This window comes from Clarias gariepinus, chromosome 11, assembly GCF_024256425.1.
Source record: "Clarias gariepinus isolate MV-2021 ecotype Netherlands chromosome 11, CGAR_prim_01v2, whole genome shotgun sequence".
Classification (NCBI taxonomy): domain Eukaryota; kingdom Metazoa; phylum Chordata; class Actinopteri; order Siluriformes; family Clariidae; genus Clarias; species Clarias gariepinus.
In genome coordinates, this window is record NC_071110.1 from 31,679,929 (window position 1) to 31,750,934 (window position 71,006).

The 71,006-nt window shown below is 36.9% G+C and overlaps 6 protein-coding genes across 9 annotated transcripts in view; 5 read left to right on the top strand and 1 right to left on the bottom strand.

Annotated features, from left to right (window-relative positions):
- The window catches only part of sik3 (SIK family kinase 3), a 30,516-nt gene extending 24,740 nt beyond the window's left edge, over nt 1-5,776 (top strand). The window contains exons 15-25 of one of the 2 annotated variants that reach the window (XM_053507180.1): nt 702-831; nt 984-1,103; nt 1,198-1,256; nt 1,337-1,446; nt 1,527-1,797; nt 2,429-2,840; nt 2,962-3,190; nt 3,307-3,407; nt 4,619-4,745; nt 4,835-4,966; nt 5,073-5,776. In XM_053507180.1, the coding sequence (XP_053363155.1) occupies nt 702-831; nt 984-1,103; nt 1,198-1,256; nt 1,337-1,446; nt 1,527-1,797; nt 2,429-2,840; nt 2,962-3,190; nt 3,307-3,407; nt 4,619-4,745; nt 4,835-4,959 (1,684 nt within the window). In that variant the 3' untranslated portion in view covers nt 4,960-4,966; nt 5,073-5,776. The remainder of the gene's footprint in view (nt 1-701; nt 832-983; nt 1,104-1,197; nt 1,257-1,336; nt 1,447-1,526; nt 1,798-2,428; nt 2,841-2,961; nt 3,191-3,306; nt 3,408-4,618; nt 4,746-4,834; nt 4,967-5,072) is intronic. The other variant, XM_053507179.1, reaches the window with a different exon arrangement.
- A 5,183-nt stretch (nt 5,777-10,959) lies between these two features.
- Nucleotides 10,960-17,874, top strand: LOC128533384 (transmembrane protein 25). 2 transcript variants are annotated; one of them, XM_053507634.1, is made up of 9 exons: nt 10,960-11,044; nt 13,707-13,788; nt 15,213-15,572; nt 15,786-16,076; nt 16,248-16,379; nt 16,490-16,523; nt 16,631-16,734; nt 17,295-17,387; nt 17,500-17,873. In XM_053507634.1, the coding sequence occupies exons 2-9, from the start codon at nt 13,713-13,715 to the stop codon at nt 17,571-17,573; spliced, it is 1,164 nt and encodes a 387-aa protein (XP_053363609.1). In that variant the 5' UTR covers nt 10,960-11,044; nt 13,707-13,712; the 3' UTR covers nt 17,574-17,873. The 2 variants fall into 2 exon arrangements, with proteins under 2 accessions (XP_053363609.1, XP_053363610.1); XM_053507635.1 differs by lacking the exon at nt 10,960-11,044 and having other exon boundaries at nt 17,500-17,874.
- A 3,171-nt stretch (nt 17,875-21,045) lies between these two features.
- Nucleotides 21,046-25,953, top strand: LOC128533322 (T-cell surface glycoprotein CD3 delta chain-like). 2 transcript variants are annotated; one of them, XM_053507564.1, is made up of 6 exons: nt 21,046-21,157; nt 21,762-21,837; nt 22,464-22,673; nt 23,867-24,007; nt 24,828-24,877; nt 25,455-25,953. In XM_053507564.1, exons 2-6 carry the CDS (start codon nt 21,780-21,782, stop codon nt 25,512-25,514), a joined length of 519 nt encoding a protein of 172 aa, XP_053363539.1. In that variant the 5' UTR covers nt 21,046-21,157; nt 21,762-21,779; the 3' UTR covers nt 25,515-25,953. The 2 variants fall into 2 exon arrangements, with proteins under 2 accessions (XP_053363539.1, XP_053363540.1); XM_053507565.1 differs by lacking the exon at nt 21,046-21,157 and having other exon boundaries at nt 21,701-21,837.
- Nucleotides 25,954-33,769: 7,816 nt separating this feature from the next.
- LOC128532776 (T-cell surface glycoprotein CD3 epsilon chain-like) lies at nt 33,770-39,159 on the bottom strand. Its single transcript, XM_053506890.1, has 5 exons — nt 38,900-39,159; nt 37,983-38,195; nt 36,742-36,879; nt 36,595-36,659; nt 33,770-35,640 (listed from the first exon to the last, which is right to left on the bottom strand). The coding sequence occupies exons 1-5, from the start codon at nt 38,988-38,990 to the stop codon at nt 35,584-35,586; spliced, it is 564 nt and encodes a 187-aa protein (XP_053362865.1). The 5' UTR covers nt 38,991-39,159; the 3' UTR covers nt 33,770-35,583.
- Nucleotides 39,160-42,939: 3,780 nt separating this feature from the next.
- LOC128532615 (myelin protein zero-like protein 2) lies at nt 42,940-56,796 on the top strand. Its single transcript, XM_053506684.1, has 4 exons — nt 42,940-43,108; nt 53,093-53,262; nt 55,744-55,954; nt 56,045-56,796. Exons 1-4 carry the CDS (start codon nt 43,048-43,050, stop codon nt 56,206-56,208), a joined length of 606 nt encoding a protein of 201 aa, XP_053362659.1. The 5' UTR covers nt 42,940-43,047; the 3' UTR covers nt 56,209-56,796.
- Nucleotides 56,797-69,221: 12,425 nt separating this feature from the next.
- mpzl3 (myelin protein zero-like 3) overlaps nt 69,222-71,006 on the top strand; it is a 15,168-nt gene continuing 13,383 nt past the window's right edge. Inside the window, exon 1 of the mRNA XM_053507621.1 lies at nt 69,222-69,370. Within this exon, the coding sequence (XP_053363596.1) occupies nt 69,301-69,370 (70 nt within the window). The 5' untranslated portion in view covers nt 69,222-69,300. The remainder of the gene's footprint in view (nt 69,371-71,006) is intronic.

Below are 71,006 nucleotides of genomic sequence, written 5' to 3' on the forward strand. Positions count from 1 at the left end.
ATTCACAGATGTACAGCCTTTTTTGCAACATATAAATGTTTTACTGGCTGAGAGACTCATCACCGTGCTGTGCTTGAAGTCTACTTTTACGCCTTCATTCCCCAGAAATTTCATCACAAGTTCTGGTTTGATTTGAACTCCCCTCATAGACCAGTTGGATTTGGTCTGAGGTATTTAGCAGGACAGTGTGGTGTAGGTCAGGGTGATTAGTTTTATTCCACCTTATTAGAACCTGATCAGATCCCACTTTTAGAATTGAAGTGTCTTCTTAGCGTTCAAAGATTTAATTGGACATGCCTGGTCGAGAGTAATGAAGAGGTTTAGAGCGAGATGATCAGTTCGGTCTAGAGTAACACATTTATCATTTTTGGTGTTGGACAGCTAATCAGCGGTGTTTATTTAGGGGAAATTATTGCTACAGTCGCTCGAATGCTCAGGCGACAATGAATGATCTATTCTAACTAAATGTTAAAAGTGTCATAGGATTGCCAAATTATTGTTCTGTACCTCAGTGGTGCTTATTGCTGTGGTTGCTGAACCGGGCAGTGAGTTTGGCATAGGGATAACTGATCTGTAGGCTGAGATAACTGATCAATATGTCCAAAGGGGACAAAAAAAAATCAACACTTCCAAAATGTAAACTTAAAATATATTCCCCAAGTTGTCCAACTCTTAACAAATGTAATTTGTGTGTCTTAAAGATCGTCCTATAAAGACTGTAACACACTGCACTTACCCATGGAGCGCTTCTCTCCTGTGCGACGCTTCTCCGACGGAGCTGCGACCATCCAGGCTTTTAAAGCCCAGCTAGAAATAAAACAGCTCAAGCAGGTAAAATAAAACTTCTACGACAAGCCACTTAAGTCTCTCCTGATTGGCTGCTGATCCTGCTGGACTTCACTTGTTGTGTTGTTTGACGTGTCTGGACTGATGAGTGCAACTGCTCCCCTCTACAACCTCAATCCTGTGTGTGTGTGTGTTAGGAGTGTGAGCAGCTGCAGAAGATGTACGCTGCCCCACAAGATGAGAAACTACTGGAGCACACACAGCAACAGCACGTCCTCTACCAGCAAGAACAACAGATCCTACACCAGCAAATACAGGTACATGAACACACACACACACACCCTGTCTATATACTAATTCGTACATATGAATATAATATTATATATATTCCCTCTGGTTGTTTTTTTGTAGGCCCTTTCTTTGGGACACGGAGAAAACCAGCCCAGTCTTCTTACCCACCAGCTACAAAGGTACAAAACGCACACACAGGGTTTGTGTTGATCTTCAAGCAGAACATATATCCAGTGCTTTGTGTACGTCTCTCTCTCAGGTTGCGTATTCAGCCCTCGAGCCCGCCGCCTACGCATCCCAGCAACCACCTCTTCAATCCAGCCAATCAGAGTCCACCACCAGGAAGCCAAGGGATGATGCCGGCACACGGTAGTACACGTCTCTCAGAATCTCCTTCGTTTTATTCCACTCTGATCAAGAAATTAATGTTTTTTTTTCTTTGCCCCCAGGTGGACCCTTCCAGCACACCCCTGATTTGTACCAATCATCCGGCGGCAGCCCGCCCCCTTCCGCCCTGCCCTGCATGACCATGGCCAGTCAGCCGCCGCCTCCTCAGCCCCCTGGCCCCGCCCACGCATTAGCCCAGCAGCAGCAGCCGGTGACCATCCAGGTCCAGGAGGTCGAGCTCGGAGGCGGAGCCCAGAGGCAGAGTTTCCTAACAACACCGTGCCATCGAGTCCTGGGGAAGCAACTGAGCGCAGACAACGCAGAAACACACAGGTGCTAACGCGGACCATGGACGCCTGTGCTCGGGCTTGGAATTCTGGGACTTTTTTTAAAATTTATTTTCTCATCTGCTTTATAAGCTCTTCTTTGTTTATTGTTTATTCAAAAGAGTCTTTAGATACAGGTAACACAACACACCATTGGTTCAGTGTTTACTATTTTTTAAATATTGTGTTGCCGTGTTTTTAATAAATTTCTATTTTATAATTTTTTGTAAAATTTTTTGTCTTTTTAGTGTTTAAAAAAAAAAAAAAAATTATTATTTTATTCCACCTGGTTAGTATTTTTTCACCCAAAGATTCCTCCTAGGCGACTTTTTAAATATCTGCGCCGTGTTTTGGACGTTATGGATTCAATGTCGGAGGTACAGTGAGAGTTAACACTGCAGATATTAGTCCATGTCCATGTAGAACTGTTGTGTGATTTTAGTTTTCTTCCTTAAATATAAACAAATTTAGCTGTTTCCCAAAATCTTTAGAGACCTGTGTTTTGAAAAAGTGCGATTTGGGACGTAGCCTTTGTTAGATTTCATATAGAAATCGTAGAAATTAAAATTTGCACAAACAACTGAACGTTTAGAATGATGTCTGATCCAGTTCCCTGTCCTGTTCTGTTCCCCTCGCAGCCGCAGTCTGGGTCGTTTCCACTGCTCCACATCGGCGTACGAGCACGCCCAGTTCAGCGTCCATGTAGGCGCAGGCACCTACAACCCCTACGCCCAGGCGGCGTCCCTCAAAGTGCCCGGCTTGGACGGTTACCCCGGTTACGGCAGCCCGTCAGCCCTGCAGCAGGCGCTGCTGTCTCCGACGCCTCTGGAGTACCGCGTGGCACATCAGCAACAGCAGCACCACCACGTCACACCCGTACTGCAGGGCCTGCTCTCGCCGCGGCACTCGCTAACGGGCCACGCGGACCCACGCCTCACGCCGCACGACCTCGCCAACCTGCTCAAACGCTCACGGCCAGCCATGCCCACTAACAACAACAACAATCCTCCACCGCCACCGGAGTACACCGACAGTCTGCTGCTCAATCAGGTACACGCCATGCTCACTGCGTTTTTATATTTTATAATTATTATTATTATTGATTAAAATGAACAATATCAGCTGGAAATAAGAGTTTGAATTTAAATGCTGTTTATGTTTGGACACGCAGGACTATAGCGACAATCTTCTGATGCTGGAGCCGACCCAGCCTCCGTCCGCGCCACAGGCTCCGCCCCAAACACACTACCATCACCACCACCTGCTGCAGATTCGGACTCTGCCCTCAGAGTGCCAAGCTCCGCCTCTTGCTCACTCGGAAAGCATGGAGGAAGACGACGTCGCCACCGCCTACCACGATGGCCTGCTGGCCGAGGTCGCCACGACGACGCCGTCCAGAGGTGAGCGAGCGCTCACATATACAGTGTTGCGCTATTTAATTTCTCCATAAGGGGGCGTCACGCATTGAATATTGTTTTATAAATACGACTTTATCTCTTTCTCTCTCTCACTGCAGTGGCGATGGAGGCCGACCCTCGTCCTGGTCAGGGAGACGCGTATCGACCCCGGGCCTCGCTCCAGCGCCATCACACCATCCAGACTACGGATGACGCCTTCGTACGTCCACTCTGTTCAGCGTCTCACGTTTGGTGATATTGTACTTACAGTCGACCCCCGAAATCTACGGGGATTTTGTTCCTGGAGCACCTGCAAATTTTAATAGTTTTTTTGCGTTAGTAGCGTCCAGTGAGCGTGGATCAAGCGGCGAGTGTTTTCTACACATAGGAGTCAATGAGAGTGTTCACACCGGCTTTGGTGACGTGTGTTTGTCCGGCTGCGTGTTTATACGGCATTAAAAAAAACATTGCATGCAGCTTTTTCTTGGCGTTCAAAACCCAACGAACGCAAGGAAACCGCTTCTAATTCATTTTCTTCGCGCTCATTTTATGCTTCGGAGGACTGGATATATCCCATGATTCTACATGCTATACATAGGGAAATGCAGAAAAGGGCAAAATTAAACAAAATAATTGTTGAAAAACTTGCGCGAAAATTTTCGTCTTTTTTCATATACCACAAAAAACTTCCTTTAATCCGACGTTGTGCAGTCAGAGAGTGAACCCGGTAGCGGCGAGTTTTCATATCCAGTTCCCGACACACTGCCCCCACAGGTTAACACACAAACTACAATTTGGGCTGCAGGCTGACGGTAGACAGAGACAAACCAACGCCGGTGTAGAAGTCAATCAAGCGCCGCTACAAAACACAACATAAACGTCTAGGACGTTCAGAGCACGTTTATTTATCCAAAAACTTAACGCCCGTGTGCACAAGGTCTTAGAGTCACCAGCCTCAGAAATCACTAATTAACAACCAGAACCTCAGATTGGAGCCGTTATGAAGCTTTATAGAGCAGAAGGAGCAGATAAACATCTCAATATCAACTGTTCAAAGGAGATTATAGTGGATTTTGGATAAACACCTTCGGCGTTGCTTAACAGTGTAGAAAGGAATAAACATTAGGAACAACCATGAAGTTAGAACGTGATCCCAAACTTTTGAGCGGTTGAGTGTGTTACAAAACGAGTAAATTGTATCGTTTTTAATAGTTCGTTAGATCGTTAAAATGCATGACGCATGACGCATGTTTCCGTGAACAATTATTAGTCAGGATCTAAGGAGAAATCCCTGACTTCACTCTCAAACTGTGGCAGCGAACTCTGAACCGCGTCGACTGTATTACAAAAGCAAATGAGATGCAAACTGCGCGCTGTGATCGAGTGCACATGTGTCTTTGACCTTTGACCCCTCTCCGCCCCCCTTTACAGGATCAGGCAGAAATGTCTGGAATGAGCCTATTGGCCGGGAAGGCGCTAAGCTCCGCCCGCATGTCTGACATCCTCAGCCAGACGACTCTGGTCGGAAGCCAGCAGCTGCACCAGAGGGAGGAGTCAGGTTCAGTCGCTTGTTCCTTCACTTATACACACACACACACTAAAGCTGTGGACTACATGTTATGTTAAAGTGTGTGTTGATGTGTGCAGTGTGTAACGTGGAGGACGATCTGCACTCGGCTGCGTGTTACCCCTCCTCCTGCACCAGCGACATGCTGCTCACTTACAAACCCCAAGACCTTCAGACCTTCAGCATGGAGCAGGCCGGCGTCTAACACACCGGTAATAATGTGTGTGTGTGTGTGTGTGTGTGATAGAGTTCTGAACTTCCTGTATGTTAATGTATATATGAATCCCTCTTTCTCTCTCTCTCTCTTCTTCTCCACAGGTGTGTGTAGTGTGTATAAAGCTCCACATCCGTCTCCTGTGTTCAGCTGCATCATGCCAAACCTCCATCGTGTGTGTCTGCGCGTTCGTTCGTGCGTGTGTGTATGCGCATGTGTATGTGCGTGCATGTGCGCACCCTCCAAGAAGAGGCTCGCTCATCGTCTCGCTCTTCCCACTTTTTGGATTGGACGAACCGGGTGACTTCCTCTCCCTCTGACTCCGCCCCCTCTCAACCGTCCTCCTCCACCACCACCTCCTCCTCCTCCTTCGGGCCCGCCCCTTCTTCTGTCTCGTCCGACATCGCCGTAGCGAGGCGTCTGCACACAGTCCTACGTAGACACATCTGTATAAATATCACCACACACACACAAACACACACACAAAGCCACAAACCCAAAGTATTTCACAAAAAGCCTGTCCTTGGTGTGTTTTTATTTTATTTTTATTTTGTTCTTTTAATTTTCTTGGAAGCGGAGTAGCGGTGGCGTTTCGTAACCCCTCCCCCCAATCCGCAGCGCTACAACGGATCATTCCCGGAGCGGCTCTGATTAGCAGCCCGGCGCCGCGCGGTCCACTCTGACACGCTGCCGGGGGTGGACGGGCCCCGGAGACCTTCGCCATGGCACAGGACAACCAGCTCTCATTTCGTTTTGTTTCGTCCGTCTCCTTCTTTCTCTCTCTCTCTCTCGTCTTTCTTCCTCTTTTTTTTCTTTTTTTTTTTAAAAACGCATTTTTACGCCTAATGTTCACGTAGGAATTATGATCATTATTATTTTTATTATTAATTATTATTGTTATTGTTTTCTGTAAAAGAAGTTTTATGGTTATAATATTATAATGACAATTATTAATATTATTATTAAAAGAGAGTAAAAAAAAAATCGGTGTTGCAAACAGAAAAAAAAAAAAAAAACACGATCCTGCACTTTCAGTTTAAAAGCGAGCTTTATTTTCTTGACTTCTCCCTCTTACTTTTCACTCCCTCCCTCATTCCATTCATTCCACACCTCTCTCTCTCTCTCTCTCTCTCTCTCAGCGCTGCTCCCCGTCATTTCCTCTTCCTGTACAGTGACGCCGTGTATAGATCTCCAACCCTCCTGTATTTCAGCTTTCCGTGTTTCATGTACACGTGTACGGTTTGACGTATTTCTTTATTTGTATGTATTTTTTTTCCCCTCCCTATAAAGAGAGAGACGCTCGTTTATCCCACAGGCCGAGGAGAGTGTAATTATTTTTTATTTGTCATGTTTTTAAATATTTCTTTTGCTGCTTTTTATCGTTTTATTCGCTGTGCCGCGCTGTCACGGCCGACGTTTCTGTGTGAGTGAGTGAGAGATGCTAGCTCATACATATCACCACACGTCAGCATTCAGTCTCACTCCTTTTCATTTGTCCATCTGTCTCTCTCTCTCACACACGCGCGCACACACGGCTTGAGGTTCGCATCCGACCTCAACGATATTTGTCCAAAGATGCAGCTTGCTAAGTCCGATAGCGAAGTATTTCAAGTACGCTAGGTTTGAAGTGCACGCTAGGTTCTTAATGAGCGGACTCGACTGAAGTTTCACTAGCAGGCGTCGTCGGTCAACGTTCACGAGTTAGTCGAGAATTCAGCACTCGGCTACTAACAGGATGAAAGTGCACAAGTGCGCTAGATTAGAGATTTGGGAAACCAATCTTTTGTGAATGGAAACAACGTGTGTGTGTGTGAGAGAGAGAGTGTCCATGTTTGTCATGTATTTTGCGCCCCTTGCCTTGCGTCCTTGCCCCAGGTGCATGCTGGGTTGTCGTGGATGAAGGTAGCGTCTTCATGGTGTCTTCTCTGTTCCCGCTCCCTTTCTTCCTCCCAGTCATTTCATTTTTTTTTGTTCTTTTATTTTTTTATTTTTTTGTTGTTGTTTCGTTTTTGTTTTGAGTACAAAAAATACTAAAGTGCAACAACAAATGGTTAAAAAAAAGAATTCCAAACAAACTGAGAGAATAATAAATATATATAAATAAAGAAATAAATGAAAACCTGATGGTTGTGTGTTCAGTCTCTGTGTGCGCTAAACTGGTGTGTGTTATGATTCTTTTTTTTTAAATGTTCATCATTGTGCTCACTTATTTTTAGTTTTTGCTTGTTTTAGCTCATTCTCCATTTTTTTTTTCACACTTTTATTCCTTTCCTTTTTTAAATTTTTTTCTTTTTCGTTCTTTTTCAGTCAGTCTTTTTTTTTTGTTTCCTTCTTTATACCCCCCCCCCCCCCCTTGATATTTCTTCATCTTTACCTTGTTTTAAATAATCCATATGAAAGTAACACTGAGCTCTGGATCCCAACAGCTCCTGCAGAGTCCTCACGCCCGCGTCACATCCACATTACAGCCCTGTGTAGTTTGTTCTTTATGTTTTGTTAGAGGTCGGAGGACGGCGATAATCATCAATCCAGCATCAGTACTGGAGAGTTACAGTGGCCACCAGTGGTAGCTTGGCAGTGCTGGGGCTTGAACCCCTGACCTTCTGATCACCCGGACATTGGATTTGCCCCATTTGCATGTCTGATAAGGTGCCGTTCATGTCAAAAGCGGGACTTTTGACTGTACGAAATAACAGAACTCAGTACTGAGAGTAAAAACTCCCTTTATTTCTCTATATAATCCCGTTACACTAATGCACTTATCCCAGTGTCTCACTAGAGCTTAGACATCATCAAGGTAGAACGTTTTCTCAGTACTCTGGAGCCGTGATCGGACATCCCGTCTGACTCGCGTCTAAAACGCCGGCCTCCCGGGAACTCCTTTAATGGCCCAAACATGTAGAAACCTCTTGGAGCGAGGTCAGGACTGTACGGGGGTCGTGGCAATAACTCCCAGCTGAGTTCCTGTAATGTACAAGTGGTGTAGATGAATGATTGACAGATGTACGTCTTTTGAAAGTTAATGTTCTCAGTTTTCAAGTATCAGACGTATCCACTTGCAGGAAGTTATCAGTAACCACTGCGTTTTTTCACATTTTGACCACCTCGTCCAGGATCATCATGCACGGACGTACGTCCCTCTTTAAAACTTTTGCACCACTCGAATGTTTTACTGCGACTAAAAGTCTCATCACCGTACTGTTTTAAGTCTTCTGTAAACGGCAATCACTTTTACACCTTTACTCAACAGAAGTTTCATCACAAGTCCCGGTTTGACTTGAACGCCCTTTGGATTTAGAGCAGTTTTCGGTGTTAAACTGTGCCTGTTTTGTTTTTTTGTACAAGTGTGTCTGAGTGTTATGTATTTGGCCTCTGATTGTATAGCTAGGCTCTGAGGGTCAGGGTTATATCACCCCCTGGTGGACTGGTGTGATATTCAATTCAATTCAATTCAATTCAATTTTATTTGTATAGCGCTTTTAGCAATTTTCATTGCCGCAAAGCAGCTTTACATAGTCAAAAGAATTATTTAGGTTTGTATGAAATGTGAATTTGTATGAATCAAAATGGTCAGTTTGTCCCTGGTGAGCAAGCCGAGGGCGACAGTGGCAAGGAAAAACTCCCTAAGATGGTAATAGGAAGAAACCTTGAGAGGAACCAGACTCAACAGGGAACCCATCCTCATTTGGGTGAAACAGAAAGCAGTAAATGATCTGCATTAATACAGTGTGTAGGGTGGGAGGCAGTTCAGCTATAATAGCTGATGTTAATTGATGTTAATATGGAGTCCAGGTAGTTATTGAAGACCCAGGTAGACTTGTAAGAAGTTCCAGTCATGAACTATCGAACTGTCAAGTCCCCAGAGAAACAGTTGCCAACACCAGTCAAGGCCCATTTTCTAGGTAGAGAGAATCATCCCCAGACACCAGACGCATCCCAGAGAGACACACGGGGCATCCATGTGACGAGATCTTCAGCCAGAAGCGGGGCACCAGGATGGGTCAGACAGGTCCGGAGGGCAGAGGGAGTCTGGATCACTGGCAGCTCGGGAACGACATGTGTAGCTCGACAGAGAGAGAGAGAAAGAGTGAAAGGGGGGGACAGGAGGAGAGAGGAAAAAGAAAGGGGGGGAAAGAGAAGAAGAGGAGAGATGGCAGTTAGGTATGGTCACAGTCACACAATGTATAATGTGAATGTATATTAACTGTAGAGTGCAAGCAGAGACTCCGGCAGAACTAACTATGACAGCATAACTAAAAGGGAGAGCCAGAAGGAAACACAGACATGAGGGCTTCCTGACATGTAAAGCAAACAATCACCTCACCGTCAGCAAACCTGAGTGATCAATGAGAGTGAGGAAGACAGCATCCAAACATACCAGTTCACCATAATACTCTACGTCCATGAGTCCCCCAGATCTGCTCCTTTACCTATGGCAAATCTATTTATAAAAATGCTTGGCTAAATAAATAGGTTTTTAGCCTGGACTTAAACACTGAGACTGTGTCTGAGTCCCGAACACTATTTGGAAGACTATTCCATAACTTTGGGGCTTTGTAAGAAAAAGCTCTGCCCCCAGCTGTATTTTTCATAATACGCGGTACTGACAAGCAGCCTGCATCCTTTGATCGAAGTAGGCGTGGCGGATCGTAAGACACTAGCATTTCGCTCAGGTACTGCGGCGCGAGACCATTTAATGCTTTATATGTCAAGAGTAGTATTTTAAAATCAATGCGAAATTTCACAGGGAGCCAATGGAGTGAAGATAAGATAGGGGTGATGTGCTCATATCTTCTGGTTCTGGTGAGGACTCTCGCTGCTGCATTCTGGACTAGCTGAAGCTTATTTATGCATCTAGCTGAACAACCAGACAGTAAGGCATTACAATAGTCCAACCTAGAGGTGATAAAAGCATGAACTAGTTTTTCTGCGTCGTTTAGCGACAATAAATTTCTTATTCTGGCAATATTTCTGAGGTGAAAGAATGCTATCCTGGTAATATTATCTACATGTGCTTCAAATGAAAGGCTGGAATTAATAATCACACCAAGGTCTTTCACTGTTGCATTTGATGGAACAAAAAGGCCATCTAAAGTTACGGTGTGATCTAAATATGATATGACGGCAAGTTTTTTCTGTTTTTATGTCTGAAAACAAGAAAGCAGGAAAAAACATTTCTAACAATACCTGTGTGTGTTTGTGGAGGTTTTCCTTAGTACAATACATCAAACACAGACACTGGAATGTTTGTAGCTTTAATACAGAATGAAAACCTTTAAAACAGCAGATGACCTGATTGGATTGTGGAACTGATTCTGATCCACACAGAGCAAGTTTATATGAATTAGGAATCAGAATTTTTCTTAATTAATATTTTAAAATTCTTTCCTAAGTTTTTCTTTAAAACTTATTGCAGACGAACACACACTTGGTAAAAAGACACACTAGGCTTCCCTGAGGTCTAAAAACAGAATGAATGTTTTTCTGGAAACTAGAATTCCCGCTTAGTTTCCAGATCGTCCATTCCCCGATACAGACATATCTGGAACATCTGCCTGACCTCTTGCTGTGTGTGTTCCTTTTGCACATGGTTGATGAGGAGCGGTACTCTGGAGAGACATGCTCTAGGATCTACTCATCTGGTCTGCATATGTGTTCTGCACTGCAGAGGCTTTTCAGGCCAGACTAATGGAGCTGCGGAGGAGCCGATGGGTTTATCCAGAGGCTTCGAGCATTTCAGTGAACATCTGGAGCAAAGTCATAAATAACACTCACCAGATTTACAGCTAAATATGAATTACGTGGTTGAAAGAAATCCATCTCTCTGATTAGACCTACAGTCGAGAAATGACTGAACTGACTGGAACATTAATGCAGCCCCCCCACCCCCTCACATCTCACACAAACACACACACACACACACTCTCATTCTCGGAGGCAGTACTACATCTTTCTGTTAGTGTGTGTGTGTGTGTGTGTGTGTGCTGTACCAGCTGCAGTGAGTGTACGAGCTCCTGAAGGCATGCATGGATCCACGTAGAGCTAAAACACCTCAGACTGAAACATCTGCCCTGAGGTAGGTGTGTGTGTGTGTGTGGGTGTGTGTGTGTGTGTGCACCTGCCTGAAATGACAATGATATTCTTGCGTATGATTCACTGACGTCTTTATGAACCGAGTGTGTCCTGCATCTAAGTGATGTGTGTGTGTGTGTGTCTAAAATGACAATGATATTCCCTGTCGTCATCAAAAACCGAGTGTGTCCTGCATCTTAGCAATGTGTGTACGTGTGTGTGTGTGTGTGTGTTTTTCCTGAGCATGCACTCTCGGACAGAACAACATGGCCTCCGTACCCGTTCTGTACGGTTCTCTGTAATCCGGATGGGTATTGATTTGCCAGGATCAATGACGACACACTCACACTGATTAGCTCTCTAGTCATTATTTATTTGTTTGTCCATTTATTTGTCCCCAGGTTCTCAGAACCGACAGAATTTCTGTCCTTTGCCAACCAAAACACGGTGGATGTGAATTATTGATGAGCTCTGAGCGTCATCATGCCGCGTGTCATTCTGTCCCTCCGTCCTTCTCGTCCCAAGCCTTGTTCCTTTTTGACATGGATCTGGTGTATCATCAGTTTCTCCTCCACTGAGCTTCTGCAGCTCTTTGCCATCATATGAACTCTAGCTGGTTTACCTTGAAAAGGCTTTGACCTTATATCCAACCTTTTTTTTTCTTCATAGTTCTCCTTTATAATTTGATCCCTTTATCCTTGATTACTTTCCAAGTCCATTTAACTCTCGGATGATTCTCGTCCAAATATGATTAGAGACTTGTTCCTTTTAAGGAGGTATACTGTACGTAAAGAATAAAACATGTTGTGCTGTTACAAGAAAATAATCAATGACACTTTATCATAAAGAGCTGAAGAACAGCACATTGTGCTTTTTAAAATCTATTTATTTCTACGCTAGCGTTGTTGACAGTAATGAGAACTAGTGAAAATGTTAAAGCTAAACTAATCTGATGATCTTTAATGTTGGTGATCAGTGACGTTATTATTTAGTCTCTCTGTACAGCAGAACTCTCTGTCTAACTTATTAATACAAAGAAATCCCATTCTGTAAGGTTGAGTATCTTACGCCTTGTTTACACTAAGTTGTCCTTCTTTGGTGCTCAGACAAATACACTCCCTGTTCGGTAATCGGAGAGCGAATCACAGATGAGAAATGGAAAAAGTAGATCAAAGGATAAAGATGAAGTTTTGTCTTAAAACCACTCCAGCGTGTTAAAATTCACTTATACCACTTCAGCGCTGTTATTTCAGCCAAAGTGAAAATATGAACTAATCCCAGTCAAAATATTCACTTTATCTTTTCTAATTAATATCTATTGGTGCAGGTGTTTGTTTACATTGAGACAGTACCGCATTAGTAGATTATTTTAAAGTAGATTATTAAATCCCACACATAACTGTTCATAACATCACTTTTACTCCACATTTAGATTCACTGATGGTGCAGATTAAACTTCAGACAGAGATCTAAGGACTGCAGGAGATTCAGTAAATTCTGTCCAGACAGTTTTGTGTGATGATGTGACAAAATATGATTGGACATTTATTTATTTATTCATTTATTTATTTATTCATTTCCGAGAATGAAACATAAAAATATGATCAAAAGAGAGAGTTCTGACCAACATATAGACAACACCCTAGAGGGCTCTGTACTGTCATCTACATTTCTTTTAAATATTTTTCCTCTTATTTTATATTATTATTATTAATATTATTATTATGATTATTATTTGAGGTTGAAGCCCACGTCCATGTCTGTGTGTCTCTCTGTACAGCAGAACTCTCTGTCTAACTTATTAATACAAAGAAATCCCATTCTGTAAGGTTGAGTATCTTACGCCTTGTTTACACTAAGTTGTCCTTCTTTGGTGCTCAGACAAATACACTCCCTGTTCGGTAATCGGAGAGCGAATCACAGATGAGAAATGGAAAAAGTAGATAAAAGGATAAAGATGAAGTTTTGTCTTAAAACCACTCGAGCGTGTTAAAATTCACTTATACCACTTCAGCGCTGTTATTTCAGCCAAAGTGACAATATGAACTAATCCCAGTAAAAATATTCACTTTATCTTTTCTAATTAATATCTATTGGTGCAGGTGTTTGTTTACATTGAGACAGTAGTGCATTAGTAGATTATTATACAGTAGATTATTAAATCCCACACATAACTGTTCATAACATCACTTTTACTCCACATTTAGATTCACTGATGGTGCAGATTAAACTTCAGGCAGAGATCTAAGGACTGCAGGAGGTTCATGACATTCTGTCTGGCGGTTGATTTAAGACGCGCCCACAGTTTGCTGCACGTGCAGTACGCTGTCAAAACCCACAGTTTATAATCTGGCACAAAACTGCTCATAACTTCACTTCTACTTAACATTTAGGGTTTATTATAATTATATTAGAGATAATTGAATGGACGAGTTCCGTCCAATGTACAGACAAAACCTTTCCTTCATTCATATAGATTTGAACGTCAGTGAGTTAGGTACAGTAGCTCCTCTCTGTTAATAAAATAAAATGGTTAATAAACATTTCCTTCAGCATCTGATCATGTACTGTATGTCTGATCGCTCGTCTCGATCACATGATATGGTGTTAATCTTCTGCTCTTTATTCCATCACTCTGCCTTCTCACCTTCTCTACTTGACTTTAGGAGAGGATGGAGTTTGTGTGTGTGAGGTGGAGGGCGAGGTTCTCCCTTCTGCTCCTCTACACCTTTACCTGGGGCTGGACGGGTGAGGAACCGAATCCAACCTCAATATCATCAACAGTAATAACAAGCTCTAGGGTGCTTTTATTTTAAGCAGAATTAATTGATTGGTAAATTTATATTGAACATCATTATTTCTAAAGATGTTCCACAAAAAAAACCAAAAAAAAAAAAACCAGATGAACATTACATGATTTTTAGAGATTAATTGTGGCGCTCATGAAATCATATTTCAGCTTATTTTTGTTTTCTGTTTTTTGGCTTGATTTTTTTTTGTTTCACAAATTCACTCTGTTTAGGAGAAATTTGCAGAAACAAAGAAATTTGTCCCTTTTTATTTCACGAATCCTTCCTAGTGCAGTGTATCAGAAAAAACACACACAACATTCGATCTCCGGTGCATTACATGTGGCTTGTTTAAAGGGATCTTAAGGTTTCTTCCTATTGCCATCTCAGGGAGTTTTTCTTTGCCACTGTCGTATATTAAACACAACTGCTTTCTGAAGTTGATCCTGAACAGAAATTGACTCTGTTAATAACATGAACGCGAGAGTCCATTAAAGATGAACTGTTTATTAATTAAACGATTGACACGCTGTATTGTTAGCCTCTTTCATTACTCTGACAGCTTGGCGAGCTCCTTGCTCCCATCGCGATCCTGTATAATGCATTAATCTACACAATAATACTGTAAGCACACAGAGTACAATAAGGTTAAATGACATGCCAAAACATTTACTACAAATTAAAAGCTTGTTATAAAAAACGTTATTGGAATGAAACAAAAAACCAAACGCATTGGTTTGAGTTCACAACAGTTTTGCTCAGTAGGTTAGTTAGTTAGCTAACTAACTTCTAATCTTTGCTTTGCATTTCTAATCTTTGCTTTGCTTTTATTGCAATAACCGTGCTTTCATAATCGTCGGCTCGTCATTTCTGTTAACTACGCCTGGTGGAATTGTTTTGTTCCAGGCCGTTCAAAAATACGTACAGGACATAAAAAAATCGTTTGATTATCAAAAGTAACAAGTCTCTATTTAAACGTAGGGGGTAAAAGTACAGGCTTTTCATAAAAATGTAGTGAGTAGAAGTAAAAAATATCAGATATGGAAAATAGACAAATAAAAAAATACTTACAATAACAAAGTAGTTTGTTTCGACATGTACTAGCCTAGGAGTTCAACGATAAAAATGAACAGATTTGTCCACTTTCCTCCACACCGCTGAAAGCATTCTGATTCGGTGGAACACCTTAAAGTCATCATGAAAATATTCCAGGATATACATTATTAACTGAATATTGATCTGCATCTTTGTTGTGTGCTGAAAACGTTTGGAAACATCTGGTTTAATTAATGGCTGTTTTTGTCTTTTACTTAACCAACCATGACCAGGAAACATCATAACTGGCAGAGTTTGTTTGTTTGTATATGTTTTGTTACTACACAGGCCATGCGCGTGCTCTTGACCCCACCCCTAAGATTGATGGGCGCCAACACTCCGAGGTCACCGTGCAGGAAAACGTCACTCATCGCTTCAACTGCCAATCAGAAGGCTGGAGTCCTCAAGCCCCGCCCCTGCTCACGTGGTACCTCAACGGCGAGAGACAGAGCGAGGTTTCGGGTAGCCGGGGGCCGGGGCGTCTGGTGATGACGTCGCCAAATGGCAAGGGAACGATGAAGTATAGTGCAGAGCGGAACAGCACGTTCACTCTCAGGCCCAGGAAGTGGGATCGCGAGCTGGTGTGTGCCGCCTCGAACCCGGACGGTAGAGAGAGCTACAACGCCACCGTTGTCCTTAACGTTCAATGTGAGTGATGAGAAACATTAAAGGAGTGTTAGTGACTGTAGACAACACATGAAACCAGCACAGACAGGTTAAGGAAAGCAGTTGAACCTTGAACTTCTCTATGTCAAAGAACCTTTTTCAAAGAAAAAGCTTTAACTTTCTTTACTTTAGAGTAAAGAGTCACATGGTTTAAAAATATCCCCTAAACTCACTCTCTCTCTCTCATTCTCACAGTTCAGCCGGAGATCCTTCGAGTCAACGCCCACTACAGCGAGACCTCTGACCCCGGGATCTCCCTGGTGCTCTTTGCGTTGGTTCGCTCCAACCCCCCCGCCACCATCACATGGGTGGATCAGTCCGGCCAGCTGGTGACCAACACCACCGACTTCCTCATCCTGGACTCGCGGAGCTACCCGTGGCTGGCCAATCACAGCCTGCAGGTCATGCTGAGCAGCCTATCGGGAAACGTCTCTCTTAGCGCCAACAACAGTATCGGCTCCGCCCACACCAACCTGACGCTCACAGGTACGCGATGAAGTTTAGAGTCGGGTTTCATAAATTAGATCCAAAATTAGATTGGAATAAAGCAAAGGCATCATCGAAGAAATGGACTGTATTAGGTTTTTTGTGTTTGCACAGATTAACCATATTTGGTCAGGTGATCACGTAAGACTTTTTGTGCTTATTTCCAACCAGATTTTCTGCAGTCTCGAGTGGAAGTGCCCATGATAGGGATTGTCACAGGCGGTGTTGCGGGTTTCGTCACGCTCCTCATCCTCACTCTGATGGTGCTCTGTCTTCTCCATAAGGACAAAACCAAAATCATCGGTACGTGTTTTATTTCAACTGTTTAGAAATGATGGATCAACTCCATTGTGTGTGTTACATAAGCACTTCCTTTACACGCCCACCATAATTCCTTTCTGTTTCTCCTACAGAGGAACCAATCGCTATTCCCATGACCCAAGAATGGTACGTAAATGCATCAGTGTGGGGAAAAAATGAGCTCTGTTCCGTGTTGTAGTTTTTATTTTATTTTCAAACCATATACATCATACACAAAACTTCTTTCTTTCCAGTAACCAATCAGACAAAGTGCAGGCGAACGGAGTGTATCTTCCACGTGAGAACATGTCGCTGCCCTCCAACGTGCCGCTCAACGACCACAGCGCCCTCTGTAAAGGCAAGAAGCAGATACGAGCAAGAATCAAATACAGCTTAACACATCTGCTTATTAACAACTGGAATGCTAGAAAATGAGCACATCATTTCTGATTCACACATAATTATGAAATTAATTAGCACTGCTAATTATCTTAACAGGAATCCAATTAAACCTGTAAATTAAATCAAATACAAAAGCAAGTAAGAGCAAAAGGTGAATAAAATAAAGACTTATACTGTACATGGGAGACGAACGAGTCACAACACTGGTAAATGAATCTATTAAAAATTCTATCGAATACAAACTTTTGGATCAATTAATTGAATACAGATTTGAGAATGAGCATTAAATAGATTAATATGAACCAAAACGGAATTTAAGTAAAGCTGTCCGTTGACCTGATAAGTCGGATCTGTAGATGAATCCATAACACAGACATTTAATCCATAGTTTTTCACCATGGACCTGTAAATAAATGACCAGTAAATAAATCAATTTGAATCAAACAGGATTTAAATAAATGAATAGATCTGCAAAATCCATGCAATCCTGATTTCGAACGTTTCCGATGTTTCCAGGACGACTTCCGAACTCCAAGCAGAACACTTTAACACGGAAAACTAAAGAGGAGGAGGAGGAAGAGGACCTCTCGTTGGCCTACGCTGCCAGAGGTCAGCGGTCACGGCATCTCAAAGTGTGTGTTTGAAGGCTACTAAAGGATGTGTTTAACGCAAATGATGTTCGCGTCTTTTACAACATGATCACGTCTTTTTACCCTTTCAGGTTTCGCCAGATACCCCATGGTCGGATACATCTACAAAGTAAACAGCACCAGCAGCGAAGAGATTTGGCTTTGATTGTACTGTCTCAAGACACACACACACCCACGTCACACTCACCCCTCCGTGAAGTTGTCCTTGCTGGATTTTAATACTTCACAAAACAAAACAAGAAATTTTCTCTAAAAGCCAATATCATGATTTAAATGATTTAAAAATCAATATAATATAAATTAATTTATCCAGAAATATACAATTTAAAATCGAAATACTGTAATTATATACCTAAGTATATTAAATTATAGTATAATTGTTATAATATATACTGTTATTGAATTATAATTGTTATATGAGATTATTAAAAAATTATTAAATAACTCTCCATATAATTTAAATATAGTTTCTCCTCCAAACTATTGAGGATATATAAATATATATTTTTTGTTCAAACAATTCCAAATAAATAAATTAATACTTTATTCAGGTTTTACAATGGCTGCTGCAAGTGTAGAAAGGTAGAGAATTATTATAATTATGCAAATGAATTAAGTAATAAATTATATAAACCATGTATTTTCTAAAGTTAAGAACTCAATAAACAAACAAAAAATATATATTGATCTAGATGTTGGGTTCTATGTTTATCATATTGTGAACTAATCGTATCACATCATTTCACTTCTCTAAAAAATATGAATGCTAAATCATAGTTTAACTAAAGATCATACCCAGGTATAGGACCTTTATTAGAGCTTCATTTTGAAGAGTCATTACCCAGAATTCTCTGCTGCTATGTGGAATGCTCCATGTCCTTTGTGTAATCAAAGAGAATGTGAAATAAATCTATAATACAATGAAGAAAGTTATATTTGTAATGATAATACTATATCACAGAGGTTACATACTGTATGTATTTGTATATTTTCTGCATGTACATATAAGGAATGTCCTATGTACTGTATATTTACATATTATACAAATTATATGTCGAGAACTATTAATATTAAAGACAAGATGGAGAGATTCTGTTCTTTCCATCCAGCAGGAGGTGCTATGATTCGAGACTCAAGTTGTGTATCTGTTTGTATATATTTTTTTCTTTTATTTTCACACATAACCACGTAATCATAAATTCACTGAATCCTCTATGGACCAAGTGTTTGGATAAGCCAGGTTTCAAGTTCCTGGTGGACATGAAACAAGTCTTAATGGTTCACATAAAAATCACCTGAAATGCATGAACGTTAAGTCACTGAATCCTAATATGCATAAATCAAAAACAATGTCGAACATAAATTATTTAACAATGTATATGAACCAGAAAGGGATAATAAAAAAAAAACAATCTGTAAAAAGGAACCATTGCAACAAAACAGATTTCATAATATAAAAACTTATGATCATGATATTAAAACTTTAACTCTGCATAAGAAGATTTACAGAATATCCAAATAGGAAATTACTGTATATCATAACACATACCTTATTATGAATGAATAAAATGAAAAATAAAATAGAATCAATATAATGAATCAAATAATCAATTAATGAAGTAATAAATCACAAGAAATCAGTGCTTCTTATAAACCAGTGAGGAATGACATTAAATCTATGAAGGTGAGGTGGAACTGAATCGGATAAAATCTTAAAATCTAAAAAACACAGCAACAAACGAATTATTGTTTAAACCGCTCTACGTTATGAAATCCATGTCATGAAAGACTTGATTTCTTCAGAGCTGTAGTTTTCAGAACAGTTCCTCTATTTGTAAAATTGTTTCTTGAGATGTAGCTTATTATTATTTTCTAATAATGAAGAAATAAACTTTTAACTGAACTTTAACGAAGCAAATCTAGTAAACATAAACAATACAATCCTAAAAGTTACAAATTATATCCATATATGTTGAACTTTAAACCATAAAATGGTGCTTAAATCTATTAAATAACATTCGTGTAAAAATGGTGAATTTAAGATTAGCAAAATGAGCTTGTAGGTTGTGAGCTTTAAATTTATTTTAAAAATTACCATTTTAAAAGTAAAAAAAATTAGTTTGGATTTTAAGGACAGTGTGTCTAAAGCATGTTTATTGTAAAACATTTCAAAATTAGTAACTTTAAACTATATACCAAATATAGTGAAATTAATAAATAGAAAGAAAAATCCTTCAAGCAGTCACGCACTATAGGAGAACCAACTTGTTCTTACAGTTATGTTCTTATGTAATATAATTATCTAAAAGTAGTGTAAAAAGGTAGAAGTAGAAAAAACGTAACCAAGTATAAGAAATTTTCCCTCTGAGGTTAATAAATTTAATTGAATCTTGAATAAATTAATCTTAATATGTGAAAAATCCTTTGAAACTCTCAACATAAACTTAAATGTAAAAGTTAAGCTCTTAAGAGATCTTACAGAATGGTGAACACACTTGTAACACAGTTTTAATCCTGTTTTAATAGTATTTTAAGTATAGTATTTTAGTATAGTTTTTTTTAATAGTAATAAAAACAAAACATTTTAATGAAAGGAAAATGAGTGAACCTGAATTATCACACAGCACACTGCAATTTGGACTTTATTTATTTATTTGTTTTGCACAAAGTTTAGGGTTTAAATAATTGGTTCTACCGGCAATTACTTTCTTTTTTTTTTTTTTACTTCTTTTTAAAAAGAAAACAAAAATTAAATGCTAAGATTTTAAGCTAGAAATTACTGTAGTAAAAGCTTTTAAAAACAGGTCAAGGAATCTCATAGTAAGTGAGTCAACTTACTAAACATAAAATGAGCAAGTTATTTTAAAAGAAGAAAATATACCTCAAATTTCTAAGAAATTAACTTAAGAAAAGTCTGATAACCTCATATTAATGCTAGTTAACATTAAAAGGCATTTTTGAATATTTCAACAAACAACAACATAGTAAAGTTCTTTTATGTTAAGTATGTATGTGCAAGTCAGTTGGGTCTGAAAGGGTTTATTGGGAGTTTATTTTGGGAGTGAAAATATTCATTAGGTATAGTCTTCAAGGGTGTTTTGTGTGTGTGTGGGTGCGCGTGAGAGTGTGTGTGTATTTTGTGGGAGACACACAGGTGCCTTTCTGTGGCGTACAGTTGGCGTACAGGAAGTTGTTTGCGGGATCCTTGCTGCTTTGAGTTGAGTGTGTGACATAGAAATGGGTTGTTACAAGCTAACAACTCCCCTTGGTTTCAAAAGCAGTGTTTAACTTTCTAGCATTAAATACATCTAGACTTCATGTTGCAGGACTTTTAAATAAAATGAAACCCAATAGTAAAAAGTGATAAATAATCATAATACAGCCAAATGGCAAATACTTATTATTAAGTATGCAACATTATGTTTTCTAGTGTTTCATGTCAGATACTTTGTTTTAATAAACTGAGATCCATTTTGATTTGAATTATTATAGTTCTAAGAGTTATATTAAACCTCTAAATTAGTTAGAATAGATACAGGACAAATAGAACAGATAAGCTGTTTATTTAATATTTTAACATAACTTTAACATTAAAGAGATGAGATACATAAGACATGAGAAAAACAAATGCACACAACACACACACACACACACACACACATCCTCTGTGCATAGGAAGCACCTAAGTTAGACAGAGAGAAAGACATACAGTGAAGAGTGTGTTTTGAGGTAAGGCCCCTTTTATATTTAAAATCTTTACATTTTGCTCAAAACAAGTTTTAATTTTAATTTGCAATTTATAGTACAATTGTATAAACATTGCATAAATACGTTATGTCTGTAGTTCTCACAGTTATTAATAATAATCGATATTCTTAAAAAAAACTAATTTCAATAATCTGATGATAGTGTTAGGGAAGGTCACACTAGATTGAACTTTACAGATAAAATGTGCTATTTTAAGTATAATTTGTGTAAATCTATAGCATAATTTATAGAGTTAAATTATCTTGTATTTAGAAAGGAATTAGCTATGCAGTTACAAATCAGTTACTTTTAGCAGATTTTAATATTTTAATAGTGTTAGGTTGTGTATAAATCACCTAATCAGATTCAATAAGAGCTATTTGTGATATTCAGTGATAGAAAAAGTACAACTTTAAAGTTAAAATGGCGGAACGTAACAAGGCGAATGACTTCGCTATTTCCTAGATCGTCCTCCATTTTGGATCAAACATACCAACTAACCAACCAACACACAGGCACTCGCAGAACTCTCGCATTATTGCCTCCTGAACTGTTCATGAGAAATATTTTACTTTTTGATTTTTAGCTCTGAAGTCTGAGCAAGATGAAGTGGAAAATTTTGATCTTTCATTTTACCTGCTTGCTGATGCAGAAGTTGGTCTGTAAGTAGGATTGTTGTTTTGCTTAACTTTTAAGTTAAACATAAATAATGTAATATTAGTAAATAATAATAATAATAATAATAATAAACATACAGCACAAGTTAACTGAAATGCTTGAACATGATTGTAACTAAATAACATCTGATTTTTCTCCTTCATGTTTAATGAATTTATGGTTTATATGATGAGTTATATGACGACTTAGTTGATCGGGCAAATATTTTAACAAGTAAACATAATTATTAACTGAGACATAAGTTTCAGTAATTAAATGAATCTTTAATATCATCTTAGATGTAGTGTAAATGTTATATAAATATAAATATAAAAAGGTTGGGAAGTGTACAATTAAATAAAGAAAGGAACAAATTACAAAACTAATGAACTTGAAAGTTTAATATCTTTTAAACCAAATTTACACATGCATTATTTACATTAAATTATCTACTTGTTAATTAAAACTAAAGATGATGTTTGTTAAATACAGTATTTGTGTGGAAGGATGTTAAACCAAACATATTATTCAAGAAATACATTTAAAAGGTATGCATATCACATTGTACCCTGTACTGTGTTAGGAAAAATTGTGACATAAAATATTTCTTACCTTGTTTATTTTTTCACAGCTGGCCAAGACAAAGATGGCGAAATCAGTATGACAAAGATATCTAATCTCTTTGTCTTCAAGTGCACTAATGGCGAATTTAAATATCAAAATGAGACTACATCTCCTGAGCTCAAGTTAATCTACGAAGAGAAAGATTCTAAAGAGTATATGTGTGTGAAAAGTGGAGACCCGCAAACTCCACTTTCAACTATTTTGGTTAAATTCAGAAGTGAGTGCTCTAACCTAATTTACTGAACTTAAGAATGTGCAAGTGATGCTTAAAAAAAAAGATTTTTAGGTTTACAAAGTGCCAAGCTTATTTTTTTAGTTTCTTCAAAGAACAGATGCACATTGAAATGCAAAGAATACAGTATATTGTATTTAGATAAGCTTACTTTATATAACCATCATTGCAAAGGCTTGTGACCAGTGGTGGACAGTAACAATGGAAATGTAATTTATTACTTTACTTTTGTACTCTACATTTTTTCCATTTTGGGGGAATTTTTACTTCTACCTGACTCTAACTCACAACTTAAACACCCATGGCCTTATGTCAAAGATTGTTTATTTTTAATTGTGAAACAGAACAAAGAGTCATCCATTTTGTCACTATTTAGTCATAAAAAAAAAAGTTAACTTAATGTAAGCTTGCACCAAATCTTTTATGTGTTTGTGTTTTAAATTAATCCATCATTACTATGATTATGTTGTGTGCCTCGCCAGCTAGTTAACTAAGTAATTGACAACTTGTGGACAGAAGAACGACACTACACCGCAACCCAATATACTGTAGCAACAGCAATGCAGGCAGCAACACAATCACTTGAAGCGATTACTTGTATCCATTTCCTTAGCTAGCTAGCGTCACCTTGGTGTGTTCAAAACGGATTAATGATCCTATATGGTGAAACGCTAAACATAAAAGGTTAACACTTGGGTAAATAAAATCTGTTTGGACTAGTTTTGCATGTTGATGATTATGTTAATTATGTTAACATTTTAACAGACCTTTGCTCAAATGTAATATAAAAATCTTTCAACAAGAATAAAAAGAATATTATAAAATAAATAATATAAAAATAATTTAACATTAGAGCCTGTAATAAATCGCATTACTTTAATTTTTCATTCTTATGTATATTTGAAGGTGAGTACTTTTTTATACTGAAGTGGAAATGTAAATGGAGGACTTCTAATTTTACTAATGTAATGTTTTACCTTGTCTATTTTTACTTTCACACAAGTACAGGATTTGTGTAGTTTGTCCACCACTGCTCACATCCTGTTTCTTGATGAAATACATGGCATGCACCCAGTCTTACAGAATCTCTCTCTCTCTCTCTCTCTCTCTCTCTCTCTCTCTATATATATATATATATATATATATATATATATATATTTTTTTATTTTTTGTTATAGCTTGTGACAACTGTATCGAGCTGGACGCACCTTCCCTGAGTGCGATCATTGTGGGGAACCTTGTGGCCACCTTTCTCATTGCCTTTGCAGTTTATAGCATTACTAGACAACCCAAAGGCAGAAACTTTACTGGCAACAAAGGTCAGTCAAAACACCTGCTATTGACCGCTCTTCTCAGAGAAATCTTATGTTAATAATAATAATAATAATAATAATAATACATTTTATTTGTAACACACTTTTTATTCATTAAATCCAAAAGTGCTAACATTAGATAAAAAGAGAAATATATAAAAAAGTATAAAACAATAAAATAAAACCACATCAACAATTGTAAACTTCCTTGAATAAAAAAGTTCTTAAACATTTCTACATATCCGAAGACATAAAAAATGTTCCTGTCCTCAGATTAGCTCATGTGAAGTTAGTTCAGATCAACAAGCCAGATATCATTATCATTATCACCAGAAGGTTCTAAAGCTGACTAAAATTTCCTCTCAGAAATCCTGTCAGATTAGCTCCTAGCTAGCCTTAAATAAAGTATAGAGATTTATAAACATTTGTGTATTACAATGCCAAATCCTCCTAAAACTCCTGACAGGTTAGACCAGCTGGTCTAGATGGAGAATTCCCTCGCTCAGAAATCTTGTCAGGTTAGCACCTGTTAGCTAGCTGTCTAGCAGTAGCAATGAAATTTATAAACAAAGGAAAGGGTATATAGAACATCCTCAAAAAAATCCAGCTGTTGTTGGCTCAAAATCTATACAAGATTTTAGACTTTTTTTATGACAATATATTATTCCTTCTGATGAAACAAGTACAGATTCCTTTATTACACTTTCTGTAATGGTTGGCGTGCAGGTTGTAATGTTTCTTGGATGTCATACTGTACAATTGTATCAAAAACGTTACAGGCAGATTAATTATTAATTTTTGGTTTTGCTCTGGTTTTGTTTTCTAGCATCAGATAAAGTAAATCTACTCCCCAATGGTGAAGGAGACACTTATCAGGTATGGAACAATGTTTTTGTGATAATAGAAACATTACAGATCATTATATTTCCCATATCCAAACGCTAGCTTATTACAGTTTATGCTAACATAGCCATGGCAAATGTGAATGACTACTTTGTCAATGTCTCGTTACTGTAGTCTAATTAGTAATCAATAGTTAGATCAAATCTTCCTTTATGATCAGATTCACATATGATTATGCCTGACGAAGGACAAGAAGATGCTAAACACCTCTTTATGAAAAAAATAGAAGAAGATAAAGAAAACTGTATTCATTTCCATTACATTAATTTGGCGGACATCATTATCCAGATAAACTTATATTTTTATATAGTTATACATTTGAATAGGTGAGGGTTAAGGGCTTTGCTCAAGAGCCCAACAGTGGTAACTTGGTCATGCTGGGGTTTGAACTTGTCACCTTCCAACACTTTAAACTCTAAGCTACTTCTGCCCCAGTCTTAATTCCTTCACATTTATAACTTATAACTTTTCAATGTCCCTATAAACACTCTAGTTAAGCATTTGCATGTGGAACAGACTCAAACTTTCTTCCTCTTTTTTTTTTCTCCAGCCACTGACGCCAGGTCAGAATTCCGAGTACAGCAGGCTGGATGGTGTCCGAAAGAAATGATCTTCATCATAAATTTCATAGGGTGCCAACTTTAAATTCAAGTTTGTTTCAACCGGAAAAGGGAACTCCAATGTTTGTTTGTACTAAAAAACCTCTTATATGTATGCAAACTATTTTTACACATTAATATAATAGTTAATCAGTAGCTCAGATAAAAAAAATGTTAACCTGGTTAATAACCCACAGTATTTAGTTTATGTTTAAAATTTATTAAGGTGCATAATGCTATAAAATGAAGCTACTCTTTAATTCAGTTGCATGTCCAGTTTAACTACTATAAGTTACTTTAATTTAACTAAGAGTTAAGTCCTTTTAAATTCCTGAAAATCATTTGTATATGGACATTATGGAGAAATTTGGGTAAGCTTTGTAAAACTAGCATAGCGAGGTCAGGCGTCTGACTGCAGTTCAGTGTGTTGGACAGTTTGACGGATCAAAGAAAAACGTGCACATACCATAAATTGGTATGAAATTTCCTGTGCTATTTCCTTATTGGTTATTCACTTGATAAAGGCCACTTTTCAAACAGACATCTTGTTTAGCTCGCTACTTTACTGATTTTCCTTTTAGAGACTATTAGATATTATACTAGTTCTAAAAATCTTTTAAATTAGCCTAAATTATGTTATCAGTCAATACAATTACATAATAAACAATGGGCTTGAGAGTGACTGAAGTACCCTGAGGTTGATTTTTTTTAAATAACAAATCATGAAATTTCTCATGTTCCACAGCAATTCGCTAACAATTACAATTGTGCATTAAAGTTAACAGTAATAAAAAAGGCCAGAACATATAACATTATCTAAAAACAAAGTTACAGCTTTAAGTGCTGACACTGGACATGTCTTTGTGCATGTCTTCCCGTGCTTGGTGGGTTTGTCCGGGTACTCGGTCTTAAGACATGCAGAGTAGGCTAACTGGTATTCACAAATTTCCTGTAGTGTGTAAGTGTGTGTGTGTGTGTATGTGTGAGTTTGTGTGCTTGTATAACCTTTCTAGTGCCCTGAAGGCTCTAGGCTTCCCACGACCCTGAACAGAATAAGCGCTACAGATGATTGAGTGAGTGAGTGACCACAGTCACAAATGGGTTCTATTGAAAACTAATCAACATCAAACTAAACAGAATTCAGGATTCTGCAAAAGACTGCGTTTTACAGCTAGCAAAATCAAAAACTGAGCAGATTTCTACTAAAACTAGATTAACAAGACTAGACTAATATACTGGAATTTTTACGTGTGGATAAAAATTCTGCAATAATTGTCCTCAAATTCAAACTAAATATTCATTAGTTCATGTAGACCAACATTCTTGAGAATGTTTAGGTGTTAAACAAAATGAAGTCTTGGACAGTTTATTAAAAGGCTGTGTAGTTTAAAACAATTCAAGTACGTTTAGCAAAAATCTGAGTTGATGTAAAAAAGTGCAAGAACAGTCAAAGTATAATTTGAAAAATGTGTCTAGGTAAAGAATCACTAAAGTATTAAGAAATGGCAATGGCAGGATGAATTCTCATTTAAGTAGACTTAGCAAGGCAAAGATCGTTAGGTAAAGAACGGTAGAAGCTGCCTTGGAGAAAAGCTGTGCCTAGGATGAATTATCTGAGTAGACTTGGTGAAACTGTTTGGTATTTTCCCACAAGTTTTTTTTCTTTCTTTCTGTATGGAGTGCTAGCATTGAATTAGCATTGCACATAAAATGTTTTAGGCTGTTACACCAACTGCATTTTGCTTATTAACTCTAAATTCCAGACTTTTTATATTCATGCTGTGGATTTTATTCCCCTGACATGCTAAAATGACAAGTTTACTTACAAGTATTATTCACAATCTGGTGATTTAGTGAGCTAGTTTATTTTAGTTTAGTCAATTTAATTTGAGAATCTATTATATTATTTTTTATAGTAATATTTTCAACATATTTCCAGATTTTTAACTGTGTTTTATAGTGTTTCTATAATTGCTTTTATTAATCAAAATGTGTTGGATGTTGAATAAGACGGTAAATGTGTGAGTGTTAGGTTTTGTAATATAAAACAGCAACCTGCGATTTTAATAGGTTCAGTAACAATTAATGTAGATATAAAAACGCTGAATGCCTGTTTGCCTTTCTGATGCATGTAAATCGAATAAAGTTTTTAATAGAACATGTTGACTCAGCTCTTTTTAATGTTTCATGTTTTAGATTTATTACTTTATTGACAGCAAGTAGAAAATCCTAGAAAACAGTATTTAAAAAAAAATGACCTTAAAATATTTACATATTTATCTCTAGGCTGATAAAAATACTACAAACGCGTTGTTGTTTTCTAGCGACCATGCTAATCTTTAGCACTTAATGTGCTGCGGTTTTCCTTTAAGAACCAAAAGCGCACACACAACTTGAGCTACCGTGAAGTTTCAGCGCTCAACACAGTGACAATCCATGTGTATATATAAAACATCAAACACCCTGTGCGTGTGTGTGTGTGTGTGTAAGACCCACACTCAACCTGACACCTACATACCCGCCACACACCATCGTTTTTCTTCTTCCTTTTTCTTCCATCTCGTTATCTATGGTGCACCACACATGGTGATTCTGATCATTAAAACAAACTGTACACATTTAGTAAGTTTGGAGATAAGTATCAGTGGTAATAAAAATGCAGCACCTCATTCTGGAAACATGGTTAATTAGATGAAAATAGCACAGGCTGAAATACAGGCTTTAGTTGAAACGAAGCTGTGCAACAGAGAAAAAAAAAATTACATACGAAGCATCTTGTAAAGTGATATAGCGTTACGTAACAACAATGTTGTCTTGATATGTTTGAACTGTATAGTTAAATTCACTGTTACACTCCGCCTCATTGGATTTCATTCACGCAACAGAAGCTTCTGTACTGTAAGTTAGGTTTGCAGATTAGCATGAACAAAGTAGCGTAGCTACTTTTTCTGCATGTTTTTAACTGTTACACCACCTTCCTCATAGTGTTATGCATACTTTTTCTTTTTGTAGTTTGTGTTTTAGGTCTAATGCTTCGGTGGAGCAAATCTTACATTCATGATGTATCTTTTAAGAACGTTAAAGGGGGTCTCTTGAGAGTCGACTCTTTAATGTGGCTCTCTTAAACAAACGCCAGGATAAAAAACAAAAACAAAACAGCACTTTGTAGGCTGTCTATGATTCTGCAGACGACTGAAGATCATTAACTGAATCTTAAAAAATAAATTCTATAAAAAGTATAATTAGGTTGTTAATTACAAGGTGGAGTAAAATTGTGATAAACCGGCAAAGATGAACAACTTTTACCCAGAATTAGCTGGCTGTTATTGGTGAGCTGAGTTAATCAAAATGACTCACTGAAAAGTGCTTAATGGATCACTAATGAACATCCAGACAATTACAAAAAAATAAAACAACTTGTTGTGCTTTTAACTTAAGCAGCAGTTATTTAGCAACTGATTCTATAACCACATGTGGTTGATCAAGACATTTATGAGAGGCGTTCAAGTCAAACTTTGATTGCACAGAATAACATTTCTCAAAGTAAATACTCCCTTTATTTCTCTATATAATCTCCTGCTTCACTAATGCACTAGTGTTTTACTAGAGCTTGGACACCATTAACATAGAACGTTTTTCTCAGCACGCTAAAGCCGTGATCAGACTGCCTTCCTGCTTCATGGTTGAAACCCTGGCCTCCCAGGAACTCCTTTTATGGCCTGAACATGTAGGTGGCAAAAACTCTCAGCCAAGCTCCTGTAATGGGCAAATGGTGTTGGTGAACGATTGTGTGTACAGTTCCCACAGACAGATGCGTCTCTTCCGCTAGGTGGCAACGTTAATTTTAAGGATCACTGCATTCCACTTGCTAATGGAAACGAGCAGGCTCTGATGATCATATACGGACATATGGCCTTAAAAAGCCTCATCATAATGTCCTTGAAAGTCCTCACTAAATGCTAATTGCTTTTATACCTCTATAAACTCTTTTTTTCAAATTTAAGTCAAATTAAATTTTTTTTTGTCAAATACACAATCATATACAGTATTGATATTCTTCTTATCAGTAAGAAATGAATTATGGCTTAAAATAAGAAATAAAATATAGAAAGCCTTTAGCTATAGAAGATGATAACAAACTATAAAATGTTTTTTTTAAACTTTAGTTGTAGATTTACACTAATACAGTGAGATCCTTTACGATCTTCCTGGCCTTGATCCAACACCACTTGCAGTAGATCGAGTGCAGGTCAGGCAGCTCGGTGTGGATGATGCACTCAGCTGATCGCGCTATGGTGCAGTAAAAGGGCAGGGCAGTCTAAAGTCTCTCAAGCTGCAAGGCCTATGTTTAACAATATTACAAGAACAAATATGTAATATCTTCACTGTTGACATTTAAAGTTTAGGCTGAAACTTTGCTCTTCTGTCCATTTTTATTAATATCACAAATACAATGGGGTCTGGTTAGATTAAGGTTGAGTTGTGGCTGTGTTTAAGGGGACAGGTTTGTAGAAATTCATCATGTTTATTCCACTGTGGCATGTGGGCCATCACCGGGCCATCGCTCATGTGCCATCTGGGTCAGAGCTATAAAATCTCCTAAAACATTACAAGCCATTAAATTAATAAAGGGGTAACTGTTATAACAGCCAAAGATGATTTAGACTTACTGTATACTTTGTGTGTCTTAGAAATTACTGATAAATGACAGTCCGAACTAAAGAGGTAGGGTCGACTGAATAACAAAAGAGACTCCATTAATGTAATTGTATATCCATTTAAACCTTGTAAGAGCATTTTCATATGCACAATGTGATGAGAAATCATAGGATTGGAACTAAACAGCTGCGTGTACATGAGAAAACCACTTGTTATTGAGACTCATCTTTATTTTGCTACGGAACAAGAAGATTGGACTTTGGAGCGATGGAAAAAGGTTATGAGTACAGAGCGATGGGCGTGTCAGGGTGAGAAGGGAAGCTCATGAAGCGATGCTCCCATCATGCATAGTGTCCACTGTACAAGCCTCTGGAGACAGTGTTATGATCTGGGGTTGATCAGTTACTCAGGTCTAGACACAGCAACGTTATGGGGCAATAAAATGAAGTCAGCTGACCACCTGAATGTACTGAGTCACCAGGTTATCACATCTATGGAGTTTTTCTTTTCTCAAGAAGTACTCAAGTTGTAAAAGAGTGGTTTTGCGGGCTAAGGGTGATCAATGAAATTTTGCAGCGTACAACTTATTTCTGGCTAAGCAGTGTATTTTGAGAACATTCCCACTGAATTCCTTATGAAGTAGGCATCTCATTCTATCTTGTAACTAACATATATTAACTCGCATTCAAGTTTGCATTCAAATGTGTTATAGGTATAAAGAAATTAAATCCTTGTGTTATAAATATAGACCATCAAATATATACTGTATTATGAAATGCCACATTTTTGACACAGATAAAGCAGTGGAAAAACTAATTCATGGAAACTGCAGCATGGCAGAGTTGATTAGAAATGATTCAGGGGGAAAATAAAGTCTCGGTACAGTGCGACTGCGTCAGTTACTGTGCGCTACATTTAGATATGTAAGAACGATTAAAGTCAAGGAAATCATACACACACACACACACACTGAAAGCAGTACATGTCTACATGTCAGCTTATTTACAGCAGTCTAATAAAAGAAACCTCTGTGGTTTTTTTTCATTTCCTTTGTTTCTGTATCACTTACGAAACAAAGCTCATTTTAGGAAACAACATTTCTGTAGGCAAATCACACAAAATACTGCGTTTGTGCGATGACTGATTTACCAGAAACAGTTTAAAGCTATAGAACTGTAATTTAACTAATCTGACACTCCTCCCATCACCGTTTTATAGGGTGTTTACTAGAGATGGGGAAAAAACGATTCGGTTATGAATCACGATTCTTTTGTGTGAAGATTATTATAACGCCACACTGACTCCAAAATTTATTTAAAAAATATATATTCTTACCGTTTATAGTAGTCATTTGTCCATAGATTGGTATAATCAGAATTGTCTGGTTTTCAGTTTGACTGGCCGTGACCGGTGATCAGCTGATCAGCCTCAGATATAAACGATTCTGTACCGAGCGCAGAAGCTTCTGAGCGGTGCAACAGAAACACATTTTTATGGTGCTACATTATTAAACAAATCTCAAAACTCCAAAAAAATCTTTAAACTCCAAACTCCACAAGAGCTAATTAGTCAAATTTTAATGGCTTTGACCATAGTATGAAATAAAAATTAATCTTAAATATTTTTTTGTTTATTGTTTACATGATTATGGCAATTTTACCTACTGACTGGAAGTGTTGGCATTAAGTATTGTTATTTAAATGATTACATTAATCACATTGCACATGAATAATTAAAAATAAATTTAAGTTAATTTTAGTAATAAGTACATTGTAGTGATCTTTGTGAGATATAACCAGCCACACTAGTTTTAGCTCGTTTCGTATTACAGTATATTAGCTTTACCAGATGCAACAGAAGTTAGTATAAGAGCTTCAGGTTCTCTGAGCACGAAGCTTTAACTTTGGCACAGAAATCTTCTTAATCCTTTTATTTTCCCTTCAATCAAGTTAAACTTGTCGAATCTGACTGAATAAACATGACCGCATTGTCGCCCAAGCTTTTAATAGCTTTTATTTAAACTGTAATGCTTACTTAGACTCTTTTTGAGTAGACTCCCGTACCAGCTCACACTCAACAGAATTGTACGTTATCTGAAAAGCTTGCGCTCCTGATAGAATGTAAGTTTTTTTACAGTAATGTTACAATACGTTTACTGGCGATAATCTTTTTTTTATACTCGCCACAACAAAATCTAAAACTTTAACATAAAAACTGTATTAATGAAGCTTTAATGTTTAAATAATTTGTGCAGTGTGGTCTGCGGTAGCGTTAGCTGTAATTCAGCACAGGCTTAGCGGGAAATGAGCGAGTGTGTGAAGTCATAAGTTGCATCACATCTAAACATACAGTATTAGCATCGTGATAAAGATTTTTTATTCTTTGAAGCGCATTACCTCAATGGAAACTTTGATTTCCTTTCTAAAATTATAAACGTGTAGCTAATAGTCAAGTTGCTCTGGATAAGAGCGTCTTCCTACCTAAATGTAAATGTAATATGGCGTTCTTGATGTTAAACATCATCAGTGAACATCGCCACATGTTCGAGTGTTTGTCATGAGAAAAGTATAAATCTGATATTAAAATAAATCTGAATTGATACTCTAAATAAAGAAAATGAAATACAAAATAAGTGTGTGTGTGTGTGTGTGTGTGTGTGTGTGAGGGCACATGGGCATCAGTCTAATTGTGTGCGCCTTTCATGTGCATGTTAGGTGTTTATATGTGAATGTGTGTCAAGAGCTGAAACGTTTGCAGAGGTTTGACTTGTTTGGTTCTGAAAGGAAACCGCAAGCACATTCGCTTCACCCGATTAGCAGGTACCTCAATAAAACTCCCATAATGCATTTGGGCCCCTGATCATCCCAGACAAATCAAAAAGTTCTTCATTATAAATGCACTGCAAATAATTTTTTAAAACCTTTTTTTAAGTAAATGTATTGTGTCACAATGTACTTTACAATACTGTAATACTGAAGCTCCAGTGGTGTTCCAGGTTTTTGTTAATTTCTAGTTAGAATTTTGCAAAAGAGACAAATTTTTGTGGCCCAAAAGGCACAGATTTATTTGACCCAACCTCATCAATCCTGACTGCCATTTTTAGTCAAAATTTTTAAGACACATATACAGTAAGTCGAAATATGAACATTCAGTGAGAGGAACGCTGCGTGGGAACTGTACACACAATCATTAACCAACACCACTTGCACATTACAGGAGCTTGTCTGGGAGTGATTGCCACTTTTCCGATACATTTCCATCATGGCACTAGTGTACTGAGAAAACGAGCACTAGTAAAATACTGGGATAAGTGCATTAGTGTAACAGTGGATTATATAGAGCATTGAAGAACGTTTTTACTGTGTTCTGTTACTTTGCATAATCAAGTCCTGAATTGACTTTTCTAATTTCACAGAAGAGCTTTTGTCTGTCTTTTGCATAGAAAAAGTAAAAATCGGTGTACCACAAGGTTACATCCTAGGACCATTGTTTTTGTTCCCTTTAAATTCTACCCTTGGGCACAATTATTCATACTGTATCGTTATTTGTAATATTTTCAGATTGAACAAACACATGACACTGTTTTTTATCATTAAAAACAAAAAAGTCTGTGAATGCAACTTTATTGTGCAAATTTATAACAAAAACAGCATTTAGGACACATAAAACTATATATGGTATAGATTAGAAAAACAAAATTAGCATATTTACATGCGTATGTTGTTTAAATGAAGAAGCTGAGGGAAAAATGTTAATATGTATATCTCCATGAGTCAGCCCATCCGATGTGTTTAAAAACAAGTTGTAAAACAGAAACCCGACTTCCCACAGAAGCAGTCACGCTGATATTTCCAGCTTGTTTCTAGTAAATATGGCCAGTGAGATTCTGTATGAATCAGCAATGCAATCACGAGCCTCAAACCATCCTGATCGGAATTTTTATTAAAATTTACACATCATTCCATAAAAATTTAAAAAACGTGAACATACAAAAGTCAACTTATTTCTTACAAAAATAGAAATTAAAATTATTTTAGCATGGACAGTAAATGTCATATTGCTATATGTTTGGTTATAACTTGAAAGAAAGGTCTAGTAGCTTTATTCATGAGAAAGTCATATTGATAAAAAAAACTCGACGTTTAATTTTGCTAAATATTTTATCGAACCGAATCAAAATACACTAATAAATACATCAATGTTTTAAAGTCTTTTTTTTAAATAAATTTTGAATACATAAATTAGAATGACACCCTGTAGAATAAGAGCTATTGTTCATTAAAGCTATAATTTATGCATTTTATTGAAATTATAATAACCAATTAACATTTACTGTACTGCATGAAACTGAAATACTTGTACAAGTACAGTCTGTTGTCCTAAATAAAATAGAAGCATGAAAACTACCGCTGTAGGCTTATGATGTGGTTTCCATAAGTTTTAAAGCTACACTACATCCTGGAGGTCTGGAAACTAAAACACATACTCAATGTTTTTTTATGATTAGTGACATAATATAATAACAGAGTTGTAATGGAATTAAGAAGAAATTGAAATTTGCTCACTAAACCCATAAAGTTTCTTACTACAAGGGGCGTTCAAGTCTAACTGGGACTTGTGATGACATTTCTGGTAAATGAAGGCGTAAACATGTTTGATGTTTACAGAAAACGGTATGGAGACTCTTAGTCGCAGTAAAACGTTTTTTTTTTTTTGTGTGAATGGTACAAAAGTTTTAAAGAAGGCCATATGATCCTGGCTCTGGTGGCTTAGAGACCACTGCACTCATTCATGTGAAGGTTCAGTGAGTAGAACGCCTGATACTTGAAAATCGATGAATAACTTGTGGAAGTAAGAGATGCATCTGTGTGTTTAAACTGTACACACAATAATTCACCATCACCACTTGCACATTACAGTAACCCGGCTGGGAGTTATAGCCACGTCCCCAATACAGTCCTGACATCACTCCCAACCACTTCCACATATTTGGGCCATTAAAGGAGTTCCTGGGAGGCCAGGGGTTCAGATGTGAATCAGACAGGCTGTCTAATCATCTCTGACGTCCTGAGAAAACTTTCTACCTTGATGGTGTCCAAGCACTAGTGAAATATGTGTTTTAATATGTGTAAAAAAATATATTTTTTAACAAAACATTATGCTTGTATGTTAACATTTTTACTTGGTATATGTTTTAATAACAGTGTATGTGTGTAATGTGTCTGGCAGACACTCATTTCCTAAAACTGACAAAAATGTTTAATGAATGTTTGTTTTAATTTCAATTAGTACGAGTCAGATTAGCTTTTTCTTTAACCAAAGAAAGTGTATGTATGTGTATGTGTGTGTGTGTGTGTGTGTGTACGACACTGTAAAAACATGCAGGGTTACCCTGCATGTGTAAAGTTTATTAGAGGTCCACTATCGGCGCTGAGGATGAGCGTACACGTCGTTGGCCCGTGTTGCCGGGTTGAGAGGCTGCAAACACAAAGCAACATAAAAATAGCATTAATGATCTGATCTAATTCAGTTACTGTAAGTTACACGACATAGTGCCGATGTGAAACTCTTTATAGCAGAAGCAATAAATGGTAAAATGCAAAAATTTTGTGACAGATTTGATGATGACAAAAGAACAAAGGATGCGTTTGAAGTTTGTTTTGTTGTTGCTGCATTGTGAAATATGAGATGCCTGTGTTACTTTTATATAGGAAATAACTTCATTCCACAAACTGAATAAAGAACACTTCGATAAACATCTACTGAGAGACGGTTCCACTGATGGGGGCACAGATGGGCTACAGTCAGAAACAGGGAAGACAGAAAGGAAGGACGAGACATTTAAAAGAGAAGGAGAATGAAAGAAAGTAGTTAGAGGGAGAGAAATAGAGAAGTGAACAGAGAAACAAAGAAAGCCATTAGAAAGAAGGAAAGAAACAAAGAAATAAAAGTCAATAGAAAAAGAGAAAAAAACAACTTATAAGAGATATGGAGAAACAAATAAAAAAAGAAGCAATGTAAGAATGACAGAAATAAATAAATAAATAAGATACCATTAGATGCATGCATACAGAAAAAAAGAAAGTAAAAGAAACACGTAAAGAAAGAATTGAAGAGAAACACAGAGAGAAAAATTGAGTTAAAGAGGAGGAGAAGGTAAGGTAGAGAAGGGGGCGTTATAGTGTGTATCTGCACGGGCCGCTTCTCCCTTATTGATTATTCAAAATCATTTAAAAACGTAATTTAAAGGAATTTTAAAGTTATAAGCTTTAAATATGTTAACAAGGTTAAACAAAGTCAGTCAAAGGCGGTTCAAAAAATTTAGTTTATTTGGATATAAAAATGTACTAGAGGCACACACACACACACACACACACACACACACACACACACACACACACACACACACACACACACACACACACACTTTACCTGATAGTCAGGGTCAGGAGGTGTAGGTCCTCTTGCTTGGCCTCGTGCTTGACGTGCTTGTGTTGCTGTGAAACAGAAAAAAAAATATTGATGTGCTTATTTATTTGTGTGTGTGTGTGTATGTGTGTGTGTGTGTGTGCACATTACCTCTTTGAGGAGCAGCAGTTTCTGCCTTTCTCCGAGCACAAAAGTAGACCATGAGCGCGATCCCAGCTGTGATCAGAACGTCTCCAAATACCATCGCCATCGCCACGCTCATGTCCATATCAACACACCCCTTACACACTGAAAGAGAGAGTTTCATTTACTTTGGATTCTCATTGAACAACATATAACCTAATGAATGTTAAGTTATATATATTATATGCATTAATCTGTTTGTGTTACATAATAATACAAGTGTAAATTGTTCCATCCTGTGTTTATCTAGTGATGTCCTGCGATGTTACACAAACATTTGTTTTTAATTTGCTTTAATTAAAGTTGTTGTGTGATACATTTTTTCATAAACTGTTTTGAGTCGCTGTATGACTTTAAACCTTGTCTCTATATAGCTTCCATTAGATTATATAATTATCACCCATGAGTGTGCTTTAAAAGGGAGTGCTGTACTGCTGAATATACTCGGGCTGTGTGCTCGTGCCTACTACCGTATCACAGCCGCGAAATATCCCGCAGTTCGGCGCAACCTAGAGTGTGATATTGCTTTTATACAACAGTGTCACAAACAACATTTATTTTTAACAGGTTATGATTTGTTTCATCATTTAACCAGTTATTTAACCCACACATATCTGTGTGTTCAATGGAAAGCTACAGTATATGTAGGGTGTTCCAGACACCAAGTAGTGCCCTTAATCAGGGGTTAGAGACGGATTTGGGATTCAGCCTTGTGGTAAACGCTAGTTAAATAAAAGAACACGGATGGTTCAGAGGCAATTCCGAATGACTTATAAGCAATTACTAAGGAGTCAAGTGTTGATTAAGATGACATAATGACTGGTGTAGAATGTGGGTTTTGGCAGGCAGCGGCTCTGTACAGACCTGCAGTACTTTGACACGGCCAACTAACTGACAGAATTTTTTCCTTAATTCTCTTAATGGCTTTTGATCTGTTAGATAATATGAACAACTAGCTTTAAACACCTTAAGGCATTATTGTCCAGGTACTTATTAGATTATGAATTAGCAGTACATGGTCTAAATTGTGGTCGTTTTGCTAAACACAACAAACACTTGACTTTAACTTTAAGTGATGTTGCGCTGAAAGATAATGCTTTGAATATTTCACATACAGTAATTTAATAATAATCAAATGTTTAATAGCTCAAATATATGTTTCTGTCAAAATAAAAAATAATTTTATAATAATTTTGAATTGTACTTACCCTTGGCTTTGATGTAGAAGTGATATTTTGTGTTTTCATCTTCAGTGCAGTGGTACAATCCCCCATCTTTGTTGTCATCGTAATCAATTAGGGTCAAAGATGTTCCAACATCCGGTTTGATATCCTTATTTTTGTACCATTTCACTTTTTCCGGGTCGGTTGCAGTAATTGGACAGGTCAGTGTGACTGTAGTATCTGAAAAACTCACAGATCCTGAATTTAAAAAGTCAGAACACACACAGAACAATTCCGTCAGTCAGGATGTTTCATGTTTATATATGAAAAACCCTAGATAATTTTTCCTCCCCATCACATGACTGATCTCTAGTGAAAGGAAATGCTTAACTTTCATCTTAAATAAATCCTTAAAGCCTTGAATCCTTCATTTAATTTTCAGATCCTCTGAATAAAACAATTTAAGGTTTTAATGTAAAACTCCACAAACATAAAGGGTTTTTAGTTTTTAGGAGACTGAGAATCCAAATTTTTCATACAAACGTGGGAAACTTTTATGAAAGTTTTAAAATTCCTATAATTAAATTTCACTTAAAAAAAATGCTGCAAAATCCATGTTTTATGAGAGATATAGAAAAACAAGCAACTTGAAAAAGAGGGGAACTTGTGGTGATATCTAGAAGCAAATATTATGTATTAATATGAATGTTTTGATTAATATCTATTAAGAAAGTTTTTAAAAATGCTATTATGCCGTAAAGGTTAAATTTACTTAAAAGCCAACTTTAAGTTTGGTAGACCACATTTCAGTTTTACATCAAAATGAAAAATTTCTTAACATTAAACAATGAAATTTCATTATTTTTTTCACTCATTACAAAAAATATCAAAAGCATCAAGCATCAATTTAAAAATGCATGAAATCTAAAAGTAAGAATGATGAATAGGATTTTTCTTTTTACCAGCTTCCCCAGAGACACCGATAATGGCGACTGCGAGGAAGAAAAAGACGTAGCTCAGTCGACGTCCGCTCATTTTGTGGGTCCTTTCCATTCTTGTAGCTTCAAAAAATCAAATACTGTATTTATCTTATTAAGTCTCAACCATAAATGTAAAAGGATGACTTTTAAAAGGAAATAAGATCTTAAACTAACTCACTAACTCCTGTTAATATTACTGTAGCTGACTACTACTGTCTGCTGTATCTCTCTCTCTCTCTCTCTATCTCTTTCTCATTCTTTTCCTGTTACAATTTTACAGGAAGTAGAAACCATCAGAAGCTCACGGTTCCTCCTGCACCTGTCGCACCATCATGTTGTTCGCCAGACTTTCAGTTTTTTTTTAAAAGATTAAAATAAAATAAAAAATCAGAGGGTGGTAGAACATCATTATTCTGATTGGTCAGAAGGTTCTGAATTAATGTAAATAATAGTTGTTCTATAATTAGAGCTTTTATTGCAGTTTATTGGTAACATGAAAAGCAGGAGAGAATGCAGAGCGTGTGCTGAGGAAACGTCTGATTATAGCTGCTATAATGTAAGTGAGAACAGGAACTAACATGTACAGCAAACTTAAACTCAGCTATAAATGAATAAAAAGTGCATGCTTTTTTAATAAATAAAGAACTGTAATAATTGGAAATTTAATGTGGTATAAGAGGAATAAAACACTCTGCTGTTACTGAAGAGTAATCAGGGTTACTTCACCCCGTTGTTGTCGTTAATGTAAAATCATGATATGAAGTTTTACTTTTTTTTCTTTTCTTTTTTCGGAGGGGGATTGTGTGTAACACAACTGAGAAAAGCAATCAATATAGAAATCAATCAAAAACAATAAATATTTTGTTTTATGGGTTATTCTGTGAGATGTGTTTTTACCAGACAGTGTTAGATTTTAAATATACGTACAATGCAGAAATCATTTTGAAAAATTATATTTTTACTATGTTTCTTTTCATATGGTTATTTTAGGAACATTCAGCACAGAGCCATTGTTTATCCTTTCATCTTTTAATCCTTTGACTCTTTTGGCTTACCACATGACCCTCTGGCTCCATCAGGTGGAGATCTCTCTCACTCCACTTTTGATTATAATGCAACAGAAAAGTTTTACTAACATTTTAATTAATATTTTGTTTGTTGCAGTATACATTTATTTTTGACTCCACTGGCTGAATAAATACTACATGCAACAAATTATTTCAACTGCTTCAGGATTTCTGTGGCAAATTACAATTAATGAGAAATTTTTACCTTACTTTTAATTTCATCAACTGTTACTTTTCCTGGCAAAAGGTTTTGTGCTGCAACTTTAACCTTTTCTTGCTATTTTGTATATGAGCTCAACACAAAAATGTTCATTAGTTTAAACAAAAATCAACTCAAATACATTAACAGGAAAGTTAAAATCCAATTACAATAAAAATGCTGTAGGAGCATTTTATAATAATAAATAATGGGAGTTTCATAATAATAAGTGTTTTACATTTATCCAAAAGGGGCTGGTATCCAGGATTTTATGTAATTTGTAAAGTATAATGTAATGTAACAAATCAGATCATTTAAATTATATCAAATTATCCTGAGCAATAACCAAACACAACACATGTAAATAGCAATGTTTATTTGCAGGTGGTTAAGCCTACTTTAATATTATTTTTGTCCTTTTTTTATTAGAAAAAATATCTGGGTTATTCAATTTAGGTCAGTATTTGATTTTAGGTTGACTTTTTTATTTATTATATTTTTTTTTACTGAATCCAGTTTATTGAACTGAAAAGTATTTTTGTATTATATATTAACATATTTAAATTAAGGACAGAATGTTCACTCAAATGAAATATATAAGGTTAATCAAAATAAATAATTCTAAAAATTGTTTAGTTTGTTTAGGTTTCTAATTGTTTATGTTTATGTTAAACTAATTAAATAGAATTAAGTACATTTAAACTTAATTTATTTGAGTAAAAGTACATAATTACATAAAGACATACAGGGCCAAAATCCTTTTTTTGAGAGAAAATAAATATTTCTAGTAATCTAAGTCTGAACACAACCTCCGATAATAATAATTTTATCTTTTTCTAAAAGAACTTGCACATGCCTTCTAGAACAATGCACGCTTCCTGATTATTTTACCAGATACAACAACGGATAAAAAGCACTCCTTCACCTTTGGCCTAATTGGCTTATCTAAGGGTTTTAAATAGCAGCATATGTCAAGGGATGCGTTTTTAAACCTTACACTTAATTACTTATTATCTATTGCTGATATAAAATAATCTCAGTTGGATTAATTTTTTTAATGAAAGCAATGTACTAATTTAAACACAGCAGTTACAGGGGCTCAGTAAACGGATGGTGTAAATACATTGCATACTGCTATGTCCAGTTCGCTCTCATGTGGATGAAAATGCTTTGTCTTTGTCACAGTGGTAGTGTCATATCAGATCACATGAAATAATGATTCAAAAAATACTTTGGGATTTTTATTGGGTTCTGCATTATGGCTGTTCTTGAATACGGTATTATTTGTTGTACTATATTTGTAAGGCCCTTCCCTTGACTTATTGCAGTGTATTAATGCCACACTACACCTAATTTAAACTCTAGCCTTCTAAATTGTAAAATGACAAGATCAGACTGACTGATTCCCACAAGGTTAACACACTTAGATATTCCAGTATTTTTAAAGACAATTAACTGGTTTCCACAAGGCTAAAACTTAGATAGGTATTAGGTTTTTCACTAACTATTATTAACTTAAGCAAAATAAATATATGGGTAGAGAACTATAACTAATAAACAAAATATTTTACACATTTATTAACAATATACTAAGTGATTATTGATTGGTCCATATACAGTAGTTTTATATATTCCATAATGCTGTAATACACAATTGTGTCCTTTGTTAGAGGACTCACTTGCATACAGCGTATTTGTAGAATTGGTCATGTAGCCATCCCAGATGAAAGGAAGTCACTGTATTTAGCACTTTGGGTTCACGAATTTTGTTTATGTTTATGTTTCCATGGACATTTTAATGGGGAAAAGTTATTACAAAATCACCACATTTTAAAAACATTTTTAAAAGTTGAAAGCAATAAAAATAATTAATGGTGGCTCAGTGGTAGGTGTTTCGTCTGCTATGCGAAAGGCCCAGGTTTGATTTCCAGCCAGTGCCCGAACCCCAGCAACTGGATGCAGTGCCGGTCCCAAGCCTGGATAAAATGGGAGGGTTGCGTCAGGAAGAGCATCCGGCGTAAAACCTGTGCCAAGTTGTAGTGCGGACTGGGTATTCCACTGTGGCGACCCCTTGCCGGGAGCAGCTGAAAGACCAACAAAAATAATGTTAATTTAATACGAGAGTTACGTTTACAGTATGTTCTGTACAAATACGTCCACTTCCTTTAGCATTCTTGTCAAAGCCACGCCTCCAAAACATGAACACGCACATGCTGCCTAGGCTAGAATACAAATATACAAATTCTAGTAAAAGTTTTTTAAAGGAGCTTCCTTAATTGACAGGTGAATATGGATTTCTTTTTTCAGTTTTTATTTATTTATTTATTTATTTATGTTTAAGCAGATATTTTATTAAAGCTAATAAAATTTTACAAATCGCTGAACCCACCTTTAATGTTAAACTTGAGTGAGTCCTCGAGCGCTGCATTAAAGTATTAACTCACACAGCATGAAATGAACACTGTGTGTTGACTTAAAGCTTATATTAAATTAATGCATCTAATGTTGACTTAACTACAGCAATACTTCATTGTCAGATTAATAACGTTTAGAACACATTGCAGTGTTAGCTTCTTTGCTTCTTTGCTCTGGACGTGTTCATTCAGGACCGGGAGATTTTGCCCTGAGTGTTAGAGTAATCCAGAGCAGCGTACACAGTGTAGGCACGTACTGTACAAAACATAATGCACGAGGGAGGGAGGGAGGGACTGAAGGAGGGAGGGAGAGACAGGGCTTCCTACCGTTATAAACAGCTGTGTTAGTCTGAGTGTTAAAGCAGGAGGCTGGCGGAGATCGGGAAACCGTAAGAGGAGATCCTTCTTGGAGTAAACAAGAGTGGGAAGCAATTTCCAAACTTTTTCCACATGTGTCTCAAATGGGTCCTTCACTTCCTCCTCTTCCCCTTGGTGTTGCTCTTCATGTCAGGTGAGGAGATGAGGGAAAAAAACAAGTTTCTCTGTGTTTTTATAAGTTTTAACAGATATTTATGCAAGTTAAGTGTGTTTAGATTGGCGTTAATACTCCATATCAGGGCTGTGCAAAAACAGGAAATTACAACATACTCACAATTATAAAATTAATTTTACCATGGAATAAAATATTACCGTGTTATTGTTGGGCATACAGTATTAGAAATCAAACTATCATCTATACCTTAATTAGTTATATTGTATATTTATAAGAATTAGGACTTATTTACAACTTGGTGCATTTCTGTAGCTTCTTCTGATTGTTCTGCAAGTTTAGTTAATGTTGTTTAGGATCTTCTTAAATTGTGTAGCAAAATCGACTCAGGATCTCGTATCAGGGTTCTGGTTTTAGTTTTTTTGTTCTTTTAAATTCAGGTGATTTGATAACTTTCTTTAAATACTTTGGAAAGTTGGTTAAACTTGGGTGCTTTATGACAGTGGTGCTTTGAGATGTGACCTTGGTGTGGATGGATTGCAGCTAGTTTCTCAACTTTGCTTCCTATATTTCTGGACCTTCTTTGAAGTGTGTTGCCAGGTTGGTTTTGGTTTTCTTGGTCCCAGTATTTTAAAACCTTGTTTTAGATGCTTTCCAGGTTTGGTTCTGGTGTGTTTGGTGGTTGGTTTAAGCAGTTTGGTGCATGTAGGTTGGGAGCTTCCATCAGGATGTGGTTCTTGGAATCTTCAGGGAAATTTATTCAGATTTTTATCCTTTTGATTTATGTATTGGGGTCTTAAGGTTCTACAACCCAAAGTCTAAGTGTGATGAGAGCTCGAGTTAGGTTCATGCTCCACACTAGCTAGGTCAGATCTCATAAAAAATATAAGAAACTCAGTTAAAGGTTAATTTTTTAAAGAATAATCTTTCAAATTGCACATGGCTCAGGCCCCTCAAAGCAAACAGTAAAATAATCAAGAATTTAGTATATAAGACTCAAATGTTACAGCACAGAAGAAATAAAATAGGATTGGATACTGTTTAGAAATCAGAGAGCTGAAACCTTCATAAACACATCACAGAACATGGGCTAATATAGGAATTATTAAACTAAACAATATTTTATGTAAGTCAGATTTTGAGACAATGCATTGAGGTTATAATGACTTTCCCGTATATTTGTGCGTCGAGGCAGTGCCGCATTGTCTAGAGGTTTCCTGTGTTTCCTGCGAGTGATTAAACATTGTCTGGGCTTACGTGCTTCCACACCGCTTCAATGCTCCAAACTACTGTAGTTCTTGCTTCTACCCCCCCACATTAATACCATCGAAATAGTCATACGGTTATGAAGTTGTCATGAAATAATAATCTACAGTAAGATCCTCAGGGTCACACAGAAGGTTGGAATGAGGAACTGTAAAGCGCGGAGGAATTCTGGAAATTTGGTTTGGAATTCTGGATGCCTTCTGCTTTGTGCTCTACAACCAGATCACACCAGGAAAGGAAACAGGAAGGTTGTGAGTGCAGTGACTTTCTCACAAATGAAAAACAAAATGAAACAGGTGAGTTTTTGTAGGAATTCAGTAGAAAGAATGATGTCTTTGGAACAGGGATTAGTTGATTAGTTAGTAGCTCAGGTGTGTCAGTAATTGGGTGAGGTATTATAATTTGGGTCTTCAAATTCAAGGAGCTTGGCTGTGATGCATGGGAACTTTAAATGAGATGTTTTGGTTTGTTGGAAATGTTTGTGTTGTTTCTTGGGAGCGAGTGCGACTGTATCTTTTGCGAGCTCACCTGGAAAGTAAAACACTAGATTGGGTACCGATCATCTTGACAGAGAAGCTGGAAATCTGGACCCCCGCGTTGAGAAACCTTTAGTCTTACCTCCAGCTGTCTCTGACTTAAAGGAAATCTATAAAGCTCTTTTGCCCTAGATAGGAAGCACGAAATACATCAAGCACTTTTCTTAGGTCTTTGCTCACTAGTTTGCTCCATTTATAACAGTTTAAACAAAACAAATAAAATGTTACCTTTGCACAATGTAAATTATTTCAGAATTTACATTTATTGCTCTTGCGCACCCTTCTGAATTTTGTCCAGTTGTGATTACTTCTGATCCTGTGTGAACTGTACTGTATGTATTCTGACCTGAGCCTCGACTGTTCCAACAGATCATCTAACAAACTTCACTTGAGGTACTAAAATGATGCTGTATGTATTTTCATGACATTGTTAAGAACTTGGGTGGCTTTGTGGTTAGCACTGTCGCCTTGCACCTCCAGGTTTCAGGGTCTGTGTCTGTGAAGTTTGTATGTTCTCCCTGTGCTTGGTGGGTTTCCTCCGGGTACTCCGGTCTCCTCCGAAAGACCTGCAGATTAGGCTAATTGGAGTCCCAAAATTCCTCTTAGTGTAACAGTGTATGAACGCATGTGAGTGTGTGTATATTTGTGCCCTGTGATGGATTGGCACTCTGTCCAGGATGTACCCCACCTCGTCTCCTGGGATAGGCTCCAGGTCCCCGGCAACCCTGTATACAGGATAAAGGGAAATAGACAATAAGCGAGTCAGTAAGAACAAGCAGTTTTAGCCGTTGTTCTCATTAGTGATTTTTTTGGTTAATGTTTAAGCCACACTAGTGTTTGTAGTCTACAAAAGTTGTTCATCTCCATTAAATTCTCTTTTCTTTAATAACATTTTAAAAGTCAGTGTAACACATAATCTAGTTTGTACTAGTGTACCTTGTCATATACCACATTCACCAAGCAGGACTACATGAGCAAGTGGAAATCCTCTTTGAGTGATACACGTCATCCTGCCAGCGCTATGTCCAGGTCGGCCACTGGGTAATTGGATTAAAAGCGATCATGCAAGCAGCGCAGATCATGTAAGGAAGAATTAGGCAGCGGGTGTAGCATAAAACAAACAAACTCACTTTCACACGTCACAGATTTGCACACATTTCAGGATCATACAGGAAAGTACATGTTAAAGCAATACGTTTGGGATCAAAGACTCAGCTTAAAACGATGCAAATCAGTTATTGACTTGGAAATTAATAATAATAAAGCATACAGGTTTTATTTCTTTATCGCAATTACAGATTACTCGGTAAGCCAATTAAATATGCATTATGACCAGATCAAAGGTGTATTTCAGGACTTTGTGAAAATCAGTAAGTTCCTTACAGTGATAGAGAGAAATGACCTGTCAATCTATTGTGTAAAAATCCGAACAAGCCATAAGAACTTTGTGAGGACCAAAGAAAACATCCAAAGGTCCTCACTAAGATGGAAAAGTTTTTATCTGAAAAAAACTAAATTTACCAAAATATCTTTCTTAGGACCAAAAAGTACCCCAAAGGTCCTCACAACGCTACAATAGTGTCAAAAGTCATCTCAATCATCAGGTCCTCACAAAATTACAGTGTTTTTGAAGCTTTTGTTTTAAAGCAAAATATTTCCTTTTATTTATTAAACAAATATTTAATTTATTAAATGTTTTCCTTTTTGTTCTTTTTTTATGTTTATTTTTAGGATTAGTTTATAAACATAGTGCTAATTGGTCCAGTATTTTGCACGGTCCTCATTAGGACAAAGAAATGTGTGTACTGTATGTGTGTGTGTTGTGTGTACTGTATGTGTGTACTGTATGTGTGTATGTTGTGTGTTTTTGGCCCTGCAAGGCATTAAAAGTTTTCATAGTTTATCCTATCTTACCTCATACACACGTTTTAACATGTCTTGAAATTCACCTTATCCACGTGCATGCCAACACACACACACACACACACACACATTTCATTTTTGTAAGGGCCTCCCATTGAAATAATAATGAGTGTAGCTATTTAAAGTTATGTCTACACCTAAACCGCGCCCTTAATGCAACTTTAGCCACCATAAGGGAATATTTTGACTAGTAAAAGCTGCATGTTGTGTAGAAACATTACTCATATTGTAAGGGGCGAGTGCCTTATGAGGACCTCGTACACTGTATACTGTAGAGAGACGATGAAGGTATGCAAGCAAGTGCTGGCCTGTTACTCTCTGTATCTGTGTGTGTGTGTGTGTGTGTGTGTGTGTGTGTGTGTGTGCGTGCATGTATATTTAATAGAACAATAGCTATGCACTAACACTCTTATTGTGTTACTATTTCAGGCTTTAAACAGGAAATAACTACTGCACAGTACTTTCTCTCTCTCTCAGCAATAAAAGTCACATTCAGTTACAGTATATGTTTGCTTACTTACTTACACACACACACACACACACACACACACATACACACATGCCTTAAGCATATCAGGTTAAAATCTAATGTAGGTTAATGAGGTATCATTTTATTCTTAGTGTACTTACTGTGAAACACAATACACTACGAAAGTGTTGTTGCTTCAAGAGGAAAACGTGTCACACTGAAAAGCGAAACCTTCACCTTACAGCTCAGATGTTGACTTCATGCCCGTTTCTGTAAATTCCTAGCAGCCATTTTGTAATTCAATTCAATTCAATTCAATTTTATTTGTATAGCGCTTTTAGCAATTTTCATTGCCGCAAAGCAGCTTTACACAGTCAAAAGAATTATTTGGGTTTGTATGAAATGTGAATTTGTATGAATCAAAATGGTCAGTTTGTCCCTGGTGAGCAAGCCGAGGGCGACAGTGGCAAGGAAAAACTCCCTGAGATGGTAATAGGAAGAAACCTTGAGAGGAACCAGACTCAACAGGGAACCCATCCTCATTTGGGTGAAACAGAAAGCAGTAAATGATCTGCATTATTACAGTGTGTAGGGTGGGAGGCAGTTCAGCTATAATAGCTGATGTTAATTGATGTTAATATGGAGTCCAGGTAGTTATTGAAGACCCAGGTAGACTTGTAAGAAGTTCCAGTCATGAACTATCGAACTGTCAAGTCCCCAGAGAAACAGTTGCCAACCCCAGTCAAGGCCAGAACCATTTTCTAGATAGAGAGAATCATTCCCAGACACCAGACGCATCCCAGAGAGACACACGGGGCATCCATGTGACGAGATCTTCAGCCAGAAGCGGGGCACCAGGATGGGTCAGACAGGTCCGGAGGGCAGAGGGAGTCTGGATCACTGGCAGCTCAGGAACGACATGTGTAGCTCGACAGAGAGAGAGAGAGAAAGAGTGAAAGGGGGGACAGGAGGAGAGAGGAAAAAGAAAGAGGGGGGGAAGAGAAGAAGAGGAGAGATGGCAAGTTAGGTATGGTCACAGTCACACAATGTATAATGTGAATGTATATTAACTGTAGAGTGCAAGCAGAGACTCCGGCAGAACTAACTATGACAGCATAACTAAAAGGGAGAGCCAGAAGGAAACACAAACATGAGGGCTTCCTGACATGTAAAGCAAACAATCACCTCACCGTCAGCAAACCTGAGTGATCAATGAGAGTGAGGAAGACAGCATCCAAACATACCAGTTCACCATAATACTCTACGTCCATGAGTCCCCCAGATCTGCTCCTTTACCTATGGCAAATCTATTTATAAAAATGCTTGGCTAAATAAATAGGTTTTTAGCCTGGACTTAAACACTGAGACTGTGTCTGAGTCCCGAACACTATTTGGAAGACTATTCCATAACTTTGGGGCTTTGTAAGAAAAAGCTCTGCCCCCAGCTGTATTTTTCATAATACGCTGTACTGACAAGCAGCCTGCATCCTTTGATCGAAGTAGGCGTGGCGGATTGTAAGACACTAGCAGTTCGCTCAGGTACTGCGGGGCGAGACCATTTAATGCTTTATATGTCAAGAGTAGTATTTTAAAATCAATGCGAAATTTCACAGGGAGCCAATGGAGTGAAGATAAGATAGGGGTGATGTGCTCATATCTTCTGGTTCTGGTGAGGACTCTCGCTGCTGCATTCTGGACTAGCTGAAGCTTATTTATGCATCTAGCTGAACAACCAGACAGTAAGGCATTACAATAGTCCAACCTAGAGGTGATAAAAGCATGAACTAGTTTTTCTGCGTCGTTTAGCGACAATAAATTTCTTATTCTGGCAATATTTCTGAGGTGAAAGAATGCTATCCTGGTAATATTATCTACATGTGCTTCAAATGAAAGGCTGGAATCTATAATCACACCAAGGTCTTTCACTGTTGCATTTGATGGAACAGAAAGGCCATCTAAAGTTACGGTGTGATCTAAAATTTTACTCCTAGCTGTATGCGGTCCTATGACTAGAACTTCTGTCTTATCCGGATTTAGCAGAAGGAAGTTAATTAGCATCCAATTTCTTATGTCCTGCACACATTGCTCAATTTTAGTAAGCTGTTTTTTCTCATCAGGTTTTGCTGAGACATATAACTGTGTATCGTCAGCATAACAATGAAAACTAATACCATGCTTACGGATTATGTTGCCCAGAGGAAGCATGTAAAGGGAAAAAAGCAGTGGACCTAAAACTGAACCCTGCGGAACGCCAAACTCCACTAGAGAACATGCAGAATAATCACCATTTAAGTCTACATACTGATAACGATGGGTCAGATAGGATCTGAGCCAGGAGAGGGCTGTACCCTTAATTCCCACTACATTTTCTAATCTGTGAAGAAGAATAGCGTGATCAACAGTGTCAAAAGCTGCACTGAGGTCAAGTAATACAAGCATAGTTACACAACCCTGATCAGAGGCCAATAGAATGTCATTTACTACTTTAACGAGCGCTGTCTCTGTACTGTGATGAGGCCTAAAACCTGACTGATACAGTTCATGTATGCCATTTCTATGTATATATGAGCATAGCTGCTCCGCTACTATCTTTTCCAGGATCTTAGAGATAAAGGGGAGGTTTGATATTGGTCTGTAACTGGACAGCTGACAGCTTTTTATTTAAAAATCAATAAATCTTACTTGCCTTATGTATGATGATGTGTACATTATTATAGTCCTTGTAAACATCCATTCTTTTACCAGGCATTTTTAATCCTCTCATAAACGGATGAAATCTTTATGAATTATTTACATTAAGCAGTGCGATGTGAGATGAAAATCCCGCTTAAAGCACCCTGGCAGTTTATTTCCTGTCAAAATGAACTGAGTGTTTTACATAATTTATTTATGGTCTAAACGCAATTGCCAGTTTATTAGCTCATCTACCCGCTATCCATAAATAACACTTATTAAAATCCTGCACTTAGTAGCCGGTGCATTTTGTTTTTTTGTTTTTTTCCTCCTTCTATATACAGTACAGTACGCAGCTCTGACGGTTTATTAATCTCTTGCTACAGTACAGTAGGTGTACCTAATAAACCGGCAGCTCAGTCTGTATGTTTATACGCTTTATTTATGGGTTTTATGGCTGTTCTTGACCTTCCGGTGTTACGCGGAGGTGATGTATGGAGGCAGTTTATGAAAAACGACTTCATAAATAAACACGCAGGACAGAATAGACGTCTCTTATTCCACCGAGGAAAGACCATCCTGCTTTTCTATATAAAGCCTAACCCCTGCGCTCGCGTTCATCGTCTCTCGCTTGTGGGCGTGTCTTATCTCTAGTTCACTGGCGGTTGCCATGGTTTCACCGCTAGCACCAGGCTATTGCGAGATGTCTATATACTCTAGCTATGAGACGCTTATAATATCATTCGATTCATGACTAAAAATAAAATTATAGAGGAAAACTGCTTTATAAGGCATTGTTGTATTTGTGGCAAAATTACTAAATAAAAACTATCAGCTTTTAGCCACAAGACTGACATTCATACAAGGAACCAAACACCAATAATGTAGTAAAAAAAAGTTTTCGTAAAGCAAAACTTTGTTGAACTTTGCAGCCTTTGCTTTAGTAGTTTTGTAAAATGCTTGTTTCTGATTGGTTGTTTGGCATTTTTTTTTCTCACCTTGTACTAGACGAATGTAGGGAAACTGTATTTACGTTACAGACTCATACAGCTAAATTTGCTAACACCGTAAACACAACTAAACTTTACTTGTGTTGTTAGTTAAAAAAAAAACAACAAAAACAAAAAAAGAATGTTTAAGGACAATTGAACAAATTAAAAGAGTGTTTTTAAAATGTCTCTGGTTCAAATTCAAAACAATGCCAAAAAGAAGGAAATATGAAGAGAAACAAGGTAAAAAAAATACATATATTTATATATTGAATGCATAAAATCTGACATATTTATTGTAGTAAATTAATTTTATATTTTATTACTTTCAGGAAATGTTCATAACATTTAATATAACCATAACATAACCAAAATAGAGCAAAATGTTCCAGGTCAAAAGTAAGAAGGAAGTGACGTAGCCACGGCAACAATCACACAAATAAACATGAGTTTTACTGTATAACTGTTTATGAACATTTATGAGCGGAGTAAACAACTAAAACAATGAAATGTAACATTTGACAAAAACAAGCGAGTAACACGACTCACCTGAAACTGGAGCAATGTGTTTGCGGTTAACCTATAATTATTACTTTACTACAATAAATATGTCAAATTTCACTGTTTATGTTGTTTCGCTTCAAACTCTCTCTTTTTTGTCAGTTTTGAATTTGCCAATTAATCAATCAGAAACCAGCATTAATTCTATTTATAGAATAAAGTTTAGGTTAAGTTTAGCCTAACGCAAATGAGAAGTAAAGCTCTTTGTTCTTTTTTTGCCTGACAGTCAATTAAGCTTTATACAGTATAAGTTACAGTAGCCTAACGTATACGGCTAGCATACCTAACGTATGCCTGTACCTTCCAGATGATAAAGATAACCGCGTGACAGCTAACAGAGGCTAAAGTTAGCTTTAATTAGCATGACAGAAATTTAGCACTTAGCATAACAAAACTAGTAAAATGTTACGAGCATACTTGCACGTTTTAAGGTTAAATCCGCTCGTTCATGTCGTCCTCTCAGATGAAGTCACGTCGAGACGACGCGCTTCACGTGCAAATTAATAAAATCTCAAACATTATTTACTGGAAATGCTTGCTTTTACTTATGATGGAAATTTATAATGCGACGATGGCTTGGACGCTTGCCTGTAAAAGCAGTTATTTTTTAATCCTCAGGGGTAAACACACACACTTGCACGCACACACACACACACACACACACACACACACACACACACACACACACACACTCAGAACTGTAGGACAGTGATGGATGATGTGCTTCAGCTTCTTTTCTCCTGAACTGGGTTGGAACAGTTTGCTTGTACTGCAAGTTGATGCATAAGCTTCTGTGTGTGTGTGTGTGTGTGTGTATTTCTCATAGACGCAAACAATTAGGTCGACTTTTTTGGATAAAAAAAACAACAATTAATCAGCAAACCAACAGCCTAAAGCCGCAACAATAAACATTACAAATTAATGTTTTTGTTTGTTTGTTTGTTTTTATTTTATGATAAAATTAACTGTTTCTATTTCATAAAATTAAAAACAAAAATATAATTGAATCATGTGCTGGTTATACGCTCTCACTTTAATAAACACGGCCCTCCGTTGTCCCATGGGCTTTGTGTGCGAAAATAAAAACTGGACGTTCCCACAAATTTTTTTGGTCCGTCCCGCGGGATTTCAGTCCTGATGCAGGCGTACACACACACACACACACACACACACACACACACACACACACACACTAACACACACAAACACCATATACAGTAAATCTCGAGCAGGAGTCTGTATCTCATCCAACAGGGCATGATTTTGCTTTTATACACTCATTTATTAAATGAATTCCTGCAAGACTTTTTTATATTCTGCATCATAAATCGAGAAGTTGTTTCTTAAAGTGTTGTTTCGCTTGCATTCAAACTGGCCGGTCTCTGAACACTAAACTGAATGCTTTCTGTTAGGGTTATACAAACTCTCATGTTTCACTAAAGTACTATGACATCATAAAACACAAGAGCCAATCATGTAACTGTATGCAAATACAGACCCCATGATGTCATCCTACCAGAGTCTTCTTCTTCTTTATTGTGTAGTTTCTGTTTTTAAATACTCTGATTAATTACATTTTTTTTTGCAGGACAGCACGGGGCGCTTGCGATGCAGGTGTACACGTCGGGTCGCGTGCAGGCGGTAAACGGCACGGACGTCCGGTTGAAGTGCACATTCCAGAGCACGCACCCAATCAAAAGTAAAAGTCTCACCATCTCCTGGACCTTCAGGCCGTTGCGGCACGGCACTGAGGAGACCGTAGGTTGCACTGCTTCTTCATAATTCCAACAAACACTGTCTGAGTACTCGGATACTTACACAATCGCCATTCTGTCTGTAAAGAACACGCGATGTCTGCCATCTTTTCACCTCGCTCCATTCTCTCAATTATTTTCACTTTTGTCTCCATCATTATTGTTCAGCGCTTCTTAGCAGTACCAGCTTCCTGGCAGCTGCTTTTACGCTCACTTCCAGACATCCTGGGGTGCATGCTGCACGCACACCGGACATGATTTAATTTTTATAATTGAACATGCACAAATGCATGTTCGTATCTTTAAAAGTTTGTAACTCAAATGTTCGTATGTAGAGGACTGTATCTTTAGGTATGTACATGTTATACCTACTGCAGCCACCAGAGGGCTCCTGAGGTTCGGGTGAGTGCAAGACGCCACCCAAGAGGGAGTGCATCCTCCTCTGATCAGCACATCATGAACTGCAAATGTGTGTGTGTGTGTGTGTGTGTGTGTGTGTTAAAGGCATGGAGCTTTAGAATAAGTGCAGAAGCATTATCTCGTTATCTGATTACAGTATATGATATTATCTGACATGTGAGTGTGTTAGATCACTGGGGTGTGGGTGCACCATGGATGTACAGATCAAGAAAAGCTTCTAGATGGAAAAAAAGAATCCCAAGAAGATAAAACTAAAATAAAACAAAGTATAGATGCACAATACATTAATATGAATTACACACTGGTGTGTAATTACAGTATGTATTGTCTTACAAGTGTACAAACTTTTGCACTCAAATCTATAAGCATTTCAGCAATTCTCTGATTTCTGAATTCTGATTGGTCAGACAGTGATTATAGTTTTTTTTTCTTTTCTTTTCCTAACAGCAGTGGTGGTCCAAATCACAGGTGTATGTTAATGCGCTTGTTAAAATGGTTATTGTTTCTATGGCAACTACATTACAGTGTTGATGTTTCACAGAGTGGTCTATAGTGAGATGCATGTTTAGGTTTTTAGAGAAGGAGTCTCCAGTGCCAGGAACAGGAGAACAGGAATTGACTATTAAACGGATAATAAAAAATAATAAATAAATGAAAATAACATTCTTTATAATAATTATGTAATAATAAAAAACATTCTGTAGTGTTAAGGGAATACACTCGCATCATATCAGCATTACGTAGAAGTTCTAAAGGTAAACTAAGTCTTTAAAAAATATATATATATATGTTTTTTTATAAAATAATTTGTAATCATTTTCAAATATAATAAAATAAACAACTAAAATCAGTAACTTATTTTCAAAAGTTTTGGCACCCTAATTGGTTACAATTAAGCATACTGTAATTATTTATACTAAAATCCTAAAATAAAGAAGGAGAAATAATTTTAATAATAAAAAAAATTGTGTTTAAAGGTAAACAATAAATTATAATTTTTTTGTGGTACCAGAAGGGTTAATAATTTTTTACCATGTAAGTTGAGTTCCTGTTCCACGCTGACTCATTTGAGCTTTTCATGCATTAAATACCGCGTAACAAACACGTGTAAGGACTCGTTTAAGTCCTTAGACGCCTTAATGGGTCGCAATTTAGCAAATTAACTAGAGCATTTCAGCGGAGACGTGAAGCGCTCGCAAGAACAAAACCACTGACTGAGGCTCGTTGCAGTGATATTTAGCCCATTGCCTTTTCCCCCACACAACTCTATATCTGACTCATATTTCCTGTGTGTACGTGTTGTGAAGTGTGTGTGTGTGTCAGTTTTTGAAAACAGTTCTATATCAAACTTTCAGAACACAAAACAGCTTGTAAGTATTTAAGGGTTTAACTTTTTTGTAAAGTGTTTTATTTGACTACAACAATCACTTAACATTGAAATAGAGAAATAAATGTAGAACATTTTAGGATTTTATAATAAGAGAAATTTGTGTAAATGTTTTTTTTTTAAATATCAGTTTGTAATTCCTTAAATAACTTTGATTAAATTCATAAAATGTTTCATTTGATGTGAAAATAATTTAACACTGAAATAGGACAAACAAAAAAAAATTAAAAAAAATTAAAAAAGAATTTTATAACTAAAAATGTAAAATTAAAAAGTTTATATTTTAAGCAATTATTTATCTTTATTTATTGTAAGATAATCAATAGACCGTAATGTAAAAGTTCCATCATACTTTTATTTAGTTACAATTATATGCAATAAATACAAAATAGAAAGAAAATGAAGGTTTGGAAGTTGAAAAAAAAAAAGAAAAAGAAAAATGACAATCTTATTAGTTTGTTAGAAAAGCTGACATCATCTCAGAGAATTTTACTGTAAACCAGTCTATGTTTAATGTTGATATCATATACAGCCTTAACAAGAATTTCATTAAATGTGAATGACGAAAAAATGTCAATATGGATCAATCTGTGTATTGTTGTGCATGTGACAAATAAAAATATAAATTTGAAATGGCCATCCTATGCTCATATTTCTACACTGAACCCTTTTTCAAAGGTATTTTACTTTCACGAGAAGGAGTTTCCTCCGAGCGTGGGACGTTTCCAGGAAAAGGTGGAGTTCAAGGGAGACATTTTTTCAAGTGATGCCTCCATCCTGGTCAGGGACGTGATGTTCAGCTACAATGGGACGTTCAGCTGCCAGGTGAAGAACCCGCCTGACGTCCATGGGAACGTTGGAGAGGTCCAGCTACAGGTTGTCACTTCAGGTGAGATGCTCATCATTCTGGTTCTCATAATTCATCCTGTTCTCATGTCATCATCCTAGTTCTCATAAACATCTTCACTTTCTTTTCCAGCTCCTTTCTCTGAGATTGTTATTCTTGCTGTGGGCATCGGGGGCGCCGTACTGATGGCTGTCTTCATCTTGGCCATCTGCGTGTCCATACGCCGGTGTCGGAAACTGAAAAGGATGGAACAAAAAAGGCTCCAATTAGAACGTAAAGACCTTGTGGTGTGGTGAGAGACGGAGAGACGAATGGGATGGAGGAAAGAAAACGAATGTAACGATGGAGGAAAAAAAAGCACGTGATAAGCAAATCTGCACTTCCTGTCCAGCGCCCCTGTCTGGCTCGGATGTACCGTATGCACTCTTATGGACGCTAAACGCATTCTGCCTGGAAAAAACACCATGTGTATTTCCTATATATTTTTCTATATACAACTTGCTGTATACTCATATTAATCTGATAATATAAACCTCATAAACTGCTGTTTTTTTTAATATTTTATTTACTGTCTCAGCAAGCACACTTGACATCTTTACAAGCTTATATGCACACTGTATAGCTCGTTTTTATACTAGCTACTTAAGCAAAGCAGAAACTGGAGTGATGCATCACAAAACGCATTTAAGTTAAAGAATATGTTTTTTAAATGTTCCAATTCTATTCATTAAGCAAATATTCCTAGCAACCAATAGGTTGGAAATTCCTTGAGAATTAACTTGAGAAAGGATTTTTTTAACCTCTCAAAGTCATAATTATGTTTTTGATGTGAATGAACCTTCATTAATAACGAAGTGATAATTAAAATTGTCTTTAAAGAGCGACTCCTTAGCGTGCATTTTACTCAGTGTAAATTGTCCTATACTGCAGCTCGGCCTCCGCAGTGCCTCGGCTACCATAAACACGCCCCTTTATTGGGTGCCATTACTTTTGTCCTAGTCGAATGCCTAGTCTTATTTGTCTTATTCCTCTTTGAAACAGTGTGTTTTTAAGCTGTTAATTTGAAGGAACTGAGTTTGACAATATGTTCATTAAATTGATGCGGAACTGAAATAAATAAGTGCTTTAAACTCGACAGCGTAACAGAATCCAGAAAAGAGGAGACAAGTGTTTTATCAAACTAAATAATATTTATGAACACAGCATATTTTTTTCCGTGTAAATGCTCCTGAGAATGATTTTCAAACAGATTTATTCATAGCAAGCTGAATAATAAATGAGGCTCAGCGTTTACAGTAATAAAGCAAGCGTACTGTATGTGTGTGTTGGTCTGTTCACCATAATGCTCCGTCTGTTTTTTTTTCTTTTTGTAAGCTGATCTGCGGGTTAATCTATTTGCTAAAATGCTAGTTTTGTGGATTACATTGTTTATTCCGTGGGTTAACCTGTTACCTGCAATGCTAATTTGTGGGTTAACCTGTTTACCATTATGCATGTGGGTAACTTGTTTTTTTTGTAATGTTAGTTTGTGGGTTAAAGAGCTCAAAGGGAATTTGAATAGATAAATTGTATTAACCTGTTTTCTGTAATGCTGATCTGTGGGTTGACCTGTTTGTATAATGCAAGTTTTTGGGTGAACCTGTTTACCAAAATGCTAGTTCGAGGGATATCATGTTAACCGTAATGCTAGTTCGAGGGTTACCCTGTTTAGCATAACACTAGTTTGAGGGTTTACCTGTTTAGCATAACGCTTGTTTGAGGGTTAACCTGTTTAGCATAACGCTAGTTTGAGGGTTAACCTGTTTAGCATAACGCTGGTTTCAGGGTTAACCTGTTTAGCATAACACTGGTTTCAGGGTTAACCTGTTTAGCATAACACTGGTTTCAGGGTTAACCTGTTTAGCATAACGCTGGATTGAGGGTTAACCTGTTTAGCATAACGCTAGTTTGAGGGTTTACCTGTTTAGCATAACACTGGTTTTAGGGTTAACCTGTTTAGCATAACGCTAGTTTGAGGGTTAACCTGTTTAGCATAACACTGGTTTCAGGGTTAACCTGTTTAGCATAACGCTAGTTTGAGGGTTAACCTGTTTAGCATAACGCTAGTTTGAGGGTTAACCTGTTTAGCATAACACTGGTTTCAGGGATAACCTGTTTAGCATAACACTGGTTTGAGGGTTAACCTGTTTATAAATTATTAAATTAGGTGAACGCAGTAAGAACTTTTACTCGTCTGTTGACCTGACAGGGACACAGATAGGAATTAGTATCATTTTGACCCCACTCCCGCTACGTTCTTTAATACTTCTTGGATGCAGTGAAAATTTTATGGTCTTCGTTGCAGTGTAACAGGGCATTAGTGACTTAGTGTCTGTGTATGTGTGTGTGTTTGTGTGTGTGTGCCTTATGTTGCAGCTTTATATTAGACTTTATATAGTGTATGAGCACTTCCTTCCTTTTTGTTTTCACATTTTTAATCTTTTGTTTAATTCCAGCCACTGTGTGAGAACACCACACTGCACACTTCCACCCCTGGAAGCCTCCCTTCTAGACATCGTGCTGTTTTTAATCACTTTTTTGGCAAGCGAAATCAAAAGGATGTTTTTTCTCCTCCCGTTATCCTGCTTAGACAGGAAAAACAAAGCTATTACTTTGTCTTTACTTTAGATTTCTTCATTTCATTTATTTTGTGAGTTTGCGTAATTGATGTGCTGCTTCACTTCCGCAGTGTTTTCATTTTGGCTGATGTTGATTTAGTTTCAGATGTGTGAGTTAGCAAATATTTTGCACAAACTGTAGCGCGGTCTCCTGACAGAGTTAATTACCATCGTTTCTTAATGGAAATATATAGGCTATATATATATAACTCAGGTTCAAAACTCAACTAGCTACACACACTTACCAGAGATAAGACAATCTCTGGTACGTTCTTTCAGCCAAAAACACAGTATTGATCTTCTGCATATAATACGTTTGTTATGGACACTAAAACATAAAAGGGCACGAAATTGTGTTTAGCAAATGTGTTTCTTTTTATCTGATAAAAAAATGTGTATGCATATTTACACAAAAAATGAAGCATGGGGATAAGGAGCATTAAGTATTATGAAACATGGTGTAATATGATCTTTTCTGAAAATTAAGGTGAGACACTTTTTCAGCACTGATACCATGTTTTGGCTGAAAGCAAGCTAACTGTACTAGCTACACACATTTAGCAGAGACGCAAACAATCCCTGGTACTTTATTTCTGAAATTTTGTTATAAGTAAATGACTTTTCGTCAGTAAATGGGAAATGTTTGCAGGAACTTCAGTCTGAGGAATCAATCGAGCCTGTTGCACGCTTTGTAAAAAATCCAGTAAAAACTCCTAGTGCTGCAAATTTTACCTTTTACATCCGCTAAGTATTTTTTGTACTTTATTAATAAGATAAAGATTGAGTGCTTTATTTGAGAAACACCGCATCCGAGCGCACACGAGAGTGCTGAGTGTGCATACGCACTGCCGTTAGTCAGCGTGATTTGTTTCTCTGCTCCGTGCCCCGAACAGGCACCTCGCAGTTCGGAAATTGATATATACCTCTTTCATTTTGCTGAAAGTTTTGCTGACTTGTGTGAAGTTGCGAGCCTGGGTTTGGGCTTTGTGTGTAGACTTGAAGTAACAATTTATCAGTCAAAAAGGCAAGAAAAATGGCTTAAATACGCTCACAACCATGTCCAAAAACACTGAATGGCTTTAAGACGAGCGAGGGAATGAGATTGTTTTGTGTCATAATCATATCACAAAGCACACTCACAATTCAAAATGCAACCATTGTGTGTTGAAGTGTAATAAAAAAGTCTCAGCATCAATGAATACTACAGCAAGGGATAAAAGAATCAAAAGTCTAGTAGGGAATCACGATTCAGTTTAGAGTTTGATTTGAATCTCAGATTTGCAAGCTGGTTTTGTTCATTTCAGACTCAAACCACTGAACAGTAAAGATGAGAATTAAAGAATCAGTTTTTGGTTCCGATTCAGTTCTGAGTCATTCTTGTGAATTGTTAATCAGAGACTCAAGCATGTACAGAGAGAACCTTGAGTCAGGTTTCAGACTCGCACCATTTGATTCAAGTGAACCGTTAGACATGCAAGTCAGCTTGCACCACTGAACGTTAAACAGGTGGAATTAGGAATTAACAAACGTCAATCTGTTTATGTTCACACTATGAGACATTAAACACAGAATCACCTCTTCATCCGCTTTAATTAGGATTTGCTCTGGATCAACTCTGTTAAAAAGTGAATCAGATAACGAGAGAATCGTGAGTCGATCAATTCCGATTCTCCATTGTTTGATTCAAGAAGAAACACAGCCTTGTGAGTCATGTTTCATTCAGCTCAGACTCGCACCAGTGAACCATGAACAAGAGATCTGAAGAGTTAATTGTCAGGATAGATGGTGAAGCAGAGAACCACATCATGAGAGAGAATCACTAGTCAGGTTTCATTTAGTTCAGATTTGCACCGGTGACCGGTGAACAAGAGATCAAAGGAATCAATGGTCAGGTTGGATTAGGGCCAGAGTCACTCAGTTGAACCACGGCTTAGAGAATCAGAGAGTGAGAGTCAGAGAGTCGTGGGTCGGGTTTTATTAACCATTTGATTTGAGTGAATCTGAAAAACCTAGGACTTGATTTTTAACTAAAGTTTTACAGTGGTACCTCGGCATACGAATGACCCACCATGCAACTATTCAACTTAAGAACTTAAATTTCGCAAGAAATTAACCTCATTAGCCTCGGCATGGGAAGCATTTTTTTTCTTTCTTTTTTTTGCATTTCGTGTAAGATTTAGTAAATATGTAGCACCATGTGTTCAAAGCATGTTGTCAAGTACAGTAGCAAGAAGAAAAGGGAGGTGGTTTCAGTTTGGTTTTTAAACTAGTCTGTGCCAAGAGAAATCATAAATTAAGGTTAAGTAATGTTTAATGTTTATTTATATAATATTTTACTAAATTTCTAAATGTCTAAATTTCTAAATGTTTTGTATGTTTTTACAGTACATGCAAAAATATGATCACAGTGTTGGAAATTGGTAATATTGGTAATATTTTAGAGTGGCTGGAACAAATTATCTGCATTTACATTATTTCCTATGCGAACATGTGTTTCACAATACAAAATTCCGCCTTGATAATTCACCTCCGGAACAGATTAAATTAGTATTTCTAGGTAGATCAGACTCATTAAAAATGACGGATAGGAATCGTCGTTTCTAGGATTAGCTTTAATTCATTGCAGCACAAGTCCGATTATGCACCGCCTATATATAACGCACTTTGATGTATTCATTAAAAAGCTTTTAAAAAGTGTGAGTCAGAGGAGTGTTGCTTGCCCGCACACATGACATCATCATCAACATCATCACCATCTTCATGCATTTATGACAATGACATCATGCATGTGGAGCATCAAAGTTAAATTTTTTATGAAAAACCCAAAGAAACAGCATGATGTCATCTAATAAACTTGTTAGACAGTGACATCATAGGTGCGCATAATTCAACTCAGATGATTTGCTTAAAAGGGTCATCCGAGATCATTTCTGAATCATGTCTCCGTGTTCTAATCATACAAACGCGGACCGTTCTGACGTCTACACTTCTATATATTTGTGAATTGAATGTGGTCTGATACCTTCCCTACTGAATAGCCTTCAAGTATTAATATTCATCATTCCGATTATATAAAACTCCTGATGTATAGTGAAAGTGACTCCTTGATGGACTTTATTTTGCTTCCGAACGTCCACCTCCAGTATGTACAAAGCTGTATAATTTTAAATTCATAAATTATTTCCATAATTTAAACTTAAGACAATTTGAAACAATATATTTTATTCTCCAAAGGATTAATGAAGATGTTCATGCGGCAGATTTTTCTTCCTCAGGAAGAACAAACATGTCTCAACCAGGATCTCCGGTTCTAAATGATCGTGTCGTATGGCCTAGATCTGTCATGTACCAAGGCGCGATGTTTCGAAGCATCTGTAACAGATTTGTCGTGGTAATAATCTGTGTGTGCTTTGAGATTTGGAATACATTCACACTCATGTAGCATCTGGTATGAAAGAATCCACCTTGGATCATTGGTGCATTTCCACTTGTAGATCATATCTACCTATGCACGTTTTTAAAACTTGTGAGACCAATAGGGATGTTTTCAATTGAATGGAATACTGTGTGTTTTCTAGGGCAGCTCTGAAAGAAATGGGACACTAGGGAACGAAATGGCCCTCCACAGACGTGAAAGGACTTTGCATGAACTTTAATCTAACCAAAAAACTTTTATGTAATTCTTTGACCTTTAATGATTGACAAAATAAAAAAAAAACTTCTGATCATGAGCTGTTACTCACTGCATGAAACAAATAAATAAAGCGTTGTTGTCGGCTTGGACGTGGACATTGACCGGCTGCCTGGCCAAAGTCCCATCTGGCTTTCCATATTGGGAAGCTGCTCTGATTTTCTCAGTTGTCTTTCCAGATTCTATCCCAGCTGGAACCGACCAGACAGGTGACCGGCGCTACCTGCCAAGAGCCAAAATCAGAAGTCTATTTTGGGGTTTCTTCACTGGGACGCTGCCCAACCAGACTTAGAAGAATGTTTGGAAGCACGCAGGGACTTTGAGTGGTTGAGACGTCCCATGTCTATATCATTGGTGCATTTTAAGCCATCTTCTGGATCTAGGATGCCCCTAGTGGTCTTACAATGTGCAGTAAGATACTGTAGATGGCCAGCTTCTAGGAGAAGCTTTAATAGAGATGGAGCACCATTGCACCTTTATTGGAATTGAAGCTGTTTGGATATAGTAAAAAAAAAAAAGGTAAAGGAAGCCCACATTCTTTTGAAACCTTTTTTTAAAACTCCTTTTCACTACTTAACAAACCTTCTAGCCAAGAGTTTTTAGCTGGGGGTCTCAGTAGTGTAATGCAAAGCAAAAAACAAATCTAGATGTGATGTTCTGTCTAGGTGGAAGAGATGGCAAACTGTTTCTTAGTTGTCAATCACAGCGACTGCGATCTGTGAGCTCAAGCATGCAGAAGGCTGAGGAAAGAGCTTTCCAAGAAGTGTGTGATGTTACCCAGTGGGTAGAAAAGAAGAAGATGCTTGCTTCACGTACACCCATGCACAAAAGTGAGTACACCCCTCTAATTCCAGCAAATATTTTAGTATATCTTCTCAAAGGACAATACTATAGAAATGAAACCTGTATATATTTTAGAGTATTCAATGTGCAGCTTGTATAACAGTATAGATTTACTGTCCTCTGAAAATAACTCAACATACAGCCATTATTGTCAAAATAGCCGGCAACCAAGGTGAGTACACGCTAAGTGAAAACTTAGCTGTACATCTTTACCCCTGCAAAGTCACATGACCTATTCATCATGTTCATGTGTTTGTCAGTGGCCGAGTGTGTCTCCAGACCTGAACCCTATTAAACACCTGTTGGGCGTCCTCAAGTGGAAGGTGGCAAAGCGCTGTGTGTCTAACATCCAACAGCTCCGTGTTATCATTATGGAGGATGCATATTGAGGGATTAAGGTTGTGCTACATAACGACCGTGCTCACACAAAATATTGACACGTTGGACACAGTTTGGACTAAGTTTACTTAGGGTGTACTAATTTTTGTTGCTAGTTATTTAGACAATAAAGTTTGCATTTTGAGTTATTATTAGAGGACAGCTGCACATTGACTACTCTAAAGTACATCAAGTTTCATTTCTATACTATTGTCCCTTGAGAACATATAATAAAGTGATTGCTAAAATGTAAGGGGGGTAAAAATTTTCTGAGATACTGTATTTAAGAAGAAAAACATAGGAATTTCTCCTTTCCTGTTTGGTAGCTGTCGCATGAAATAGGATGGCTGTTAGGAACGTTAGGCGTCCGCGGTGCGTTTTACCTCCGAATATAACTCAGGCTGATCTACCTCTTTGTAAAACGCATTGTGGACGCCCAACGTTCCCTTCCTCTTTCTGCGTGAGGATATGAAGTTCTTGAAGACCATCAAACACAGCTTGGTTAAGGATCCCGCAGAAAGTGTGCTAACGGTCTCTTGTTGGCAGCCATTTGCATAGTTAGTTTCAGATAACTAAAAAGCATCACGCTGATTAGATCGATTGCTTCTGTCTGAGGTGCCCTGCGGCCCAATCACGGTTTCCAATAAGGCTGGGACCGCCTACCTCATCAGCATCCAGCGACAAAGAAATAAATGAAGAAATGTGGAAATGCAGAAATAAACATATGTAAAAATTGTGGAAAATCTAAAATAGATAAATAATGAAATGTGACACAAAAATAAATAAATTAAGAAATGTGGAAATTCTCAAATAAATAAATCTTGAAATATGTTAATAAACAAAAGTAGTAATATATTTACCAATTTTCCAGGGCTTATTGTATTCATGTATTTATTTATTTATATATTTATTATTTATTCACACATTTATTTATTTATTTATTTATGTATTTATTTATTTATTTCTATATTTACTTATTTATTCACATATTTATTTATTTATTTATTTATTTCTATATTTACTTATTTATTCACACATTTATTTATTTATGTATTTATTTATTTATTTCTATATTTACTTATTTATTTACACATTTATTTATTTATGTATTTATTATTTATTTCTATATTTACTTATTTATTTACACATTTATTTATTTATGTATTTATTTATTTATTTATTTCTATATTTACTTATTTATTCACACATTTATTCATTTATGTATTTATTTATTTATTTCTATATTTACTTATTTATTCACATATTTATTTATTTATTTATGTATTCATTTATTTATTTTCAGAATTACTTATTTATTCACACATTTATTTATTTATTTATAATTATGTCGTGGTTTAGTCCTCCATAATTCTGTTCCTGTAAAAGTAAAATCCTTAAAGTGCATGGAAATTTATAACATACACATTCACATTTCATACAAACTCCCATAATTTTTTTGATTGTGTAAAGCTGCTTTGCGACAATGCCAATTGTTAAAAGCGCTATACAAATAAAACTGAGTTGAATTGAAATGGGACAGATCCAGGAACCCAAAAAACGATCACATGCTTGGATATGAAGTAAATATAAAACCTCGGCTGGTGGTGTGATTCTTTGGCAAGTCTCACAACTGCCAGCTGCTTCCGCATAAGCCTCTGTGCCTGACTCCAGCCGAGCAAATCCAACTCTTGATTGTGCCAGAACTTGCGGTAATGGAAACTTAATGATGCTTAATTGTATTTTGATTAACTTCTGTTGCTACACTGTGTACAGAAATGTGAGCAGTCGGATGAGTTATAACACGGCGCAGGATGTGGGAAGTCAAAAGCCGAGCCAAAAGGTCAAAGCCGTGAGCTGTTGAGGGGTTCAGGAGTGACATGGGTCATCAAGAAACATCAAGAAAATGTCTTAGAAACCAGTGACTGGTGAAAAGGGCAACGATATGTTCCCATCAACCGAAAGTCTTACAGATCGGATGTAGCTTGTGCTCGAGAAATGAAAGATACAACATGATAGTTTAACGGTATTGCAGTTTATCACTCGTGTCACTCTGACACCCTCCAGTGATCTACTAAGAACATTAATTCACCTATAGGAAGGAAATCCTGATACGCACTGGATTTATGACCTGCTTCTGTCATGGTGACTCAAGTTCTTCCTCAAGCTGTGGATGTTCTCTCCAGCGGTCTAGGATTCCCTGCATGTCCTTGGTGTTGCACTTTGGGAGTGGCGACATACAGTAGCATTACATCGCTGTATAGGAGTGTGGTGACGAACAATCTTATAATCATTCTGCACTGGAATATCCGTGAAGCCAAGTATAATTCAATTCAATTCATTTTATTTGTATAGCGCTTTTAACAATTGTCATTAAAAGCAAAGCAGCTTTACACAATCAAAAGAATTATTTCAGTTTGTATGGAATATGAATGTGTATGAATCCAAATGGTCAGATAGTCCCTAACAATAAGAATGGTGATGTGTAATGAAAATGTTATGTATTGTATTAAGGATATTGTGATAAAAAAGTACAGAAAATTATATGTATATAGTAAAATTATAAAATTATACAATTATAAATTAGATATATATAGTAATGCATATGTGTGGAATTTAATAAGTACAGAAAATTCTCTCTCTCTCTCTCTCTCTCTCTATACAGTCTATATATAGTAATGCATGTGTGTGAGAGAGAAAGCAAATACTTATTCAGTGTTATAGGAAATTCGACACTAGCTTAATCTTTAACCCTTACACTCACAATGCTTACTCAGCCCTATCATATGTACACACACACACAAACACACACACTTTTACTTTCCCATATATATTCCCCTAAAACATTCCCATTTTAATCAGAAGTGATTAAAAAGTGTTTTTGTTTTTGCTCATTGCAATCTAGTTACTTGGGAAATATTTACATTGTGTGATATTATTAGATAAATTGGTCAAATTCACAAGCTAGCCTAATATTTAACAGTTTAACCCATGAACTGGTTGTTATGACTACGATGCCGATACTGATACTGACAGCTAGTGTGTGTGTGTGTGTGTGTGTGTGTCAGGGATCAGAGACGAGGCGGAGGCAAGTGCAGAATCCTCGAATCCTCATTAATCACCATAACGAATAACAAAACAACCACGAGCAGGAAGAGGAACATTAACTATGAAGCTCAAGCTAGGACTATGAACAGGAGCGAAACGTTAAAACTAAACCCAGAATTTAAATGCACCAAGCAAATGAAGGACAAACGTTAAGCTCATGTGATATACAGTGGCTGATGGGAGCGTAAGACTTACAGCACTATTGATTCTGATTGGTTGGAGGGTGTTGATTGATTTTCTGTCACAGCGGCCCTGACAGTAGTGCAGGTTTATATCAATGCATTCAGGATCTCATTCATAATATTTGTATTTTTTTTTTATATAACCACATGATGCTAACCACATGATGCTATTAGTATTACTACTAATTTATTGATTATCTACCTCATCTATCTATTTATCTATCTATCTATCTACTGTATCTATCTATCTATCTATCTATCTATCTATCTATCTATCTATCTATCTATCTGAAACAAGTTTATTTCCTCATAACGTGACACACATTACAGATGAGACATACCTAGAGACAGAGTTTTCAAAGACCTTTGTTGAGGAAAAGAGAACACTGCAATCTCTCCTTCCTCTTCCCTCTCTCTCTCTCTCTCTCACTTTGCAGTTCTCTTTCTCTGTAACCGGAATCTGTTGATCGTGCTCTCTGTTGGCATGGCAACGAGGATGACTTTGGGTGATCGTCTGTTCTCACGGGAAGTGTAGAGGATAGAGGGAAAGAAAGCAAAGGAAGAGGGGAGATGAGGAAAGATGAACACGACACCACTAGCCTGAACAAAGATCCCTTTCTGAGAGAGAAAGAAAAGAAAAAAAAATGGAGACCTCCGTGCTCCCTAAAAATAATTACAATTAAATTAAATCTTTGTAAAAAAATATGTACGAGTTTATATGATGATGGCTCTTCTTGCTTCTGTTAAATGATCTTTGTGAGAAGATGCTGGAGATAGACGGAAGTGAGGATAAAAAGAAGCAGAAGTTAGAATGAAAAACTCTAAATAATCCTTTATGGTGTTTATGATTCCAGTTCTGACAAATATAAATAAATCTCATTAAAACCCTTAAAACTCAAGCAGCAGCAAGATGGCGTAGGTCAACTTTTTCTTTTTCTTTCCGCTGCTTTCATTAATGTCGATAAAAAAATTATACATTTATTATTATTTTAATTATTAATATTATTAATATTATTATTATTATTTACTACTATTAGCAAATAATAGTGGAACATAGTTTTCAATATTTTTATACCATGTAAATTTGGCCACTACAGGAATATGGGAATGATGATGCAAAAATGTAGAACTCTCAAAATGAGCATATTAATATTATTTTTTTGTTTATCGAAACAACTTAAAACAACAATAGAAACACGTGTGTCTGTATGTCTGTATGTTTGTCTAGCCAGATTCTGTCACAGCATCACGCAAAACTGGCTAGAAAAAACTTTATTAAACTTTGTCTGTTCTTAGATTTTTGCCTAAAGTTAAACCTGCACAATTAAGATGTTAAGTAAAAGTTATGAGCAGTTTTGTGCCAGATTATAAATGGTGGGTTTTGACAGTGTACTGCGCATGCATCAAACTTGCAAGCTGCAATGTGTGTGTGCAGCGTCTTAAATCGACCGGTGGACAGAATGTCATGAAACTTTTGCAATACTTAGTTCTCTGCCTGAAGTTTAACCTGCACCGTCAGTGAAATCAAAATGTTGAGTAAAAGTGATGTTATGAACAGTTATGTGGTAGATTTAATAATCTACTTTAAAATAATCTATTAATGCGCTACTGTCTCAATGTAAACAAACACCTGCACCAATAGATATTAATCAGAAAAGATAAAATAAAAATATTTAATTTTTTATTTTAATATATTTTATTATATTATTCAGGGATTAGTTCATATTTTCACTTTGGCTGAAATAACAGCGCTGAAGTGGTATAAGTGAATTTTAACACGCTGGAGTGGTTTAAAGACAAAACTTCATCTTTATCTGATCTACTGTATTTCATTTCTCATCTGTGATTCACTCTCCGATTACCGAACAGGGAGTGTATTTGACTGACAATGAAAGAAAGAATGTAAACAATGCGTAAGATACTCAACCTTAAAGAATGTGATTCCTTTGTATAAATAAGTTAGACAGAGAGTTCTGCTGTACAGAAAGACACACAGACGTATGTGAGCTTCAACCTGAAATAATCACTGATTATATTAAAGATCAGCAGATTATTTTAAACTTTAATCATTTAACTATTTCTACAAAAAAAATTATTGCCTATATTATAACTAAAAAATGTCCCTCTATATTGCACAATCCTAAGCTCTATTTATGTTTATTGAAAAAACTAAACAAAACAACTAAAATAATGACTAAAACGCTTAGAGCTTTAAGGGCTACCCTGAGTAGCATGAACTGTATTATTACATGTATAAATTATAAAAAGGTATAAATTATTTTGGATGACTTTTTTTTTATTGATTTAAGATTTTTATGACGATTATGATCTACTTGCACCATGACCAGGATAAAACATTTTAATTAATACTACTACTACTAATAATAATACTGGCTCCACCTGATACACCTGTTCGACAGGTAGCTCTGCGCATGCGCAGGATTTGGGCCAAACATGGACGATGCGGAACTTTAACCCCTCTGCGTGTAAACTGCCGAAACCACATCTTTAAACCTTATCTTTAGTACTAAAATGGGTTTATTACGACCACACAGAACTTCTCCTGAACCCGGAATGTGTTTGGTTTTATTTCTCAGCCTCGGTAAGTGTGTTTTTTTTTAATTGTTGTTTAAGGAAAATAAAAGACGCGCGACCTGCGTTCACAAAAACGGCGTTTTATATGTATTTTTAAGTTACTGGGAAATAAATCTCGAGTTTCGAGTGGTGTTTTATACGGCAGTGAGTGTTTATACACGGGTTTATGGTGTATTAAGGGTCATAAAGTGTTATTTGCGCATACCAAGTTTGTTTGGTTTCAGTTTTTTTTTTTTTTTTTTTTTTAAAAGCGGAAGTGCGCGTGCCCAGTAGTGCCGTGCGCTGCGGCCATTAGTTATTATTGTTACACCTGGTGCGCGTGTGAAGGGGGCGGGGTTTGGGTCCTGAGGCGCGAGACCGGAAGTATGAGTTAGAGTTAGAGTAATGGAAAGTTTTGGGGAAATATTTGCATTTAACAAATGTAAAAAAAAATAAACTAAACCAGGAAAAAAAACACAACTTTTCTGTTATTTCTGTCCAGCTTCTTTCCCAAACCCATCACACTGCTAAACTCCCTACACTACACTGTTAAACTACTTAAACCACTCATGCTGTAGATTTGTATTTGTCCCCAACTCTCTTAATATTTACACAATTTATGTCTATATACAGTACATTGCACAAATATGCAATATATACATGCAAATTGCAATATATATTGCAAAAAAAAGAGCGCTGCTCTTTTTTGTACAGTTGTCTTTTATATATTCAGTATATATACAATGTGTGTGTACAGTATATACACTATAGTGCCAAAAACTATTCGCCCGCCTGCCTTCACATGCATATGAACTTGAGTTACATCTGAATCTTAATCCATGGGGTTTAATATGATGTTGGCTCTGCCCCATTTGCAAGTCTTCTGTGAAGGCTTTCCACAAGGTTTAGGAGTGTGTTTATGGGAATGTTTGATTATTGAGTGCATTCGTGAGGTCAGACACTGATATTTAACTATTTATTATAAAAATGAATTCATAATCAGTATTTTTTATCTTTTTCTTTTTGCATTTATATTCTTTAATCCAGTTAAACATACCCTTGTCATTACTCACCTCTTGTACATGTTTGTGGATTTTTTTTTGATGTTGTTGTTTTTTTGGCTGTTTATTTATTTCCACTTTTCTTCCTTTCCCAATTAATTGCTCACAATATAATTTTTTCACGCTACATACAGGTATTTATCTTCTGCTTATTACAAAGGTTGTCATTTTGGCACGTATAAAGGATAGTGTAGATTACAGTGTTGCACATAGACCTGAGTGACGGATGACACACAGGATTTAGCATTTAACCCCCACGCGTGGTTTTGTCAATTTAAATCGTGGCTTGTTTTCAGAGTTCAGAGCTTTAACTACATGCTAACGTGAACCGCAGATCCGTAGACACAGTAACTGCTCGGTTTTAAGGCTGTTAGCAAAAATGCTGATGAGCTGTTAGTCCAGGATTCTTCTCGTCTTTCAGATCAGATACTTGAAGGTCAAAGACACCCACTGAGAAGCCTTGAGTTTCAGGAGTGCGCGAGCGCCAGTGTGAGAATTTTAATCAAGGTATCGCACAAGGAAGAAAGGCTGCGAAGTAAGTGATTGAAAGGAAACTCGATGACCTCGACAATCCTTTTCACCGGGATCTTTCTGTCACCAGAC

What these genes read in the sequence shown, in the direction of transcription:
- LOC128532615 (XM_053506684.1), top strand. Translation starts at nt 43,048, where the DNA reads ATGTGTCTCAAATGGGTCCTTCACTTCCTCCTCTTCCCCTTGGTGTTG. An exon ending in GGTGTTGCTCTTCATGTCAG is followed by an intron (nt 43,109 to 53,092) that starts GTGAGGAGATGA and finishes TTTTTTTTGCAG; the next exon opens with GACAGCACGGGGCGCTTGCG. An exon ending in GCTACAGGTTGTCACTTCAG is followed by an intron (nt 55,955 to 56,044) that starts GTGAGATGCTCA and finishes TTTCTTTTCCAG; the next exon opens with CTCCTTTCTCTGAGATTGTT.
- LOC128532776 (XM_053506890.1), bottom strand. Translation starts at nt 38,990, where the DNA reads ATGGAAAGGACCCACAAAATGAGCGGACGTCGACTGAGCTACGTCTTT. An exon ending in CTTCTACATCAAAGCCAAGG is followed by an intron (nt 36,880 to 37,982) that starts GTAAGTACAATT and finishes TCTCTCTTTCAG; the next exon opens with TGTGTAAGGGGTGTGTTGAT. An exon ending in AACTGCTGCTCCTCAAAGAG is followed by an intron (nt 36,660 to 36,741) that starts GTAATGTGCACA and finishes TCTGTTTCACAG; the next exon opens with CAACACAAGCACGTCAAGCA.
- LOC128533384 (XM_053507634.1), top strand. Translation starts at nt 13,713, where the DNA reads ATGGAGTTTGTGTGTGTGAGGTGGAGGGCGAGGTTCTCCCTTCTGCTC. An exon ending in CACCAACCTGACGCTCACAG is followed by an intron (nt 16,077 to 16,247) that starts GTACGCGATGAA and finishes ATTTCCAACCAG; the next exon opens with ATTTTCTGCAGTCTCGAGTG. An exon ending in CCACAGCGCCCTCTGTAAAG is followed by an intron (nt 16,735 to 17,294) that starts GCAAGAAGCAGA and finishes CGATGTTTCCAG; the next exon opens with GACGACTTCCGAACTCCAAG.
- LOC128533322 (XM_053507564.1), top strand. Translation starts at nt 21,780, where the DNA reads ATGAAGTGGAAAATTTTGATCTTTCATTTTACCTGCTTGCTGATGCAG. An exon ending in TATTTTGGTTAAATTCAGAA is followed by an intron (nt 22,674 to 23,866) that starts GTGAGTGCTCTA and finishes TTTTTGTTATAG; the next exon opens with CTTGTGACAACTGTATCGAG. An exon ending in AAACTTTACTGGCAACAAAG is followed by an intron (nt 24,008 to 24,827) that starts GTCAGTCAAAAC and finishes TTTGTTTTCTAG; the next exon opens with CATCAGATAAAGTAAATCTA.